Below are 62,338 nucleotides of genomic sequence, written 5' to 3'. Positions count from 1 at the left end.
ATGTATATAAAGATTGACAACATGACCTCACTTCCTCCAGCTGTGAAAATGTTAGGCTTAAGTACCTCAGCGTGGGTAAAACTGAGGTGGTTTGGTGTCATATATTGGGAGCGGACATCTGTCGTTTCAGCAGGACAATGCAAGGCCTCGTTCCGCATGAGCTACACAACATTGTGGTTTTCAACGACATATAGAGCATGTGTTCTTGACTGGACCGGTGATTGTGGTGTATCTGTAACGTGATCCAGTAGTATACTTTCCTCTCAAATTTAAGTTCTATAGCATTTTTTTAGAAACCATTCTTTCATCTGCGCAATCAGAAGACATCATACGGAAACTGTATGTGTGTGTGTGTGTGTGTGTACTGTTTATACATAAACACTGTAAGGCTGTTTGCACCGTATATACATTATTATGGCACTGCTGTGCCTCAAGTACAACATGTTCATGAACATCATAGTACATACTCAAGTATCTTCAGTAAACATCTGTGAAGGTTTTCAAACGCTTCCTTGGACTCATGCACTGAACAAATACGTGATGACATTTCAATGACATGTTTATTCCTCATTTCTGAGGAATTGGTTAAGGGGTTGAGATAAGATTTGTGGTTAGGTTAAGGATAACACTTTGTTTAAGGCCAGAGAAAATTGTTGGCTCTCCCAGGGCTGCAGGAAAAGAATGATGTCATTTTTTCTTGCAGCCCTGGTTTGTGAGTTATCGCAGCTTGTTCTCAAGACAGAACTTTCTCCTCAAGAATTCTGCACTTGAGTTTCCCTTGTAGTATGAAATGTCCTGGCCAGAACTAACTTTTTTGTTATTCTTGCCACCTTGAGAAAAAAGGAAAATGTATCTGTTATTGTGGAGTATGTACAGGCCTTTAGGCTTAGTTTAGTGTTTCTCAATTTCCCCTCCCCCTCTGTGTGTGTGCGGTTGCACCACACCTGGCCTGATTAGTCTCCACACCTGAGTCCAGTTATCTCCAATCACCTGGCAATATAAGAACCTCAGCTCCTCCTGCACTCATTGTCATGTTGTTCAGCCAGTCTAGTGGTGGTTGTGCTTGTCATTCCAGTGTGTGGTCTGCTGATACTTGTTCTTCTGTGCCTAGAGCTCTGTCTGTGTTTCTTCATCTACTCAGTCCACACCGTCACGGATATCCAGCCACCTGCTCACCACCACTTACCTGCCTGCCCTTTACTATTCTACCCATTTTACCTTTTACTTCCTTCAGCCAAGGCTCTGTGTTCACTTCTGTGTCCAAATCAATCACACCCTACTGTCTAAATGGAAGGAAGTCAGTGCATTAAAAGGATTAAATAAATAAATAAATAAATGCAAATACATGACAAATGGGTTTATGTAACTGCAAATGTCTCCTTTCCTTCTCTAACAGTAAAACTCAGAGGCAGACAGCTGATGGGAATAACAATTGCGAAAACCTCAAACACGAAGGAACATTAGCATTACTTGGAGTGTTGTGTCCACCTGAAGAGAACAAATCTAATACGACATTGTTTATAGTTTGGTTTCCACCTCTCCTTTGGTGCTAGACACACCCTAGGGTTTACTAATATTTCTTAGGTTGAAAGCAAGATTGCCACTCACCAAAGGTGCCCACTGCTGTAGGAACAAAGCTGATTTTTTTTTCATCATCAAAGTGCAGCCCTGGTTTGGGAACTGCACGCAAAGAGCGCATGCACCAACTGAATTTCCGCCCCACCAGTAGGTGGAGTACAAGCCCTGCTCACCAAACAGAAAAAACCTGCAAGCGAGTATACCAGGGTCCCCAATATGCGATGTGCCACAAAGGTGCTGATAGTTTTCTGCAGGTCTGTCACCACAATCTGGCAACGCATTCAAATTAACGTATGATTGATGATGTTATCTTATTAACTAATAAGAGCAAACTTGGAGTCCGATTGGATGCACCATTATGCAACATATTCCAATTTAGAGAATTGTGTTTTGGTCTGTCTGTATATTGCACTGTCTGCAGAAAGAGTGTGAGGCTGCTTCAAGTGACAATCATTTCCAGGCAATATGCATCACTAAGTGATGTGCTGAGTGCTTTTACCACATCAACATTATAGAAATACCATAGAAATCATCTTAGCATCATTTGTTGAATACCTCATATGTTTCTCGGGCAAGAATCTGCTGCATCACATTGCTTTGTTGATTAATCAGATTAGTCACCCTGTAGCTCGTTATTCTCCATGACATCCCTTTTGAGATGTGTGCTGAAGAGATAAATTAACTTGACAGGAAATTCGATGAGAATCACTGTTCCCTCTAAAAATGACTAGTCCTATCCTCGGGCAAAGCAATTAAGCAGTGATTCCTCCAGTGGAACTAATCAGTATAAGATTATACTCATTGAAAGGTGGAGTGTTGGTGAGACAATATAGCACATGCTCATTGGACTGAGCTTCTCTTATAAGAGCAATAAAAACTGTAGTTAGCTCAGGGTCTCTGGGGACAGTTCAGAGGTTTGGAGCAGAGGGGAACCACTGCATCCTGGATCAAACTCTTGGTCAATATCTGTCTGCATCTGCATAACCTCCAAATGCTCTGTACCAGTGGTTTAATATGCCGCTTCAGTGCCCCCCTGTGGTGCCAGAAACCATTGCACCACAGCAAACAATAACTCATGTGTACAGTACCTTCTCAGATTAATAACTGAATTATTATTTACATGTGGGCTGTTTTTGCCCTGTTGTGTTACATTAGTGACATTTATAATGAATCGAGGCCTTTTTGAGTCACCAAAACACAAAGCAGCAGATAGGCAGTGTGCAGTAAACATGCATTCGATAAGGCCTTGCACTGATATCAGAGGAGAGTTGCGCTGCTAGATATGATTGAGAATCAGACCACTGATCAAAGGTTAACCTCTGATAACAAGCTGCGGAGGAGACAAAAGCCCACAGTGTTGGTAGTAGTCTTCCAACAGGGGGTGCTGGACCATAAAAACAGACTTAACGCTTTGTATTTAAAGTCAGAACAGGATATTTCAGTCTTCTAACCACTACCATTACATGTGGCTGGTTTAAATGGAGGTGGATATCAAAGTTGCAGTGCCCTCACGGTGTTCTCGGAACCCTAGAATGATCATTTGTGAGAGAAAGGCCTCAGGAGTATATATATGTGTATTGTATTGTTAAATGTTTCAGTGAACTCCCTTGTAGACTTGTAGCAAATATATTTTTACAAGCCATAGTTTCCTTAATCCAAAGCCCATGCATAAGTGGAAATCAGAATGGTAAAATAAAACCAGAGTTTGTTTATGTTGAGGGCTAATTTGTAATGATCTTCTATATTAGAAAATGTTAATGAATGGTTTAAAATGTCTGCAAACGTTTTAACCATGTGCTCTCTCTCACTCCCTCGTTCTCTCTCTCTCCCACCCTCTCCCTTGGTGTATGGCGCCCCCTCCTGTTAAACAAAAAAAAAAATTGAAGTAATTTCGAGGTGCATATGTTACTAAGTAACTTTATGAATCAAAAAAAAATGTGTATACATACATATACGTATATTGTATGTTGGCCTGTCAATTAAATTGCTATAACACACACAAAACAAAATGTAAAATACATACATTTTGTGCTACCATTCTTCATATTTTCTTACAATTATGTAAGATTTTTGTTTTGGGAGTTACATTTCTGTCCTCTGGCTGCCCCCGAAGTTGCAGTAGGGTTAAGAGGCAACATGTAAAATATCAAGACTTCTAAATGATCAATGAAACTGAGCTTTCTTCAAATGACTCATATCTCATGCTCAATCCGTGTCAAAATGGTCTGCTCAGGCTGCACTGTTCGTTTAAACGTAAGTTGCATATGGTTTATTCTAGATTCGTCAGATTTTAAGATTTAGTAATGAATACATAAACAAATTTAAGTGTAAAAGTGCATAAAAGAGGAAACAGAGTTGACAGTAAAGATAGTTTTATCAAAAACACGACTCTACATGATGTTTTATTCATTCAATAACTTTTACTTTATGTGTAAAACAATTACATATAAAGTTTGATTACAGAGGGCTCTACTCTCCCGCTTGGATGGACGTGTGAATCCGCGCATGCGCACAGTCGCCTCTGGCAGCCAGGGCGGTGATCTCGCTCTCTCTCTCTCTCACGCACACTCTTTCTGCCAGTCTCTCTATCACTCTCTCTCTCTGGGAAAAACCCGAGCAGGAGGAAAGCAGCAGAAGGGGGAGGAGGAGGAGGACTCCTTCTTCTTCTTCTTCCGATACAGCAGCGGCAAGATATTTAGAAAAATTAAAAAAAGAAAAAAAAAAAACCTCGCACCTCACCCCCCGGTGCGGAGCAGCTGAGGGAGAAAAAAACCACACGGATGTGCCTCCGAAAGCGCAGCGGATACCGCCCTCCGGACCTTATTAATGCCAAGATTGTGAGTATCTGTTCGGCTGCACAAGCGAGCTTGAGGACGGGGTGGGGAGGGGAGGTGAGGGGAGGAGTGCTGCTTTCAGTTAAATTTCCCCTTCTCAGGTCTCCAGTCTGCGGCGGGGCTTTTCCTCGCTGCGCGGTGTTGAGGAAAAGGTCGGTCTCCGTGAGTCCTCCCCTCCCCTCCCCTTCTGTCCGTCCGTCCTCACCTCCTCCTCCTCTTTCCCTCTCTCACCTCCTTGTTTCCTTCTCAAGTAGACTCGCAGCAGGGGAGAGAGGAGGAGAAAGAGACGTCCTCTCTCCTTTTGCGTCGTTAGTGTTTCTGTTGTTGGTGACACACACACACCACTGGTGTGTTTCACACTGCAATACTTAAAACTAGACGCTAGATGTATTTAAAGGAAACTAAAGAATTAGAAAATGATTTTTTTTTTTAATTAAAATCTAATTTGTTTCTATTTTCTTAGTCTCTAACATCTTGTTCACATCAGTAAGTTTGGTAAAGTAGAATGGCAGTAAACTTGTTAGCTTAAAGCTGCAGTGCGTAACTTTCAAATGTGAACGAGTTGCTAGGTTTCCATTGAAATGTCTCCCAAACTTTCAAAAAATCTGTGAATCTCCAAATATTATTTCACTGAGATAAGCAGTGGGTAATGCAAAAGTCTGTGGCAGCACATAACAACATGTACCTGTTCAAAAATGATTGTGTTTTGTATCATATATTGAAGCAAGTTGTTGTTTCCTCATTAGTCCATTAATTCCTCCTCTTGTGCGCTGTTTCTACAATTTTTTTCAGTACAACAAATAGTGAAAGTAGGAGGGACGTTCCAGTCTTGTGACTTTTAAACATCCATCTTTATTTGCTGAAACTATTTCCAACGCACTAATTAGCATCTGCCTTTTATAGATATGCTAATTCTCCACCTCCCTCAAACTTAAACGCCATATTTCAAGACTCTTTCAAAATTTCTGTGTATCCGTTCGGGTGTTTTTACGCTGAAATCAAAAATGTGCGTAAAAACAGGCAGATGGAATCTCACCTTATATCCGTACATTCAAACCATTGCCAAATTATTATAACGTTGATTTAGCCTATCAACTCTCGCTGTATTTGTGAGTTGTTTTGATCTTTGTTACAACCCAGCTCGTAAGGGAAAGAGAAGCAACATAGTAGCAATACGGTCATTTGTTACATTATAATTTATTCCAAAATTAGCAAACCAAAAGAGGACCCTTCAAGAGTTAGAGTTGAGCTGTCATTGTCTGATGAAAATCAATGAAAACAAAACCTGTGCCCAATTTCCTTAATCAAAAATACAAAATAAATTGCCCTTCTGCACAAATCTATGTCATAGATCACAAGGCCTTCTTATGGTTTCCTCCTTCATTGGGCTCACCTGCCAGGTGTTGGTGCCATACCAGTCACAGTCCTGTCCACACAAAGATTCGGGCCATTGGGTCCACTGCCAAGCAAAGAACACAACCTACTTTGCATATCTAAAAAAACAACATATCTAAAAGTGACATTCCCGTACTTCACACAGGTAGTGATTTTGCTTATGTCGCGACTGATGGAAAGAAAGCAGAAGCACAACAGCAACATAGCACCAGTGAAGCGAGACGGCATAGTACCCACAAATAAGTTTCAAAAGATAGTATGGCAAAAAAGGATGCTGGCAGTGTTTTAGTAATCCTCAGTCGTGCGACAGAAGTTATATACGTCTGTTTACCTTTCTGGAAGCCCTCTTTAGCGAAGTAATTTTCTTTTCAATTGCCAGTTAGCATACAATGATGGTAGCTTTGGTGGCAGCTTTGGTTACGAGTGCTAACAGAGCTCATGAGAGAGTAACAGTCCAATCCCACAATATGGAATAGAAAAATCTAACCCTACAGATGCTAGTTATTTGACATATAATCTGCCCCTCTTTAGAGTAAGATCATTTCTTGTCTTATTGTTAACCCTAAATACTGACCAAAGGGGTCACTTTGGTATGATTCATACCTTTTTATTATTAATGTTTTTTACCAATTGGCTATATTGTCCAATAAACTGATTACAATTTAATTGATAATCAGTTACCACTTCCAGTAAACCTTATGGGAAAACTCACTGGTCTTGTCACAGAACATGGCCAAACATTAGTGAAAGAGGCAACAGACACCGCTCCTGTCCCCAGTGGCTCCTTTTTGGTCGTTGTAATACGATGCCAATAGGACACACATACTTTTCCTTTAAGCCAGTGTTTTGTCATGAGCAATGAGCACTCCTGCTTGAAAAACAGTAGCTATCAAGTGATCTCCATTTGTTGTAAAAATCATGTTGTCATCTATCTGTGAAAACCCTACAGAGGGGCTGAATATTGACATGGGTTATGTTGGGGTTTCAGTTTTAACATCACATGTTGATTTAATCTTAAGTATTTTCATCCACTGTTCCTCAAAACAAAAATGGTATGCCTTTGTTAGCAAGTTTTAACAAGTATTTCACCTTTGTTTGTTCTTAGAAGATCATACTGACTCTTGTGCATTTCATTTATTTGATACCAATGATCTCTTTCATGCTTGTTAATCTCTATATCAAACTATGCACCTAATTGTATTAATTATCATGGCATGGTAAATGCTGGGCTCATAATTTTGATCTTTTTAAAAACTGTCCAAAATGACTGACAGGGATAGTTATACTCTTTCAATATTTGTCCATTATCAGTGTTCCAGTTGTTTGCAATATAGTCCTTTTGTGAAGTTTTGACACCATTATGATGAAGGCATAGATTCTGAAGAGTGTTGTTCCTGACTTAAACTTCTTTAGAATCCATTCATTGACAAATCAAACCGTCCCATCTGCCGTGAGGCTTAACTGTGTCCAACAGTGTTTCAGTCGTTTGTGTCTTCATGGTGACCTTGCTGTACTTATTGCATGTTTATGTGTAAACTGACACTGTGAAGTTCATACTACACATACTGTACATGAATCCGGCGGTAGTCTTATTGTGTGCATTACATGTCCCTGTATATTACAATTATAGCCTTATCTCTACCTTTTATGCTTGTTGGAAAGTCTTTGATTGTGGTATAATTTCTTTCTTTCACCACAAGGCGAAGGCCCTGGTTAGACCCTTTGAAAGAGCCACAACAAAAGCAGAAATTAATGTGTGGTTGCATTTAAGTATTCTTAGCTTGAGCAGAGGTGGTATTATTCTTGAGTATTTTTCTAGAAGTCTCCCCATTACTTCATTGTGTAGTAATTGCCTTTTCATGACTCACTGTGGACAGCTTTGGGGAAGGTATTGCAGAGGAAGGTGCTTCTGAAATTAAGGTGGGAAGTTTATGTAAAGTTTTGAAAGCATAGCCCCTTTTCATCATGTCCAGCGCGCAAAAGTGCTGCATCAACATCTTTTCATAAATCCTTGTGTTTAGGGATCATTTACTGTAGTTTGTTTGGATTACACACACAAATGACTTTAAAAGATCCTATTGAAAGAGAAGTGAGATTAGCTTTAAAGCGTCTTCTACGTGCAGTTCATTGGTTGTTAAGTTCGTTCTCACCCGACTGAATAAAGTAAGCTCAGGTTGGATTGAACAGCTTTAATAACTTTAACCTTTTAGATACCACAGGCATCCACATTTCTCCTCTGTCATTTATTTGATGATTTCCACTGAAAGCAGCAGATGAATGTTGCTTCAACATGGAATCAACCGTATCAGCTCTCAGAACTGGTGAAGTCTTTGGCTAATTTTGGGGTCCCAACCATGAGATTAAAACAACAGCTCTCACACTGCCCGTATAAGGAGTCACCAACTTTTTTCTTTCCTTTTTCCTGTTGCCAGTTGGTGCACACTTCTTCTTACTGTGTCTTTCTTCATGTGTCTGTTCCTCTTTTTTTCAAATTGGTCATCACCTTTCTTTCCTGAGTCTCTGTCTATTTCTGTCTCCCGTTAATGTCCCCTACGTACTTTGTCTCCATCCATCAGTCTTGAATGAGTTGTGATAGCTTTCTTTTTCATCTTGCCTTGTTAATGTCGAGTGGGTTTTCCCGATCCTTCGATGTTGCTGAGTTAATGTTGGAATCCGCTCCACAAACAACATCCATTTACCATTGCCAATGTCAGGTTAAAATAAGAACTTATCAGATGTTTGCAGCCCTATTTTTGGTTAGACCAGTTCATATTTTCCAGTGGGATTTTACAAGGATTCCATGAATCCTTGTAGGGTGCAGTGTTTTCTTAGCTCACAGAGGACCATGTCATCCCTTCATCACAAAGTCCCTAAAAGTTGAGTTTTTGTGATAGACTGTCCCCATGGCTATAGACTATTTGAAAACAGAAAAACATTTTCTCAGTTGATCATTTATCCAAGAACATAATCACAGATGTGATCAAATTCTCCACCTAACACCTCGGACCCTAAAGACTGACAGAAGTCATTTTTGTGTCGGTCGATCATTGAATAATTTCACAAATTATTTCAGATGAAGTTAAATCATGCAATTAGTGGGCAAGAGAGAAGATTATCCTTCCTCCACTAAATCAAAATCTTATGATTCACTCATTTGACAAGAAAAACTCAGTCTGGACATGTGCGTTGCGTAGCCTCAGACAAACTCAAGTACATTCTTTTGTAGAACGCCATAAAATAGTTAAAGCACTCAGTGTTACAGACAAAGTCTGAATTATTTTGTCTGAGGTTATGTAACTCAGACTTAAAGCACATGATAAAACACTTTTTGACAGTAAAATAACTGTAAAATATTAAAAACTGATCACTGCGAATGAATGATTACGATTTAAAATCATTATAGGTGATTTATGATAGCGATAAATAGTTCAGTCAGGCTAAGACATTCACTGATATAATGTACATAATGCCAGCCAAAAAAAAAACACGAACGCATTTTAAAGGCATAAAAGTTGAGCTTCTCACACAGTACTAGCATTTATGTTTGCTGATGCGGACATTTTCATTCAATTAGTTGAAGATATCTTTGCTTGTATTTCCCCTGTTTTCATTAACCCTCATAGCTGTCAGGTCTGTGCCGAAATTAGTCCCTCTGTTTTCCCAAAATAACTTTGCATCATTAGCTTTCCTGATTGAAACTAATTGGCTTGATGGGCAACAACCTTGCCACTAATCACTGTCTCATGATTTCAATGTGGAATTCAAGTTACTTATAGTTGGAGGGGGTTTCAAAGGAAAATTAAGCTGAGAGGTATATTTCCTCAGAGTAGCAAACCTTACAACTCCAGGAACCATTCTTAAACATATTCTAAGAATGCTTCACTACAATGTCCTGAAATTGTTTTGTTATTCTAGTGGAATGTAATGCCTGCACGTGTAGTATAAGCCCTTGTCCAATAATGTTTAGCCATAATTCGGTCCAGTATTCTGTAGGGTTGTATCTTTAGTCTGGTCCAGGAACCTGTTCAATTTAGCTTCAGTTAGATGTTATATTCACTGGTATTTTGGCTTAGTTTGGTCCAGTGTGTTCCCTCGTGTTTTAGCCACAGTTTTGCCCAATAATACGTGTTTTCACACCCTGGTTTCTTACCCAGCTAGAGACCAATCCAAATGTTTATCTTTCAGTATGATACCACAGCTTAGTTTATCAGCCAGTACTGAATGCTGATCCAGTTTGAGGTCTCTATTTAACCACAGAATAATCACACTGTATTGAACTCACTGAGACTATAACTGACTATAACTATAACTGTAACTGACCATAAGTCAATCTTATAATGATAATGACAAGGATTCTGTATGTAAAGTGGGTTGGTCCTGCAATGGCTGATGCCCAATTTGTTGAGTAAAGTGAATACTGGTATAAACGCAGTGAATGTTATGTGGAAGCAGCTTTTTGTCAAGATTTAACTTTCAAGGTTGTTGCACATTTATTATTAAGAATTATGTTAAATTAGGTGAATTTTGATGCACTCACTTTTTACATTTAGTTTGACAGGATTAAGCAAATTAATTGTGACGTCCAGAAAAAAGTCAATCAACATCTAGCAACGATGAGCTGGTGGTCAGTCAATTTCCTTACTAAAAAGAAAAAGAAAGGAATTGTTTTTACGATGTCTGTCACACAGATTGAAGAATTTATGAGGGTCCCCTTTGTTTGTTAACGGTGTACACATTTGCTTATTTGTCATCAACAATTTGATAGTTTGCTTTATCCCTCAGAAACAAAATGTTTGATGTGAAGACTCACATTGACGAGATACAGTTTGGACAAATATACATGTTCAAAAAGGGCATCTAGTGTGCAAAGGCCTTTAGAGTCGTAGGACTGCTGTGCATTCCACACTAAACAATGTGCCGTCTTGTAACTGCGAGTCTTAATAGTCGTCGTCGTTCATACTACCACGAGTGAGAGTGAGTGACTGGTTGAGGGAGAACCACAGACAACACCCTCTTTCATCACAATACAGTATCTGGCTGATATTTTTGTCATCAAAACACACATGAGAAGACAACAGGGACGGATGAATGGAACCAGGCTTAATTTGAGTGGTTTCATGTCTCCAGGTCGACCGCACATGAACATTTAGTACAGCGGCGCTGTCTGTGATCTATGGCATGTTCTTGTTTTTTTCTTTCTTCTTCTTCTCTCTGATGATCCGCGGTTGTACGCCTTTCGGGTGTCAGCCGTTCTGCTCTGCAGTTGGCTTGGATCGCTGCGTGAAGTGGCAGTAGTCCCCTTATCCATGTCAGTCACTGTTGCTTAATCATTAAACACTAACTTGTGACAATCTTCAGTAAATAAAAGATACCAGAAGATGTTAGTGATGGTCATGACATAGAATTTAGACTACATTAAAATAACACATTGTATATTTAGATTATCGTTCACATTTTCAACAGTGATTTAAACTTCAAGCACACAGTCGATTTTATTGGGTGTCCTGTTAAAATGCTGTCCTCCAGGACACAAATGTGGCAAGAAGTCAGCTCATATAACTTAAAATGAGTGAAAATAACTTTTAATATTTTTAATATTAATATTTTAATGTTGTTAACATTTAACATTAAGCAGGCAGAATTACTTCTCCCTTCATCTGTGTGGGAAAATCTGTCAAGCGTCTTGTGCAAAGTGCCAGCCTCTGTTTTGGTGCACATCTGTGAAACATGTACAGTGAGTGATCACAATGATCAAATGTCATTAACAAGCCAGAAACATATACTAGACTCTTGCGAGAACAGGTGAACATCACGTAGCGCTCCCTGAGAAAGGATTAGCCTATGCTGGGCCATAATTTGACCCCATTTGACAGATAACCTGCACCTACAGAGGAACTCTTAGGAAGTGCCGGTACCAGCTCACTTCAAGCTGGATCTTGGATCAAATTTCTGTCTCACACGTAGCGACTGCTGATCATGTGCCAATTAGAATTAGGGGTGATTATACATAACTTGACCAATGACCAGATTATCGGGCTGAAAATCATTGTGTTGTGCTAACTAGGGTAAAGAGAAATTCACGGATGCACACTCTGATACATGTAATTGTAATTTGATTAGTATTTCATGATTATTTGATGTATTTTATATGTATGCCAATTTCGGTGTATGGAGGTGTTGATGAAGACCTGCCATACCTGTAAAACACTCACTTTTGTTATTTTTCTCTTCTTCCTCCTCTCTCTCTCTCTCTCTCTCTCTCTGTGTGTGTGTGTGTGTGTGTGTGTGTGTGTGTGTTTCCTGGCTGCAACCATATTCTTGTGGATAAATGTACTACTGCTTGGACTTGTGGTGTATTTTGTTTTGGGTGTTGTTACGCTGTGTGTTCATGTGTGGGTCCATGCATGGGTTTTCATACATTACCATGTATTACCATGCGTGGTCATGTATGTTCATGTTTGGATTGCATTTGTTTTGTTCTTGTGTGCGTCTGTGTTACTTTTTTTGCACGACTGCTTGTTTCCCCAATATGTTTGTGTGTGTGTGTGTGTGGGTGGATGTGTATGCATATGTGTGTGTAATTATAAAGGAGAGGTCTGAGGCAGAAGGGGGGATGACATGCATGTGTCCGGCCTGCTAACATCGTTGAAGACTCGTGCACTAACCGACTGCCCGCCCTCACGACATGACGGATGTTCTGGTAAAAAACCAACTGTACTTTTGTGTGCTTTTCCTCTCTGTTTATTTTTTCTCTTTATTTCTCTCCTCGATTTTGTTTTTCCACTGTATTGGAAACAAAGATGGTTCCTTTTTTAGTCTCCCACTAAACAAACAGTCCAGCTGAATAACACAAAATATCAAGTAACAAATGTGTTGACATGACACTAACAGATCATAACAATGACAGGTGTATTCCTCTTCTTGTAAAACATTTACTGAGCCAGTTTGGTTTGAATCCAACACTGATTTCATTCATGTTCTCATTCATGTTTACTGGAATACAATTTCAGTCTTCTTCATACATGTGAACTTTGGTAAATAGTGACATAGGGAGCCTGTGGCATTTAAATCATTATGAGCACTATAGATAACAAGAAAACCCAAAACAAATGAATGTGGAATCATGGGATTTGAGATTTTCTACACTCAGCTTATTTCTCTGATATCGTATTAAAACAGGTATAGTTAAAATTAGGGGTGGGAATCACAGGGTACCTACGATACAAAACACGATACCGATAACATCGCAATACGATGATTATGTGATATATCTGTCTAACTGGAGAAAACGAAACATCCTTAAAAAGTGAATAGGGCATCTCTTATCTTTCTCCGCCATTATCCCGCTCTTCTTCGGTCAGGTTACTTCTGCCCAAATTCCCACTCATTCATTTGAGCGCCGCCACCACATGGAGACATGAAGTAGCGACGCCCGCCGAGTGCCTTCATTTGTTAATTAAAATATTTATATTTTGCCTTGGCCAATCAGTTATCATATTGCAAAAGGAAGAACTATGATATATCACCAAATCGATATTTTAACCCACCCCTAGTTAAAACATATATAGTTAAGGTTAAAATCAACCCAAGACTCAAGAAGCATGTATAAATTTGGCTTTAAATTGGATAAAATGTCACATTATACTCCCTCTTGGCAGTCAAACAAATGAATCAGTTACCAGCATTAAAACATTTGAGATAGCAACGTGTATTTAGATATTTTAAAATAGAAATGTTATATATGTCTTTTAAATATTCAAAATATATCTCTGCAAAGGTTTTATGAAGGAAGGAAATGCACGCTGGAATCCATGCAACACTTTAGAAGCAACAAATGTTGTTGTTTTTTTTACCCTGAGGCCTAAGTTTAACTTTCAAAGGAAATGTATCTTATCTCATAACACTCTGACTCATTGTAAACTCACACAAGTGACTTTCCGAGATAAGATTGTTCTCACTGGGGACTATAGAATATGTACATTACTCAGTGGTTGGTCTCAAGACCACTGACTTCTGAGATGACCGAGCAGTCTTCCATGATAAGTGTTAGCTTTCATCTCAGACAATAGTTCATTTCTTGTCAGGGACCCCTATGTATGTATGTATGTATGTATATATATATACACACACATATATATATATATATATATATATATATATGTATATATATATATATATATATATATATATATATATATATATATATATACATACATATATATATCTCATTTCACAAATTAAACTTAACAGTACAGAATCTACTTATGAATTATTTATTTAGCTTAATATGTATGGGCTAATTATACATGTAGATATCCTTATCATAGTCTTTGAAGCAACACTATGTAGGATTTTGACTTTTAAAAAATGTCTCCAAGTTCATTTTGATAATACATCAACTTACGAAAGGGTGAATGACATTACCATTCAAAGCTTGGCTATGTCTGAATCACATGCATTGACACTATGGAACTTACTTGTGTTGCATTGACACTGTGTTTTGTGAAAGGGGACAAAGAAAAGAAACTGGGAGAGTGATAGAATAATTTAGCAATAATAATTTTGCGTTTCCATCAGGAATAGAACCAAACTAACCGGCCCCAACTGTTCCATTAACGGTTAACAGTACGGTCTGGGTGGAGCTAGACCGGCTCCACATAAGACTGTCAGCTGATTGGAACAGAAAAATGTAACTCCTGTGCGACCGGTGTTTCTTCAATGCCTGCAGTCTATTCTCATACAAACAGCCACAAAGCCAGCTTCTGGATGTCCTTTGTTGTTGTCTGTTTGTGTCGCATTCAATTTCGTTGTTTGTTGGTACGGTGTCACGCTGATGCAGCCATTGGGCATAACCCCTCCTACCTAGTAAAAGTACTGTTCTCATTCCAAACGCAAGGATTTTACTATTCCAAACTGAACCATACCATGATGCAAATACGGCTAAATGCCGTAGCAGATGTGGTTAAATTCCACCATTTCTCCAAATTCAGCCCAATATTGTGAAGTGGGAGAAGCTATTTTGGGAGTGCTGAGTTGTGGAAATAAAGATCTTGTTGATTTTTTCCCCTTGATCAAAAGTAGAGGGCCTGAATACAAGAAAAGTAGTTTAGTCCCAAAGTGCAATCACAAAATTCAGTCTTCTGAGATATCATTACTTACTTATTAAATTACTTACTTATTAAATACACTACTTAAAAACTGAAAACATTTCAGTCTTGGATTCATATTTGCAACAACAAAGCATTTTGAACACAGCCTCTGACAGCTGCTTTCCTCAGGGCATCGCTACCTAAGGCTCATGGATGTGATGGATGTTGTAGAACATAGACAAGTCATGTTCAAACATGAAAGTGTCTTTCCCAAACGCTTGCTGAAAGGTCTCGTATATGTTCCAGCCTGGAACATGAATAACGTTTGTTCTTTTTTAACAACTGAACGACCCAAATCACAAAACCCAAACCAGAAGCACACAAACATATAAAGACTTGGGTGGCCACATGATAAACATGTACTCAGTCAATCAGAATAATGTAAGCTACTCTCAGTAGTCGTGAATGCAGCTGGCCTCTACTGTTCCTATCAAAGAACAAGTAGAAACACATGTCAGAGTTGTTCAGGATCTGATGCATGGATGCCCGGAGCATCTTTGTAGCTCAAGTTCAGATGAAGTAGGAAGGTTTGTTGCAACTTTTCCCTTTAAGCCATATTGGTATGAATGGGTCCATGCAGTCATGACTAGTAGCACTGTGTGAGTGTGCGTTTGTGTGTGTGTGTGTGTGAGAGAGGACACCAGGTCTGATTCATCAAGTTTAGGAAAAAACTGAGAAGCCCTGACACAATACCTCTGACTCTGTTTCCTGCCTCTCTCTCGCTCTCTCTCTCTCTCTCTCTCTCCATCTTTTCCTCTTATGTTGGTCTGCTTCTTGTGTCTGTTCCTCCTTCACTGGGGTGAAGGTGTGTTGATGGATGGAGCTACCGTAGCTTTTTGTGAATGAAGGAGCTGTTTGTTCTTTTGTTCATCGTCCATCATTGATCCACCGTTGAATCGCCGTGTCTCTGGTGAGCTTTGCAGTTGTACAAGCAGTTATTGAACAGGGTTGGGAGATTTTATACGAGCTCAGAACAACAGGTAGAGCAAATCAGTTAACAGTTTTATTTTCTGGAAACATAGGAAGATACTATAGGCCTGGCTGCCAAACTGTTAAATTAATCATTTGTCTGTGGTTTGTGGGGGAAATGTTCTCGCCTCTTTCCGATGAAACTCTTTCAACATCTCGATAGATGAACTTGAAATAGCACAGTCATCAAGCTTGAAACATAGCTGTTTTTCTCAGTTCCTAAAAAGTGGACCACTTGTTGGATGTGTAGTTTTGTATGTTTTGGCTGCGTGAAGATGAATTATCTAAATCTATATAAAGGTTTCACATAGAGTCCCTGTTATCTAGCCAGGCACTGACTCTTATTGATTGTCAATTCATGCCTAATTACATACCTTGGTATATCATTTGCAAAAGTCTCAGGGCAACACCAGTTGTTTTTATGTTAATCAAATTCTGTGGTCATTGTGTTTGGACTGGAATGACATGACTGAAAGTTGGTCTCATGTATTAGTAAGATGTTCATGATATTAACGTATATAATGTTCAAGCAGGTCTTGAGGAAACCTGGCATATTAGGCCTTTTTCACAGCAGGGTTTTGTTTTTATCTATTAGGTCAAACACAGGTTTTACCAATGACATTAATTAGGGTTCAACTCCAGGTTTAACTGAGTCAGGGTCGTGCTGGTGCTCAAGTCTAAGGGGAGGTCACACTAACCTCTAGAAGCTGTTTTCTTTTCAACTGTATCTACTGTATACTGTTTTCCATGCTTAACATGTCCTTTGACTATATGCATATATAGTACAGTATTTAGGTCTTATGTACACAATCCAAGTTAAGGAGAATTAAGTATTTCATCTTATTGGCTTTTTATTCACATGGAATTGGCATTTCAGGAGCACTGAAATGCTATTTTTTTCTTTAGGAAAATAATGATTTCATAGACCTCTTGCACTTGCATTCACTGTCACTAATGTAATGTTTTGGTATGGTCTTGGATGCTAACTTTTATTTTTTTCCCTTAATGCCTCTGTGTTAGTCCGTTGTATACATTGTAACATGTACTAGCTTTGTTTAAAAATGGGTTGTACTTAGCAAGCATTGTTTTTGCCCATGCTCAAGGCCTTCTTCTCTGTTTTTGGTGTATTTCTGTAACAGTGTTACAGGGCCATGTACAGGCCTGGTATATGTACTACAGTGTAGTAAGAGTCATTTTGGGTGGGTTTCTTGTGGCTTAAGACATTTCTTGAAACAATGCCGTGTTCACAGAAAACAACCAAAAAAGATTATAAAAAAAAAAAGATTGTGGAGGTAAAGTTGTGTTTCCTGAGAGAGTGACTTCACACTGCAGGAAACACCAGACCCTGTATATAAATGTGCTGCTTTCAAATAGGATTGTTTACTGTGTTCATGAGTCAATAGCATTTGAACACACCCCTGACATATTCACAACCCACAAACTCTAAAGTTTTCTGATAGCACTGAGTTCAGCATGTCCTGTATGCAGCGTGTATATCCTAATTATTCACAACTTCCACAAGAATACAACAATAGACAAAGTGAGACAAGCTGCTCTGTATTGGGAGAAAGTAGGGCAAAGCGTTCAGCTGAAAACTACCCACTGGTTTTACTTACATACAAAAAGCTTGTTCTTTGGCTAAAAAGCATTCAGACAAGGAGAGGGATAGGACCATGGTTAATGTTGGCGTCCCTGTGATGAGAGCTCTATGAGCTTCAAATGGGCTCCACAATGACTTGAAGATAGCCCTCCTCCTTTGGACTAATTTAATGCATACATAATTACACAATATTAAAAATGTGTGCTCCATTAACAACAGTCATGTCCTCCTTAAAGAACTTCCTGACTACAGGCCTACATATGCCAATTACAGCTGCTGCTGTTTCCTTCTCCGTGCAGCTCCAATTAAGTTTCCTAGACACATTCTGGACAAGTAATGCTAAGTTAAAAGGCAGATAGACATACAACACAAAACTTATCAACGTACCATAGAAACGTACATCAGAAGACAGCACTTTTTTGTCTTCTCTCTCTCTCTCTCACTCGTGTGAAAGCGAGAGACTGTGTGTGACATTTTCAAAGTAAGATTAAATGAAGAGAGACAGATCAAGAGTGAGAGGAGAAGAGCATACTGTGTAAAGTGTGTGTGCGCACCAGCGTTTATGTGTGTGTGTGTGTGTGTAAGAGTGCATTTGCGAAGCTTCAGCAATGTTCAACATGTCAGGGCAGGACTTTGGAAAAGCTTCTCGTCCATAAAACATTTCCTCTTTCTCCTGCACTTCGTCTGTGGTCTGACTCACTGTATTGCACATGTAGTCCTGAGCCTAAGTAGAAAAAATAGTATCTGCAAAGCAGACTGTACAAGTTTGACTGTTGCTGTAACCTCAGTGACCCCATGGAGTTCTTGCTGGTCAAAACAGAAACACACTGAAGTGCTTTAAGAGAAAATAAAAGCAGAAGTCAGTATAGCAGTGATTTTAATGAGTTTTACATTAAAATGGTGAAATGTTTGTTCAGCAAAAGTGTCATTAACCAGGCTTAAATAAGCAACATGAAGTGTAGGTTTTTGGAGTGTCATGTGGTTATGGCCTGATGGCAGTAACTGAAATGAGTGATGGAGGAGGTTAGATGGGTCCTCTGTGATCAGGGTGGCTTTCCTGATCGCGGAGCGCCGTTCAGAGACTGGTGTTTGTGGCCTGTTTAACTATGCGGGAGGGTTTTGTTTTTATTTTTGGTGAAGAAGAAGCTGTGCCAGGAGTTATGAGTTAAAATGTGTGTGCTGACATTAAAAGTCCTCAGTTAGCTGGTGGATTATGAGCACTCTCACTAAAATTCTACTCAGTTATTGATTTAAACACTTTTAGAGTTTCCCCTGTCCATTTGGTGGGAGAAACTTATGTTATTTCAGTTCAGCTGGTGTGTCTGTGTTTTTTTTCCCTTACTCCATACTCGTGTGGGAGTGGTTGATCCATGGTTCACACTGGCGCACACATGCACGGAGCAAAGGTGGAGTGAATGTAACTCAAGTACATGTGTGCGTTATGTGCAGTACATGCTTTTCTGAACTAAAGATGGACAAACCCCTATGTGAAAAACAGGGCTAAATATTTTTAAGTGCACTACCGCTCAGCCTGCTCTGGCTGCCCAACCCGTTCCTGGTGTTAGAAAGAAGCCAGCCCTGCTCCCCCAGGCACCTGCAGCTCTCCTACTTATATTTATAGATTCATTCTGTTTTGTTATCTTATTTTTCATGTAACTGTCTTTCAGTCCATAGCAAAAAAAATGCTTTTATTTGGAAATTCTACTCAAGTCAACTCCCCCTCCCACTGTTTCTTTACCAATGCCTCCTGTGTTCCCCATAACACTCAGGGCAGAGTGAACTCTGTTCTTTTTCCACAATTCAGCAAAAATGTGCCACAGTTAACAAAACTCTTCCATTTTAGGCTTCTGTATTGTAAAATATTAAACCTCAAAGATGTGCACATGCACAGAGAGGCAGCAGCTCTTTGTAAAAAAAAAAAAAACATACTTGTGGTTTTCTGCAGGTGGTTCACATTGGCATTTTTTTTTTTTATCTATTCTTACTTCTCTGTTAATCCATTCATCAAATTTTGTTTTGTTCTTCCTCTGATGAGCATGGATGGATGCAAGGTTCACATTTGCTCTGGACATCTGTACATGCAATTCTGCATTACTATGTTCTTCTTCTTTGTCCTCCTTAGATGTGTGCCCTAACTTGTCGTAATTGATTTGTTTATTCCAAATATGGCCTTATTCTGATGAAGGTAGTCAGAATATATGGTGTTAACATGGCAGTGTTGTGTTCCGGTCATTGTTGTTATTAGATTTATACTGGAACGAATTGCTATCAACAATGTAAAGTCTCTCTTTTACTTAATCCCTCTGTTTTTTGACACACACACACACACACACACATGCACGCGGGGTGTTGAAAGTAACTCACTCATACAGTACACATGAATGCACACGCAGCTGTGTTTACCAGTAAGGTTTCAGTAATGAAGCGTTCACTTCACAAGTATTGACGTGAGATAACGCTGCTCCATACCCTCGCCAAATTTCACTGGCAAAAGCCCATTTTGAACAGTGTCTGGGTGTGAGTCCATCAAAGGTCACTAATAGGAAACACCAGTTCATATTCCAACTGGAGACAAAATACAAGTCTGGTCAAGTGCAGAGAGGAACAGAATGCTAGTCTATATCATGTCCCCGCCCAAAAACAAAGTTGCTTGTGTGTGTGTGTGTGTGTGCGTACGAGTGCGGTGGGTTTGTGTGATTTTCATGTCTTTCTAACGTCTTCTAGTTTAATCAGATTAACGCTCCAACTGAAATCCTGTTAAGCACACACACACACACACACACACACACACACTTAACATTGAGTAAAAGAGGAAGAAAGACATCTGCTCAGCAGGAACTGTACATACAAGTGTATTTCTTTATTGTAAAGCGCTTTTCTTTTTCACTTTCTTTCTTTCTTACATATAGTTTTTGTCGAGACGTAACTTTTTAAAAATGCAAACACACACACCCCCACAGAGAGACTCTCTCTCCCCCGCTCTCTCTCATTCACTGACAAACACACAAAGGCAGAAATCTGATATGTCTGTGTTATAAAAGATGTGTGCGGGTGAAGTGAACAGAGGAAGGGAGTGTTCCCCTGCTCTGACAGGGCAGGTAAACGCTTACTTTCATGCTGTGTGTCGTTTATACTTTTTCTAGATGTTTGTGTGTGTGTCAGCTCGTACACACACTCACACACACACTGTACAAAGACAGACAAAAATGAAGTCGTCTTCTTCATTAATTTCTCCATTTCTATCTTACATTTGACGTTTTCCTCCATTTGATTGAGGTTGCTGTCAGTGAAATACCATAGACTATATGTCTGGGGCGAATGGAACTCCCATTTTGAAGCAATGTCTGTTTTTGAAACTGGGTAATCGCCTGCAGCTATTGGACGATACAGCTGTCAATCACACTGTTTGTGAGGAAGGTCCAAATATGATGTAAAAATGGACTGTATTTTAAAATGATTGTTTTAAAATGTAATGTGGGGCCTAAACATTAGTGATCCATGCTTGTACTTTCTTATTTTCGAAGCTTTAGTAGAGGAACCTGTGTCTGTGTGCATATGTGACCATCTTTGTGTGTGTGTGTGTGTGTGTGTGTGATCACAGCTCAATCACATGATGCATCACATTGCTTGGTCTGTCTCCATACCCACTCTGTTTCACTTCCTCTATTCTACATGATGTATCTCTTTCTCTCTATACCCTCTTCAACCGTCTTTAAAGAGGGAGCGATGGAATCTGTTTCCCTCTTAATCTTTGAGTCCTGTATATATACTGTATATATGTTGTGTGTTTAGGTCAGTCTTTTTATTTATTCAACCTTTCACACCACATTTTAACCCTTTAACACCTAAGCAAGACTTTCTTGCTTATTTTAACCATGAAAGGATCAGAAAATGTCCTGTGAGTTAAGTGCTTTTGCCAAGTTTTCCAGAATAACCTTCAATATCTGGCAATTATTTACAATTTGCTGCATGTTAAAATAGTGAAGAAAAAAAAAAAAAAGTTCAATGTAGAAAAAAAACACAAACTTTTAACAATATAAAACATATTTGAAATAACATTTGTTTTTGTCTTAAAGTCCAAAAACAAAACCTATGTACTGTACAGCCGTTTTTCCCAACTCTCTCCTCTCTGGTGACAAAGACACAGATTCTCCGGGAACAGAGAGACCGCACACTTATCTTTGAGTATTTTTACCATAAAACTAGAAAATGTCCCTCAACACCGTCAAACACTGTCCCACTTCTGATTGTCACATTAACTGCACTATCGCAGTATGATCAGTGTAAACAAAGGTAATCATATGAAGACCATTTTTAGCCTCCGTCTAACGCAGCGATGTTGTTGCAGCTCAGGTTTCTCCATATTCAGACACATGTTGGAATGTACTGTTTTCAGGATCCTGTTCTAAAGCTTTCCATTTTTGCTGTTAAGCCAAAAACGTTTCTTTTCTTCTTTTTTTTTTCATCCCTCTCGTCCATGTGACCGTGTCTTATCCTGACTGAGCTAAAAAAAAAAAAATCAGCAAATTTTGATGAACTTTCCCAGGCTTCTATCAGGAATGGCCTCCGCTCTACAGATACAACAACACAACTTTGGACTTTCAGGTTCTTTGCAGTGTGATGGGGCAGTTTCCCCAGTGATGGTTGTGGTTACCCATCGTAGAATGAAGTCATTCTGTGGGAAACACTGCAGGGTTTTACCAAAAGTTGTCCCGTTATTTGGGGACTAACTCATGAATAATAAGTGGGTCAGTGTGGCATTTCCGTGAACTTCCGCTTTTACTTTTCAGAGATTGTGTTTGTAACTTAACAGCTGTTGTTTTCAGTGCAATATCATATGTAAACATTCATATAACAAAGACGTGCATCGCTTATAAAAGACCTTCTAATCTCGATTTGACTTCCTTGAAAGATAATTCCACAATTAACCGTATCTTTTGTTCATCCCCCCCCTCCAATGAAAATGGTACAATCCATTTTTTTTCACATTGATAGTTTATCATATGTAAAATCACAGAATGACCCAGCTGTTTAGCCTCTCTCTCTCTCTCTCTCTCTCTGTCTGTGCAGTATACAGGTCCGATCCCAGCCGAGCGAGGGGGCGAGCTGGCCATGGGTGGAGGTCGCAGCGAGACCTCGGCACTGAGTGGGACGGGAGGGGAGCGGGACATGACCACTGCCCAGAATTCCCAGCGGCCTAACGCCTGCTGCTTCTGTTGGTGCTGCTGTTGCAGCTGCTCGTGGTAGGAGACTTAAACACACACACACTCAAGTCATGTGAACCGACATACTGTACGTTCACAGGCTAACGTGCTGTTAAAGTTTTGAAATAAGGGTTTAAAAATGTGTGTTTTAGTAGTACAATTAATACTAATACTAATGACTACAACAGTAGGTTAAAATAGGCTGCTACCTCCTTTGACTTCTATGCCAAATATATATCTACATCTGCTGAGACATGAGAAGGGATCACAGTATCAAGCAAAAGTCCCTGATACGTGTATTGAACCTTTGTTACATTAACGTTGAAGAAAATGATGTCACGATATGTTGTTTGTATTGAATTATTGCCCGGTTCTACATTTAAATATACATTATATTTGAACTAGCATTAATATCTGAGTACATCCTGCAACTTATAACTGAGTAATGCAGCCATTTACTTCATCTTCCAGTGAGTGAAAACTTTCTGGGAATATTTACATCATATTTTTTGATAAAACAGCTAAATGAACTCAACTCAACACATGCAGTTTTGAAATTATATGAGTGCTGTTTCTTTCTTTTAATTTACATTAAAAAAAAAATACACAGGAAAGAACTACTGGCTGACTCTTAATCAGCCAGCAGCTGTGATTAGGTCTCTCCAGTTCCTTCACAGGAACTAATTATTTATAGGGCTCCCTCACACACACACACACTCACACAGGTGTCAACACGTGTAGTTGACACCTTTTAACCACCCCTGACATGTCAGTTGATATTGGTGTTATTAAATGTGTTATGAACATCAATGCCTTTGGTTATTATCAGTCACAAAAATGTCAAAAGGAAACGTGCACTTGATAATTAAAATATTGGATAGTGTGATTATAAAATGTCTCACTTAAGTTACACAAAGTCACACAAAGATATCAAAAGTTGTAAGTGGTGAAATATAGAGTATAGTATTAAAAAAAACAATATACATATATATAGCCAATTATATCATAACTTATTAACTAAGAAAAAAGGAACCATATAGAAAATAAAAAAAAAAATTAGGGTCCGAAATGTCACAGTATAGAAAAAATGTATAATTCTGAAAGCAATTAGTCATCTGTCAGCTGTTTGTGTGTGTGTGTGTGTGTGTGTGTGTGTGTGTTACCTGTCTGAAAGCCGTCTTATCATGTCAGTCTCACCATCAGGAATGAAGAGGAGAGATGTAGGCGGCAGAAGAGGAAGGGACTATCACAGGGCACCAAGATGGAAACCATACCAAACTGTGAACCTTGGTAAGTGTGCAGAGCGAACACACACACACACACGCACTGGACTGACAGACTCATTTCTTTGTTTGTTTGTTTGCGGAATGTGATGATATTTGTGTGTTTTGTTGTCAAATCAAATCAAATCCCACGGAAAGATTATCTGTGGTACTTTCCTTGTCCCACTGTGACACACACATACACACAGGAATTGAGAAAAGTATAATTCAATAAAACAAAATAGCAATTTCAAGAAATTCAGCATGTGAAAAAACAGCATCAAAATGTAATTGGTTGAGTGACCGTCCCATTCTGGTGAATAAAATATCTTAACTAAATCTTGAGGCAGTCCCTTTATGTTTTTGTGTCTTTATTGTTCTGTTGTTTTGGGCCTTTTTTTATTTGTTCTTCAAGAGAATCTGTCGGTGGCCAAAGGTCAAGACCACAGTGGCCTCACAAAAATAACTGTCCCCCATGAAGTCAACACGCACATGTTATATCAATGTGGGAATAAAAATGTGTCATATCGTTTGTACATTTGAAGCTCTTTGGACCATGATATTTGTTTGTGTAACAGACAGCACTGTGCTGTCAGATTATGTCTGTCGAAATCTGGATTGGAATGATGTGACTGAAAGTTGGTCTTATATATGAGCAAGCTGTCGACGTGTTTAACTTTATTTAGTCATTCAACATGTGAGCACATGCGTGAACCTTACACACATGCGTGTGTAAGGCTGAAGTGTGTCTTGAAGAAACCTTTTTAACAGCAGATATTTGTCAATATGAAATTGTAGGACAAGTGTAAGGCAACCTGTCCTCCAACTGAAATGTACATATAGGTAGTTTTTTTCCAACCCCTGAAACGTAACAATGTTTTTTTTTTTTTCTCCAACCCCTGAAACGTAATTATGGGTTGTTTTCTGAAACGTAACTACGGGTTGTTTTCTGAAACGTAACTATGGGTCTTTTTTTTTCTCCAACCCCTGAAACATAACTATGGGTCATTTTCTGAAACGTAGCTATGGGTCATTTTCTGAAACGTAACTATGGGTCGTTTTCTGAAACCTAACTACGGGTCGTTTTCAACCCCCGAATACGACGTAAAGGTATGTTTTTACTAGTATTTTTCAACTCGAATACACACAGGTGTTACTGAGGTTAGGGTTAGGGCAAAAAAGACAGGGTTAGGCAGTAAAAATGAAAAATAATATTAAAAAGGTGGTATAGTTAGGAATTGAACCCTTGTCGACTGCACTCGCGCGCAGCGCTCTCACCACTGAGCGGACTGCCGATGGCGAAATCAGCGAAGCTACTAGATACCAAGGTGGAAGTGGTTGATGTCATGTGTACAACCGCTAGGGGGCGCTGGTTTTGAAAACGTAAACATAGGTCGTAATTCCTGCATACGACCTATATGTACGTTTCATTGGTGGACAGTCTTGTGTAAGGTTATGTGTCACTAAATACTTGACACTTGAACCTGTAAAAGCAGTTTTTTTTGTTCCTGAAAATACACATTTTCTGGTGTTTTCTGGTGTCTGTGTACGCAAATCCATAAAAGCATCTTTTTCCACTCCACTTTCTGCAGCACCAAACCCTCAGTGGAAGAAATTCGGCTCTGGTCTCAGTCCTTTGACAAGCTGATGAGGAACCCGGCGGGCCGGAATGTCTTCCGAGAGTTCCTGCGGACAGAGTACAGTGAAGAGAACATGCTGTTCTGGTTGGCCTGTGAAGATCTCAAACAGGAAATGAACAAGAGTGCCGTCGAGGAGAAAGCCCGTTCCATATATGAAGACTATATTTCCATATTGTCACCGAAAGAGGTACGTTGTTGTTGTTGTTGTTGTTGTTGTTGTTGCATCTCTACGTTACACTTTGATGCCGTGTGTTTCTTCACAAACTGTGTGCTCATAATCTTTGCTTCAAACAAGTCACACTCTCCAAGGATTGCAGAATTAAAAGTTTTTGTCGTTGTACACAATCATCTCTAGTTTATCACTTTACTGTTACACAAACGTTGCTCAACCTCAGACCTTGTGTCTCAGAGATTTGAACCCTTTAACTAAGGGAACTACAAAGTTTTGAAAGTGTTTTCTTATGCAAGGTGTGACACTTTTTTGTTTTACACCCTGGCTGTTGCTTCATTTTTTTCCCAGACTGTCCACACTGATGTCAGGCTCATGAAACCATTCACTCTCACATTTACACCTATTAGACGGCATGTTTTTGGGCTGGGGGAGAAAACTGGAGTACTGGAGAAAACTCACACACACATGGTGGCTCTTTTTGCTATAAGGCAATAGTGCCACCCACTACACCACCAAGTGGCCTATCGACTAGTCTAAAAAAACGCAAATAATTGTTGAGATAATTGCTCAGAAAAAAATCGTGGACTTTCAACTGTGTCCAGAGGCATAATGTGTTCATGTTGTCATGTTTGTTCCATAACTCATTCACATGCTCATTATGACAGGATGACATATACTGAGATGAGAGGAGTGGAACTGCTAGGCCATTAGTTTAGTTAAGTTAGTTTCTTTGGGCATTTAAAGGGCTGTTTCACCCATTTGTTTCCCCACTTGGTCAAATGAAGAATACACTTAGAATCATTATGATGCTGCTGTGTTTGTTTAACTCACATTATAGTACAGAGTTGGATTGAATTTGACCAATTTATTTTTATTTCTTCAGATCTTTCACTCGTAAAACTTGCACTCAAAACTCAATTGTATTCATGTTTTTCAATCCCAGCTTCCTGTGTTGTTGTGGGAGTGAGACATGTATCTCAGATCCACTGTCTGATGATCAAATAACACATTTATCTCATGAAATTAGTTAAAACAAAAAACGGTGTATTCCTTTGGGTGAAATGGCCCTTTAAATAATTTTAACCAGGTTTCGTAATTGGCCCAGTAATTATTGGTTGCAAGCTTAATGTAGTGTATGTTACACACACACACACACCATTATTGTATGTATAACTACTATTTATAACTCTGTGTGTGTGTGTGTGTGTGCACATGTGCACATGTGCATGCATGCTTAGGTTGCTGTATTTATATGTACAGTTGTCTGCATGTGTCTTATCGGTGTGTGTGTGTGTGTGTGTGTGTACAGGAAGCTAAAAATTGCTGCTCTCATCACCTTCTCGCAGAAGAGGCTTTTTTATAGACTCACATTAAAATACAGAGATATCCAGACGTGTGACTTTGGCAGAGACGATACATTCCTGACTGTTCTGTTTGCTTGTCTGACCTTGGTACAATGCCTCTCTCTCTCGCTCTGTGTGTGTGTGCATGTCTGTGTGTATGTCCTTCCCTAATAAGCGCAAATGGAAAACATCAGAGAAGTCTTGTCGTTCTATAAATATCTGCTGGTGTTTGGTGTGTGTGTGTGTGTGTGATTGTGCATCTGTCTGAGTATGTGTGTTCCACTGCTGGCTGCAGATAGTCATGCTCATAATAAGATTTTATTTATACATATATATATATATATATGTATGAATATATAGACCGGAATCTAAAAGTGTCAAGTGCAGCTGAAATCTTAACTACAGTATACAGCAGCATGTTTATACCTTTGATGAAGTAAATTAAGTGTATAATGTCATAATAGGTGAATGAATGATTGAGTTATGTTTTCTTGTATGTTTTCTTGTAAGGCGACAGTGACCTTGAACCTTGAATTCCATGGGCGAGTAAATAAGTGGCACAAAATAGAAAATAATTACAACAGTCTTTTTACTGAAAAAAAAAGGAATAAAGAAAACAAATAAATGTAAAAGAAATATGTGGGAAAAGCAGGGAGAGGAGGGGAAGAGAACTTCACCGCTTCAGGACGCACTCCAGTCCCAGCCGAGCACATTTGCTCACCAAAATTACATTTTCATTGCTTATTGTCCCGTAAAATAAAGATCTGTTCCACATTTGAAAGAAAGTGTCAGTGTCAAAGTCAAGTCAGTGCAAAAACCATAACAGAAAATGTTTATAATAAAATCCTCCTCCTGCTTTCAGGCCTTATCCACACTTTTAATTGGTCGACCGATTCACCGTGAGTCCTGTTAATCGTAGCAGTGGAGACGCGGCGAGATTTAAAGGCAAAATGGCGACGGGAGGATACTGCACAGGCCGTTACACATACAGAAATACTATTGTGAAGTCAACTGTGTCGTGGCTGGGGTAAAGTGCAGTATGTGAACAGCATCACTGAGTAGAGAATGGGATTTGATTTATTCTTTTTAACCCCCACACAGTTGCTCAGTGAAATTTCCGTCGCAGATGTGAAAGTCGTCTGGATGCAGGTTCGGAAAACACGTGTGAAAACGTGGGAAAAAATAGTTTTGTCATGGTAGAATTGAGTGACACATACACACAGCATTCTAACACACATTGTGCTGCACACGGGGCAAGTTAAACCTCTTTTAGAGTAAAACTAACTTCAACTTGGACTTCACTGCTCCCCCGCAGGTGAGCCTGGACGCCCGGGTTCGCGAGGTGATCAACAGGAAGATGCAAGACCCAACGCCTCACACATTTGAAGACGCCCAGCTGCAGATCTACACGCTGATGCACAGGGACTCCTACCCACGGTTCCTCTCCTCCAACAGCTACAAGTCGCTCATTCACGGCGGCTCGCGCACCTCATCCGAATCCTAGTCCCGCCTCCTCGTACTCCTTTCCCGATCCTACACTTAAAGGATTGGTGCCAGATCATTTCACCTCCCGGTCCAAAAGTTTTTTCAAAAATAATCCATATCCTCCTCGGTTCACTTCCTCTTTTTTTTTTTTTTTCCAAATGGAAAATGTCTGCAAGTACTGCCAAGACTTTCTCTTTTTCATCACTCGTTCATGTCTCATGTCCTATGTTTTAGTGCTGTTGCCAAGACACCACCTGTCCTCTCTCTTCTCCTCATCTCCTTCCTTGACATTAACTCTTTCTTGTAGCCTGTGTTCTTTGCTTTTACCACCAGAAAATGTACTCGTGACATCAAATTTTAAGGCCAAAACAAATGTAAATTTGTACTTTTCTGACTGAAAGTCCACTTATTAGCTTTTTTTCACTCCTCTCAATCCCATCCCAGATGCTTTTCACCGTTTAAAAGGTCTGATATGATGCCACCTGCAGAGGAAGACTCAGATAAATGGTTCAAATATTTTTAGGCCAAAGTAAATAAGCAAGTAGCATTTTTTTAGGCCCGTCTTTTGCTCAGTGGGTGTTCGTTGCACAGTTTAAGGGGTTTAGAGCTTCAGAATGCCGTGGCCCAAAGTCAATTCTGAAAATTCTCTGTAGTCCACTGAATCCCTTTTACCTTTGTGCATGTAAGGAGTCAACGAATCCAGCTTCACATTCATTTCATAAACTGTATAAATGACTCAAAATGGGCCATTTAAATGTAATGGCTTTGTTTTATCAATATTCTGGTGTGCCCTGTCCTCCAGTCACTGAAAGAGTCAGCTTAAGGTTTTAAAATGACCAAGTATACTTAAGTATTAAATGAATGGACTACTGTTTCAAAGGAAAGAAACCGTCGATCAGAGTATATTAATAAGTTATAATAAGTTTATATATTACCGAAATATGTTTAAGCTGAGAATAAACCTGACTCAATTTATAAATGGGATCTTTTCTAGCTCCTATTATCTCAATCTCTCAATCCCCACTCATCTCATGCCTTCATCCAGTTTTGTTTTGTTTGTTTTTTTTTAAATGTTTTTCTCTTCCCTCATCTTCCGACGTTGTTTTCTGTTTTGTTTTCTGGTTTTTTTCACCTCGACATTGACTCATGAGTGGAGAATGAAGTGATCATGGTTGTGGAAAAAGTATTTCATCTACTGTTACGTGAAGATGACTGTTTTACTTTTGGGAGCATTTCATACATTTCAAATGGGGGGAGCAAATATTCTTGTGTGCCATGGATTCTTCAGAGGATTTTTAACTGATGATGCCACTCAGCTTTGAGAGCCAACAGAAGGTGGACGTCCCTGACCTCCGCCCCACCTCACCGCCTTGTTTTTTCATCCCTCAGCTGCCTCTGCTGTAATCCGGGACGGACAGAGGGCAAAAACAAAAAAAGAAAAAGACGGTCGCTTTCAAAGATTTCCTTTTCTTTCTTCTCTTTCAACTGGAAAAAACAGGGTGCTCCCGCTATAAACTTTAGTTGTTTCCTTTTTGTTGTTTATTTCTCCACCCTTGTTTGCTGGATTAATCGTTACACTCCTGTGGTAAACAGACGGATGAATGGATGGATGTCACTTCCTTCCGACTACTGATTTACAAACAAACAAGACGTCTATTTTTGAAGAGAAAACTCTATATGGAACATTTTAATTCTGTTTTTTTTTTTTTGTTTGTTGTTTGTTCATTTGTATGTTTCTCCCCATTTTCTCCTATTCCTGGATATATTTTTTTTTGTTTGTTTTGATTCCTCTGAGGCTGTACTGAATCCCACCCGACACAACATCACACTGCAATAAAACACTGGAGTTTATAAAGAGAAAAGACAAAAACATGTACATTCACATGCACACAATGACAACAGTTGTGTTACTATACTTCCTAGGAACTTTCAGTCATCTACTAATAACAGTTCCTTTCCATCCAAACCTAATCAGACAATACTTGACTTTGACTTTTGGTATTTAATATCAATTTAGCAGTTATTCCTTACGTCAAAGACATATAGTTTAAACGTGGTTTCTTAGCTTAATGTATAAGCTTAATTATAAATAACTACAAAATAGAAATATAACACAAATACATATTTTTTGGGGGTTCTAAAATGTTATACACACTGGTGTGGTTATTATTCTGGATGCAGTGAGCTACATTCAAAACCACCAAGTGTTATTTAAAATGATTAATGTGTCTAATTGTTCTGTTTTTTTAAATTATATTACCAAGACATCTAAAGTGTATGGTTAGTTTATCAAAACAAAGATTATTTTATATCATTTTAAACTCGGGATTGATTTAAAAAAAACATATATATATATATATATATTAAAAATAAGAGAATAAAAGTTACCAAATGATTGGTTCGGTTTGGAGAGCCTCAATTAAAGTTTTATATGTGGAGGATTAAGTGAAACACATTATTTAAATACTTCTTTTCGTGTGTGTTAGTCATTTTTAACATTTACAAACCATGAATTCATTCTTTTTTTTTGTTGGTTTTCTGTCAGTTCAGACAGAAGAAAGGGGTTCAAATCTTCGCTATGTGTTAATAAGTGGTTTGAACCGGGTCTAAGTTGACCTAACAAGTATAGTAATACAAACACACACACACACACACACACCCGGGGTGGCCTACCTGGGCACTGCTGCTGCTGACCTCTGCCTCTGTGACCTCTCACCTTTGACCTAACCACTGTCTGTCACCCGCTTCGGTGCCTGCTCCTGAGTGGCAGCAGGAGATTCGTGGTTGGTCAATTCAGGGATGGGGGGGAAATCCAGGTGCAAAAATAATAATAATAATAATAATAGTAATATATATATATATATATAGATATATATATATATATATGAAAAGAAGATACTTCTATTATTTGAGAGGGGGATGCCTCCTACACCCTGTGCTTCATGGGAAATGTAGGATAAGGAAAACAAATGTTTGTAGTTCTATGCGGAGGTAGAGGCAACATTTAAAAAAAAAAAAAAAGGAGATGCCTACGTCTTACCCAGAGTTGTCACTCAGAATGCATTTATCTTAGTATTGTTAATGTTATTTATTTTATATTTTGTTAAAACTGTGATTTTAATTGTACATATATAAACGGAAACTCTTGAACATCCAACGAGATGCGGCTTCGTTTGTCTGGTGTTTGTGTGGAATTTCTAATTCTCTTTCCTAATGACAATGTTTCCTTTCAGGTGATTGAATTTCGCTCAGGTGGAACTTAACCACATGAGAGTACAGTAAATAATCATATTATTTATCCTTTAGTTGTTTTGTTTCTTTGGTTTTTTTAAGCAGGAAAGTCACACATGTAAGTTCATGCAAGTCGAGTCAGTGTGACAGTAAACCAACATGCACCCTGAACCTGATCTAAATGGAACTCAGCCATCGGTCATTTGCACCTGTGCTTTTCCTAGTGCGGGCTGTTAAAATAGCTCCACGTGCATGGAAATCAAGCATTTCATATAAATCATTATAAAACAATAGTGAAACACCTCAAAAGTAGTGATATTGACATTTTTTTTCCGAGCTCATGTCCTCTGATAAGCTGCTGATAAGAGACGGGAGCAAATTATGAAACAAACACAGTAACAGTTGAGATGTCACTGGAACACTCCTTTGTAAACAGCCATCACAGTTGACAGAGCCACTTCCTGCCTCGCCCGTACTGCATGTGTGTGTGTGTGTGTGTGTGTGTGTGTGCACACAAAGCAGTTTTACACAAATGAACAGGTGCACTCACTTTCACTTTTCTCTCCAAATAAATAGGTTTTGGACAGACATTTGTTTGCTCTTTTTCCGTCCGTCGAAAAGAGCTAATCATCAAGATTTATTTTAGCAGCAGCAGCAGCAGCTCAGTGTGTGAACTGTTACCACACACATGGGCTGAGTTAGTAAACCAGTTTTATCTCTGCAGGAAGCAGGTGGTTGTTTGGAGTAGAAGAGGCAGTTTGTTTTGTTTTTTGTTTTTTTTTATTTTATTACTGAGGTTAAGCCCACCTGCAGTAAGCCCCTGCAGCTCCTCCCACACTGTAACCACTATGTCTACATGAGGACATCAACAGTGGGGAAGCAAACGCTCAGCAAGATCACACCTGCACACATGTTCAAGTTAAATATGCACATCCCACTGACACAAACGTTGTCACATATGCTTCCCATCTGTTACCACCATGCTCCGGGTCCCGGCTTTTAAGTCTCAACTTTGAGGCCTGTGGCCCTTTACTGGTCTGATGTGTAAATAATTATGTAAAGGTCCAATATTTAAGGATTAGTGACTATAGGTTGCATCAAGTGGCGCACACCTCCTCTTACTCGTCTGTTTCCTCAGTACATTAGGGAACTAATGGCGTGTTTCCACCGGCTCTACTCACTCGTCTCGGCACGACACGGCACAGCACGGTTAATTAACGTTTCCACTAGCATAGTACCGGGTACCTGTACCGAGTACCTGCTCTGGCGAGATTCAAAGCACACTGAGTAGGCACTATGCGTGACGTCGCCAGACTGCCGGCCACTGATTGGCCAGAGTGCCAAACTGTAGATCAACTATTCAACACCCCTAGAAACTACCAGGGAAATGTGTTAAAGGGTTAACGCCTGGCAGTAAAGCATGGCAGTAAAAAAAGGTTGTTTACCGTTGCCATAGAAATCTTATTCTGAAGCTATGAATATGCATATAAAGACATACTTAGGAGTAATATAATTTGATTGAAATATTTGTTTATTATTATTATTCTTGTTGTTAAAATGAGCACTTTTAGAGTTGGTTCCTGGAGGCCCAGGAAGACGGCGGACTAAACTTCTACTTCATAACATGGAAGTGCAGTTTGAACATGAACTGAGCAGAGACAGAGCTGCTGCATTTGACTTTCAGTGTTGGTACTCCCAACAATCAGTTCCTTAAGGAAACCAACACACAAACACACACACACACACACACACACACCCATTAGTCTGGTCTTTTTCCACAGTTCACTGTAACGTGATCTGTTTGTGTTTGGAACTAATTCTCCGTGACACACACACACACACATACCAACATATATAGTGTGTCCACACCCACACCCACAGTCCTTGTTTTACAACATTTGTAGGGACCCACCATAATACATTCATACAAACTTAAAGTCTGACTCTAATTCAACAACTTACCTAAACGTAACTTATAAAAAGGACTCCTAAGGTTCAAATGTCAGCATTTTGATCCTCACAAATCTATACGACCGTACAAGCTTGATCGGGTTTCTATGATATACTCCTCATAAGTGTGTATCAAACTATATTCTTGCAGTATTTTCCTGTCAGTTTACATATACCAACACTTGCCCCTTCAAGAAATGCCCCACAAATGTCAGATTATTCTGTATGTGCTTGAGTAGGACACACAATAATCTTTTCTTATCTGGTGTAAATCATCCTTCTTTTCATGTCTTTTAGTTAGATCAGAATGTTATGAGCGATTGTTTTGTTTTCTGATAAGTTATAGACCCATAAAACAACATAAGACGCTTGACTTTAAGAATCTTGACTGCAGCACAAAGGTAATCTGTTGGGTTTTATATTTAAACATTCAGACTTCTCCCTGGTGTGTGAGTGTGAGTGTGAGTTACAGGTGTGCGTGTTTAAGCGGGTGACAGGTGCGTGTGAGTGTCTCGGTGGATCCCGGGAGCTGATTGGTCCTGCACAGGAGGTTCCGTTATAAGAGGCCTGATCCTGGTCCCAGCTCCAGTGGACTTCATTGAACCACTTAGATGTTTTGTGCTTGTTTTTAAATGAACCTTTAAAAATTGTTTGTTTAATGTGTTGCTAGTTGTTTCTGTGGAGTTGGGAAGAGGGAGTCTCCTTATTCTTGCTGCGATCAGGTTTTGCCCTCTGCCTGGTCATTGTGAGTTAATTATACCTGTTGTAAAGCAAGTTTGATCCAACTGTTAGTTTGCAGCCTGGTGGTTGGAAAAAAAAAGGATCCAGTCTATCAGTGTTCTGTCTAAACCACATGGCTTTAGTCATAGTCATCCCTGTGTCGCTCCACCCTGCTCCCTCTCTTTGTCCAATGCTCATGGAAAGAGCGCAGCAGTGTTTCCACAACAAACACCACAGGAGCTTCTTCTACTCTTGTTTTCTCACCACTTTTCATCACCTTTTGCAAACACTGTCGCGTCACTGGGAAAACTTGAGATGACTTGTTTGGGGGGTATTCTTGAGTCAATCATTTATTCTTGTGTATAAAATAAATGAAACGAGAGAGGCTTTTAATCCCAATCATGACTCTTATCTCTGTGGAGGCTGCGCCGACATGTTCACATGTCAAAGTGAGCAGCAGCAGCAGCAGTAAGAAAAATACCAGGACTCCTGAAAGTGAAGCAACTAAAAGGAATTCAGCCATCGTTTATTTTGTCATTCATGCCTCTGTTTTTCTGCTACGACGTGACAAAATGTCTGCCATGAAGATGTGCTTGTATATTCACCTGAAGCCTTTCCGCGTAGAGTTTGCATGTTTTTCCCGTGTGTGTGTGGGGGGGGTTCTCCAGGTTCTCCAGGTTCCTCCCACAGTCCAAAAACATGCAGATTTGGGGTTTTTGGGAAAAATTGGACACTCTAAATTGACCGTGGCTGTGAGGGTGAAGGTGAGAGTGAATGGTTGTTTGTCTCCATGTGGCCGTGTGATGGACTGGCAAACTGTCCACTATCGCCCTTTGTCAGCTGAGATTGGCACAGCCCCTGCCACAACCCTCATGTGGAGGATAAAGCGGTAGAAAATGGATGGATGTCTCTGTTTTTCCGTCATAATGTCTGCCATGAAAAGGACCCGTCGTAGAACATTGGAATTATGGGTTCACATGTTCTCCTGTGTGTATGGGATTTTTCCAGGTTCTTCAGTTTCCTCCCACAGTTCAAAAAGATACAGATTTGGAAATTAGGGAAGAATTGGACACTCTATATTGAACATAGGTGTGAGTGTGAGAGTGGTTGTTTGTCTCTATGTGGCCCTGTGATGGATTGGTCACAGGGCCCCCGTGAAGGATGAAGCAATAGAAGATGAGTGCGTGACATTCACCTGAAACCAAACCAAGTTCCAAGCAAATGAAAAGAGTGATATAAATCGAGTGACGCTCTGTTTCATTCAAAAGCAGCTTTAATAGAAATGTCAATGGCAAAATATGTGGCAGCAAACATGGCAAAGAAAGGCACGTCCACCGTTTCCACAAGGCCTAAGTGTGATACAAATCTGCATTAAAGCTTCATCTAGCATAAGAAATGAACTTATGAGTGTTCCATACAAAAAGAAATTAATGAAAACCAATAGACAACATGATCTGGCATATCTTTTTTTTTCCTCTCCAAATATATTACAACCTTTAGTTTTAAATATAAAACAAAACTATACAAAATGGAAAAATAAATATAAATCCTAATTCAACCCACTTGAGTTAGTTTGCTTCACAATGGGGTTATATAAATGCACACGGGTCGTCTTCAACAGAACTGAAAGAAAGAAAGAAAGATCATTATTATTATTATTTACATTGAACAGTGAAAACAACTTAATATGAGCTCAATCAGCAAAGGTCTGGAGTTAAAGGAGCCTGAAGGTGATGAGAGTGTTCTCGTCGATGTACAGCTCTGTCAGACAACTCACTTTTGCAGTTTGCGTTTATTCCCCAAATAGAATAAATAAAGTGGATCCTGGAGTTAAATAAAATACTGGCACACACACAAGCAGAGGCAGGAACAACAAAAATGAAGGGATGTGAAATGTTTCGCCTCTTACACAAACCACCAATTTGAGGAGGCGTTTTACTGCCTCTCTGAGGTGTACGTCTACATTTTAAATGCACATCCTTAAAAACACTTCCTCAATCATTAAGTGCTTGTTGTCACTAGACCACATAGTAACCCGTTAGTTACTATAGTCACTTCCCAGTCACTGCTGCAACTCAAGCCCTGATTTTATAACCACAATGTCACCTGGTGTGATACACACTTACTTACAAACAAACTAAACTAAATGCAGTTTTACTCTCCGCTTTAATCTTTGAAAGCTTCACCATGTGCACTTGTCTCCACCCGTGTTTTAGAGTGACGAAGCAACAAAACAGACTGCCCACAAACCAGGTACTTCACCTTGACCTAGAGCCAAATAAGGGAAGGGATAGAAAAAAACAACAACAAGGAAATGGAGTGAATGTGGAGAGGAAGAAAGGGGGATGGGAGGGTGACAGCAGAAGAGGTATAAAAATGTAAACAAGAGCAGATAGTGGAGTAGAAGGACAAGAGAGACACAAAAGAAACACAATCAGTAAACAAACGTGTAAAAGTGGGATGAAATGCGGAACAGAGGATTAAGGAGAAGGTGAACACATACAAAGGGAACCAGGAGTTTTCACTGAAGTTGAGCAGAAAGCTGAGGCTGAGGGGAAAATACTGGACTCCAGTCTCTGCTGCCATCTTGTGGCTACGAAATACTACTGATATTCAGAGGGAATGAAACTAAAAAAAAGGTTGAAATTGACTTATTTTATGATGCTGCTTTCCACATTTTCACATTCCACGTCTTTTAACGGGTTTATTTAAAGACATTTTATTTGAATTTGAGTTTTCCCCCAGTATATATATATATAGCCCTAATCATACGTTATCGATAATGACATTTCTTTACCTTCCATCTGTTTCCGCAACTATTGCACAACACAAAGGTTGTCATGGGCTCATCAGCACTGCGAATCTGCACCTGTAACACACACACACACACACACACAAAGTTTGGTATGTTTTTGTTTGTGTGTGTAAGAACGTCCATGTGGCGCGTTTGTGTGCGTCTCTCTCTCACCTGCGTGTACGCGCAGCTCTTTCCGTGACACTTGTTGCATATGAACATGTCCGTCTCGGTTCCTCCGACCTTTGAGAGCTGATGCTCTCTGATGGACTCTTTGGTCAAAGCCTCTCGGATCTGCTTTAGCTCTGCACTCGCCATGTCCTACACACACACACACACACACACACCGAGTCAACCGGCTGCATTCCAAATATACAGGACTCAAACATTCACAGAGGTGAGATGCACCTTAGAACACTCTTCAAGTGTGAAGGCAAATAAAACGTTCATTTTAAAGCATGAGCTAATGAGGACGCTCATAGACGGGTGAGGTAAAAACTGACCTCCGCACTCATGGAGGCGATGCGTTGAGGGGAGATGTTTCCACAGAGGACATTGCGCCGCAGGTCCGGATTCTTCTGGTCCTTCAGATTCGAGATGCGGCTTCGTAGACGGGTTTTATACTTCATGTCGGTGGACTTGAACTCCTGGAAAATCTGTGAGCAGGACGCGCAGTTAAAGACCCAAAAACGCAATGTACTTAGTCACAGGGGTATTGTGATCTAACGCTCGTCTGACTGAAGTGTTTCATATTGACATTGTGTGTGCTGTGACACTGCTATGGGCAAATGCATGATGTAACTTTGGGATCAATATACAGGAAAAGTTCTATTTTGGTGCCACCAGTATCAACACCACCTCCAAATCCATCCGTCTACCATCCATCGGTTCATCCACAGCATCCTACTTTGATGCATTTCTCTATTTTCTTTTAAAATGTGATCATGTCACCAGGATTCGTTCAAATTAAAGTCAATAAATCCAGTTATAGGTAAGACACAATTCTGACCAACAGTGCACAACCGTGTCCCGCTTGTTTCAGTAATAACAGTGACAGCGTGAGTGCGTTCATGACGTAAAAGGATATGTTCCTCGATTTGTGCTGCGAGGTGTTCGCAGTCGACTCCGATGGTCTTGTGGTCGTCTGAAAGAAATAAACAAACACACACACACACACACACTCTTGTTAAAATGCATTATCAATCCTAATGATGAAACTACACAGCAAAGTGAAGGAAACTGTGACGGCCTGGTAACAAACTCCTGGAGTTGGATGGAGATGGTCACGCAGTCAACAAGCACTTAAAATCAGATATAAAGATTCTCTTTCGGCAAAGAGTAATGTTCAGTTATGAATCCTTCCTTCACTGTGGAGCTTTAAGATCTATCGCGTTGGCCGATGTTTTCTCACCGTCCGTCTGCAGCGCGGCCACCAGCAGCTCTCGACTCTTGTTCCTGACACTGTCGGTGGTGACGGGGGCCGGCGGGAAGGTAGTGAACCGAGCTGGAGCGGAGGTGGCGGTGGGTGTGGTCGGGGGCGTCTCCCCAGACTTCTTACAACTGAGAAGCAGAAGGAGGAGGAGAGGTGATGAAGACATTGGGTTAATATGGTGAAACAAACGTGACATAACTGAAATCACAGACCTTTTCTCGCTGCTGCCAGAGTCTTTGGAGGTGGACGATGACCTCGCAGGAGAGCCGTCTTTCTTCTTCTTCTCCTCTTCAGGCTTTCGCTCTGAACCATCTGTGTGAGATGACACACACACACACACACACACACAGAGGACTGGGTATCAAACTTTTGTGATATTGACTAGGGTATCAAACTTCCCCTGTATCACCCAATAATGAAACTATCAATTGAAGATGAGGCTTATGTTTGTCTGTGTGTGCTGTGTTTCGAGAGGATGGTTGTAGTTTAATGAATGTGGATTTTATGAAATTGATATCATTAAAATTATCGTTGAGGAATCAGTATCCAAGTCCAGATATCAGATATCAGAAAATCATTAATAAAAAGCCAAGAATGTGCTGTTGGTTCACTTTTATCATGACAGTATGAGGAGAGGAGCGTTCCATTTGTTGATCTAATTAAAAAAAGACCATTATTTGATACTGTAATGACTAAATAACTCATTTCATTTACTTTGCATGCCGTTACAACTACATTCCAGTGATATCGGCCTAAAATTGTCCACTCTCTCATGATCTTAAACACGGCTTCTCACAAAGAAGTACGACGGCACACAAACACACATACGCACCCAGCAGCTTCTTCCAGGACTTGATGAGAGCTTTGGCAAGAGTCTGAACCTCTTCATCTGAACTCTGTTTCCTCACGGCGTTCACTGACATCCCAATTCTGGTGGACTGAAAGACACAGGCAGAGAGAGAGGGGGAGAGAGGGAGGTCAGAGACAAACAGGAAAAGCATGTCTCATCATCTAGGACACTGTCAGTTTAAGTACCATGTGTTAACAGATAAGTCAAAAGCGTAGAAATAGATTCCCGTGGGATTGTTTTCCCTCCAGCCCAATGAAAAAGGAGTTTATTTAACTTGAGTTGTGCGCATGCGTGCAGTGCTCAGGCTCAATGCCAAAAGCCTAATTAATAAAAAAATATGACACATATATCATGACTAATGCTTCAAAGTTCACCCTTAGTCAGTGAAGTGAAGAGATATTTGAGAAGGTAGCAGTGGAACAACTTATGCATGACACAGAACACAGGGAAATTTATGACATGACAGTTTTACTGGACCACAAGCATGCACCGTGGAGTAGAACTGCATTCGTCATAATATTTCCCACTTAAAGTTTCTATTTTTGCAGTTCCTATCACCAAAACTATCCTGGCTTATTTAAGATTAACAGAAGTTTAGGATAAAGCAGTATGAGATTTAAAGCTGATCCTTCATACACTTGTATGTATTTGTGGTGGTTTCAGTCCAACTTTAATAATATCTATCTGATGCAATCTCACCGTTTGCTTGTGTTAACAAAGTTAGGTATAAATATTAATCTAAATGGTAAATAGGTATTAATCTAAACCTGCGTTTCGGTTACAATTATGGCCCCAAACGACTACAAAAACAAAACGATTATTACAAAATGGGGGCTTTTATTCTGAAAATAATGCTTTTAATGTCATAATTTGTGTTCGACTTCCTGTCCCGCTCGTCATCTGGCAAAAATAGAACACAGCGTAGTGCAACGTAAAGATATCTGTGCCATTTAAGGTAAAACAAAATGTACATGCAATTAATTCCATTTGTTTCAAGTTCAAGTCAATGAGTAATCGTTTGAAATAATCCTGATTTCAAGTTTGACCCAAATATGATTATTATTTTTCCCCATCATTGAGCAGCCCTGATGTCAGGCTTTGACTTTGTGGTGCACTTGATTTGATGGTGTGGCAATGACACGGCAGAGAGGTCAAACTTAATTACCTGCAGGGTCTCCAGAGACATCTTCATGTTCTTCAGTTCCCTCAGCAGGTCCAGAGCACCGTCCTGTAATCAAATCAATACACAGTAATTCATTATTTAAAGTCTGTACCCTTCAAAACGTGGGGTCCACTGAAAGGGACAGGTATATGCGCGCTGCACACTGAAACCTAAAGCCTGGCTTTAGCTCCAGTGATGTAAAGGAACAAATCTGCACCTGTTCGTTTGGCTGTTAGCGCCACCTGTGTGAAGAAAATCCTATTTATCACACGCTTCACTATGCACAGACTGTAAAAAAAAAAAAATGTAAATAAAAATCAGCAAAAGCATTTCAGCGGAGTCATGTCTGGGCTGATTTGGGGAGAACAATATTTGTAACACAGTTAGGGAATGACTCAGCACAAATGTGTTGTTAACAGCTTCTTAGTTCATAAATGGTCTAAAATGACTGTGTATATACACATATATATATATATATATATATATATATATATATATATATATATATATATATATATATATATATATATATATATATATATATACACATACACCATAATACTAATTGAGAACTACTACCATAGTTCTCAAACTGTGGTACATGTACCACCAGTGGTACGTGAGCTTCCTCTGGTAGTACTTGGAGGAAAATCAGACAGACTGTTCTACTGCAGTTGCCAGGATATGTGATCGGAGTGGAACTGAGGAATCGAAAAGAAAATGAAATAAACAACATAATAATAATAAATGAAATAATAATAATCAGAGTCACCTTATCTGTTGCTCCATCGTAATCTAATTTCACTATACCAGTGTGTGAAGCATGAGGATGATGAGAGAGCAAATTATTTTACTGGGAATAAATCTTCCTCCTGTGAAAAGTCTATAGATGACTTTTCTCGGCCTATTTACACCACTGTATTTTAACGTTGGTGATAATGGTGTTACCTCCAGAGCTCAATATTGTCTCAAGTAAAAAGTTTGAGAATATAAATCTTTATAAAATTTGTGCCACAAAACATTCAAGTAAATAATTGGTTGTTTTAACAAAATCTATGATAAAATTGTACAAATAAATGATGAATTCAAAGAAATTCTGTTCAATTTTCCACTGTCTCTGTTCCCTGTAATGAAACTACACTGTGGTTCACAAAGTCTTCGAAAACAGTTCCCACACGTCAGTTGTGCTCACTCTCTGTGCCGCAGTGACCAGACAGCGGCGCCTCTGCATTCCAGAAGGATGTTTTCCTAGAAAACAAAGCGACCTGTGACCCGACATAATCCACATCCTTCAAGGGTTTTCAGTGGGTTTTTATACATTTTTATTATTCAGTCAAACATAGATTGAGTGGGTTGACATTTGATTTACGTGTCTGTCATTTAAATATCTAGTATTAAAGAGTTGTTCATGAACTTGAGTTACAGATGTAGCCAGGAGATATTTTGTTTGCTTTTTCAGTTCAGTCGTTGTCAAAACCATTTAGTGTCCGGACACAGTGAGAGTCAACGTAAATGTGGAGCTGAAGTGCTGCTAACAACTAATTTTAAACACAAGTAAATAAATGAATAAAACTGCAGTTTGTGTGTTAAGTGTGTTTTTTATTCCAGTTAGGGTGTCATAAAATGTTTAGTTCCTTTGTTTGTTTGTAGATATCACATTAACTCAAATATAAAGTGCCATTATGTTGCAGTTTGTAATTATGTTTTAAAGCCAACAAATGATATTATATTATATTATCTCTCAGTGTCGACAGTACATTTAAAACAATGAGGCAATTCTGTTTGCTTCACATAACATTTTAAAGCTTCTCATTCAATTAAAACATTAAATATGCATGTGCCCTTTAACGTCTCGTCACGTTTTACCGCCATGAAAAATTAAATGATGTCCGGAGTTATAGTTAATAACCTAAAGGTGAATACAATTGATTCCAGGTGCGGGCGTTTGTATTGAGTCCAATCACTGCTGTGATTTACGAGCAAACAAACACCCAGCGGCGGCTGCAGCAGCAGCGGCGGCGGCAGCGGGAGCAGCGGGAGCAGCGGGAGCATCAGCATCACTGATGTTTCTGGTTGTCTCCTCATGTTTCAGCAGAGAGAGACACTTTAACCGTTCAGCGGTGAGCACAGTCAAACAGCCGCGGTGCTTCCAGAAATTTCCCTCCTCTTTCAGCAGTTAAAAGGTAAAAGGCTCATCATCATCATCATCACCTGATGGCGTTTTTCTGCGGATGCAGCAAGTGTTGGCGCCACTCACCGTGTTCTTCTTATGCACCATTTTATCCAGCTTTTTGGCGATGCGCTCCACTTCCTGATTTTTAGCCATTTTGAGCGGAATCCTCTGCGACACTTGTGCTCTTGAGTAGCGGAGGCAACCTCCACCTGAGAGGAAGAAAAACTCTCCCGGTCTTCACCTTTCTTCCTCCCTCCCTCTCTCTGGTGTGTCTCTCAGTTAGCTCAGCCTCTCTCTCTCTCTCTCCTCTCCACCAGACGTTGCCTCTGTCGTTTGTTGTGGTGTGGACACCGTGGCATGCTGGGAGTCGTAGTTCCCTTTTTTAATCATTCAGTTTAAAACAAGCTGGTTGAACACTGAAGAAGTGGATAAAAAGCTTTAGGACAAAGCTAAATAACATTACACTACTGCTTGAAAGTTAAAGGTCCAGTGTGCAACATTTAGGGTTTATCGGTGGGAATGTACTACCTATAATCATGTCTGTATACAGTGTGATTTATTTTTGTAGTTAGAATAAGCCTCTTATACCCTATTCCCACTGGTCTAAAACTTGTTTAATCCAGGTCAAGAATTAAACTTCTTTTTCTTTTCTTTTTTGGGTTTTGGCACTGATTAGCTTAAGTGGGAACACAAGACTTGGTTGAATTGTTATTTTACATTTTTTTTTTTTATTATTATTATTATTTTGTAGTTGAAGATTGCTAATTTAGTGCATGTTTTTCTTTAAAAACAAAGTAATTCAACTGGTTCACTTGTTTAATTCAAGTTTCAGTTTCACCACACTTAGTGCTTCACTTTTAATACAAAAGTGCAAATGAATACTAGTTCACTTTTCTTATTTTACTGCCCTCTAAGGTGAAAAATAAATAAATAAATAACGACAAACAGTGTCATTGACACTGAATGACAGGATCACATCATACTACATTGAAACATTAAATGAGAACTATAGACAATGATCAGCTAATAATATACACATTTGACATTTACTGCTTGATCAGAATCACTTTTTGTATGAATTTCACATTCACATGATAGTCTTTCCTCTCCGTTCACCATTGAATTTAAACTCACTGGCGACTCAATGTGCATTTACTATTTTTTTCCTCTAGATGGCAATGTTGTAAAGTTGTTTTTTGCTTTGTGGACACTTCATGATGGTGGTGTGCAGGAAACATTTGGGTCAAAACCTTTGTAAAATACATGATTTGTTTGGAAAAAGGGTTGTTCTGCATAGAATAAAAATACTAGGCTCTGCACACAAGCGATAAAGCATCACTGAATCCAGCACCCATTAAATGACACCCTCATGGTGCCCAAAGCACAATTTAATTGGATCTTCCTCACCACCACCAATAATTGACTACTGTTTGATGGCTCATACACTGTATGAGGACAGCAGCCTGCAGTAATTGATTTAACTAGTAGTTTGTTTTTAAGCTGTAGACATACCCGTGGACAGGGGCCCTAAGCAGGAGCTTGTTTGTGTTGAGCCAGGTCTAAATTTATAATTTAACAGATGAATCTATGTTTGGAAAATTATGTTTTCACTGCAAAGATATTAACTATAATTGCCATTATGTTGTAATAAAATCATAGATTTATATTATATAATTATACACCTAAGACCCGGGTTCTTGACCCTTTCTGTATGGAGTTTGCATGTTCTCTATTTTTCATTTGCAGATTTATTTTATTTTATTAATGTACTAACTATTTGTAAGTAGCACATAAACTGATTTTTAAATAAATACTATAACTATAATTTTTATAATTTGTTGTTTCCAAGGACACCATAAGGGTCCAAATGTACACATGCAGTGTCACAAGATGATCACTGTAAAAACCAGTCAGAGCAAACTTATGGACACAAAAATGTTAATCAAATTTCACAATATTTGCATATTGACTTAGGGAAATAATTTCAAACCAAACATAACCCTTATGCCCTCCTTTGGTATTTTGTACATTGATTATGTTGGCTGTATTACGGCTAATGCCTTTTAGTATAGTGTCTTTTACTCTTGCATGTCTTCTATACTAGTTGTGTCTACAGTTTGTAATCACATCAGGGGAACACCAGCCAGTGCTTCAGATCAGAATTGATTTTTATCCTTTTACATTCTTTTATATAGGTTTATTTACATTAAGGCATATATTGTTCCACTGACCGTTCTACAAATTCTGACACATTTAGAACCTAAGGACAAAGTCAGCTTGTATTAGACCACCATAGAGGATCTTCGGGATGGGCCAGCACACTAAAATCATGATAATGATAATAGATACGAACATAATAATGATCATTATTGCTTTAAATGTTAAATTGTAATACCTCGAGTATTTCAGAATCGAATATATTTAGTTACTAAAGGCTAATAATAGCCTATTCAGAACTTACGTGCCTGACGTCAAGGTTACGCTACATCACGTCGCTCTGTCAGAAAGTGGTTTCCTGTCGCTAGTACTAGCAGCTAGCTGGAACTAAGGAACTTTTATTTATTTATGGATTTATTTATTCATTTAAAAACACCTCTCGAGAATGAAGCATGTTTGCTTAAAGAGGGGCGTCAGTAGGACAGTCGTGAGAAGTTTCTCGGCTCTGAAATGACGCAGAAGCAGCCACATTATCCATGTTGTTACCCCGTGACGAAGGTTAGCTAGCATGCGGAGTGGGCTCCACCGGCACCAGCAGTTGAAGAGCCGATCGGACTGGACACCATCGGATTTATCAGCCACAGAGGAACCAGCAACACAACTAAAGTTTGGATTACGATGACATTATGAACCTTTTCCACTCAAACTTCAGAAGACTTCGACTTGTGTCGGCACAGCCACAGGTAAGCAGGTAAATGATTATCCTGGCCCGCCGTGGCATGTGCGGTTTGTTTGAGGCTGTTCTGGTTGTATTCTAGTCCATTGGTCAGAAATTGGTGGCCCGTGAGCCAAAACTGGAACACCAGGATGAATGTTTGGCCCAGCAGATGATTTAACAAATCGGATCTTAGATTATTTGCTTCACATTTTTTTTAAATTTCATATCGAGCTTTTATTATGAAAAATATTAACTGATTCAAATAGATCCTGTTGCTAGAATTGACACTTAAACTAAATGTTTGGTTTGAAAATAAAAAATAAAAAAACTGATGTAATGGACAGCCAGGTTTGGGTAGTAAATGTCCGTAAAATAACTATGTACATGTGTTAGATTCAAAGAAGAAACAGTAATTCTTAAAATTGAAATCATACACAGTAAATATTAACAGTACGTATCTCACACACATTTGTCTTCGTAACAAGCTGAACGCAGCAAACCTGGGATTTAGTTTCTAAATAAAGATGTTTTAAGGCACTTTGGCTGATGAAGATAAGATGTGTTGGCCCAATATTCAATTGCTGACAAAAAAATTGGCCCTCGACCACATTTACTTGCTGATCCTTGTTCTGGTGAATTTGTGTTTGAAGCTACTCTGATATGAGTGCAATGCTGGATTTGAACTTATTATTATTATTATTATTATTATTATTATTGTTTTCTTCTTTTTTGTGTAAATGGCCATTTAGACAATTTTAAAATTCACTACATGTCCTCTACCCTCTGCCTCCCCACACACACATATAATTTCAATTAGTAAATACATGTGTAAGCTTGAGGAAACACAGGCCCATCTGGATTTTTACAGACCCACTCATTAGCCATGTTCTGTATCCGCTACTGGTTACGACAAACCTCAAATTGGTGGTTAATGTAGGTATCTAAAGTTCTAAGAATACATACAACATAACATTTCTGGTTGTGCTTTGTCTAATCCTGATCCCTCTTTTTAACATTGTAAGAGTGTAATGTTAAACCCATTTAACTTCTTTTTGAGAACATATGCTTTGACAAAGTGCAAGAGAGGAAAAAAAAGAAGCACAATTCAGTTCGCTTTAGGTAGTGAGAAAAGAACAAGGTTGAAACTAAGGCAAAGAACTTCTGGTCTCTATCAGCAAAAGATTCATTCTGACAGTCAGCAAGCATTGATTTATGTCAAGGGGGGCAAAAATAAATGGAAAATGTCCCAAATATTTCATGTAATCTAGAACAGATTACATTTTTAAACAAACTCTCCCAACGCTGCCTGCCAGCGACAATTCACTGTATGGTCTACTGTAGTGCTTCTCTCGCTCTCTAAATTTGAATCAGACTGTCCTCAAATCTCAAGACTCGAGCTCCAGCTGAGGATGATCTGCAGAGCAGAGCTGGCAGCAACATCAGCAGCTGCTGGGTGAGATAGCTGCGTGCGTGCGTGCGTGCATGCGTGTGTGTGTGTGTGGATTCTGCAGAGAGAAACTTATCCGAAAAGCTGACAGAAAGGAAACAATGCAGTTTCTTCCGTCTTTCTTCTTCATCGTCGTCCCCTCTCCTTTCCTTTTTTGTTTTTTGTTCTATCCTTCCATCTGTCACAGTATTAGCATTTATTCTGTCTTCCTTTCATTCTCTCTTCCTCTTATCGACCTTTTTAAATTTCATTCATTTTTCCTTATCCTCACACCTCCCATCCTGTACTTCTTTACCTTTTTTCTGTCTTCTCATCTCTTTTCCTTTATCGTTTCCCATTATTCTCATGTATTACTCCCCTTTTGCCATATTCTTATTACTCCTTTTCTCCACTACTTCCCTCTCGTTTCTTGATTGCTTCTCATTTCATCCCATGATTCCTTTGGTTCAATGCTGTTTTCTTCTCCTCCACTTAGCTCTCCCTCTTGCACCTTCTTCTCTTTCCCGCTGTTGCCTCTCGTCTTTGCTTCTGCCACATTTCTCACCTCTGTTGGTCATTTCTCTCATCATCTCTTGTTCACTCTCCTCCTGTTTTTCCTCTCCTCTGCTTGTTTTTTCCTTTTCTTTTTCCCCATGTCTAGTTTTAACTTGTATCGGTTTGGACAAACAAGTTCTTGATTTTTAACACATGTTAAGTTTTAAAACAAATCTGCTGCTCATTATTGTTCCAAACCTTTTGTTGATGACACTTATTGTTTTGATGTTTTTACTTACAAAACTATCAAAGTAGGAGTGAAATTTATTCATTGAACACTTCCAAGAGACTGAGCCAGCAGGGATACAGACGGTGATGTGATACATGATGATAATGTAATGAGAAAAACATGAATCAAGGAATGTTATTTAAAAAAAAAAAAAAACGATGCTTCATGAAACGTTTAAACCTAACTGGAGCAAGTTGAGTTGCCAAGCGCTATAAATACTGTAGATGACTATCACCTGGATGACTGAGAACCTTCAAAGACCCTTGCTTTACTGATTTTGTGGCATGATATTGACAATTACCATTTAGTAGGTGCAATAATTATGCATAGCCATCACAAAAACACCACAAGCAATGCAATGGCACCACAGGGCCGTTCGGCGACAAAGCAACCCATTACAAGAAAATGAGCAGCTCAGGTCAGTTTTTTGCGTATGAGCTAATCGCCTCCGCTCTGATGAAGCTTCACTGGACTAATTTACCGTCAGAGAGGAAGAAAGAGCCAATTCTACACAATACTTGGCCTTCTCTCTGAAGGAAATAAGAATGGCTCCATCCATCCACCAGAGAGGACACTTCCTGTCTGAGGTCATTAGCAGCAGTGACTCCATAGAACTCGTGTAAGTAGAAAGGACACTTCCTGGTACTCAGGGTCAAAATGAACAACCTGGGATCAAGGAGAGTGGGCACTTCCTGCTTCAGGTGGTCAAGAGCCAAGACTCCAGAGATCCATGATGAAATGGAGAAGCACTTCCTGGCGTCAGAGGTGACTGTGAATAAGACTATAGATCAAGCAGAGAGGGCACTTCCTGAATCCAGCTGCTGATAACGGGTTTCATTGACCTACACACACAGTATAAACACTTTATAGATGAATACATTTGTACTCCAAGTAAACCAGTTCTGTATAATCCTCCAAAAGATCTTCATAGACCAAGCACAAAAAAAGCAAGAATTAAAAGACTAGTTGCGTTATCTCATGACAACACTGTCCATCTGATACAGATGTTTCGCATTATAGCTCAGCGAGGGACACTGGGGACAATCTGCTGCCACTGTGTCCACACAATGCAGAAGTCTTACATGCAGCTTTCTTTACATGTAGTGTTTTCCGACCAAATCGGCTCATGTTTCCGTGGCTTAAAATGTTTAAAATTCCAGTGTTTACAAAGAGTGGCTCCAGAATTGCAGGAGTATGTAGTATGTATTTAATTTATCAGAGGGTGCACCTCCAAGTACATACACAACCCAGTTTTGTCTTCAGTGTGTAGTGGTAATTCGTCAAATGTGGTGTTTTTTTCAAAGACGGGAAAGAAGATTGTAAGCGATCAACATCAGATCGTGAATAATTATGCAACATTGCAAATGATTAATGAGGAAGGAAAATTTAAGTACAAGCTGCGTTTTGGTGAAATGTTGAAAATAAATGTATCATAGGCCTAGAGTCTGGTAAAATGGATATGTCTCATCCACAGGTTGGTGCTCAGGTCAGTGCCTGATTCTTCTTGTGAGAAGTCCCCAGAAAATTACTTCTGGCTAGATGACCTGGTCGGCATGCTGCAGCTCACTGATTGAATAAAAAGAGTGGCCGCAGGCTTTCTGGTAGCAGGTAGCAGGTGTTAACACAGTATGTGTGCTTTTGGAAGGCATCACAGTGGAACCCCATAGAGGACAACGCTGCATTTTCTATTGTTTACTTATTGTTTTACTCTTTGAATAACATGAGAGCAGTTTATTTGCCTCAAGTGTTTCAATGGGAATATCACACATAATACAATATGTCTGTTTCCCAGCAATAACCACAAAGAATGTTGCATTGCATTCTGATTATTTAAGTATTTAAGTACTCCTCTTTTCAAAAACTTGCTGCACATCTGCTACATATGAACGAGCCGTTTTACAATTTGCTATGGTTTCGCTTGCTGAAACGGCGTTTGTTATCAAGTCTCACCAAAGCATTCCGACACATGTGGGCGTGACTTCACACGGCTCTGCTCTCACGTCTTACCTACATGAAACGGTGTTAAAATGTCCTGGCACCGTGGTGTTAGAGCTCTTGTTTTTTGAGCAGCACAATGGTGCCATTTTATTATGGAACAACGGCAGTAATGGCCTCTTATTTTTCTTAAACATCAAAGAAATAGAAACAGGATGAGGAAATGCGTATGTGCAGCATGAAAGGCTTTTGAACATCCAACATGGCTGAACTGTATGAGCTCACACCTAACGCAGAAATGAGTGTCGTGACACATGATGAAAGGTGCCGAGGTGGATAGTTGTACCCTTACAAAACACATCTGTCAATAACCTCATTGGCTTGTGCTTGTTGATCACCACTGTCTCTTTCTCTCGAGGCAGCCACAGCATCCCCTCTGACGTGGCAGCCAGGATTTACTCGAGTTTCTTTCTCCTTAATACCTCATATGTAAGTTATTCACATTTTGCTCTCTATGTTGATTTATGTTTAAATGCATTCATTTGAACGGTTTAAATCAGCAGTGTCAAACGTACGGCCCGCAAGCCAGAACCAGCCCACCAGAAGGTCCAATCCGGCCTGCAAGATGAATTTGTGTAAACTGCTGTTGTAAGAATGCTGTGGCCCCTTTAAGAGCTGGGCAAGTGTACGTGCAGGGAAGGAGAGGGGGAGAGGGGGAGTGAGCAGCACTGTGTATGTGTGAGTGTGAAGAGAGAGAAGTCTGCGTATAGGCAGAGTTGGCATTAGTCACTATGAAGTGGGGTTAATATGTGTAGTGTTCCAAGCCTGTCGAGAGAAATAATCACTCAGACTCTTCAGAGTGTCCACCTGTTCCTCCCCTATCTGTAGAAGTAAGGGTGTTAATCTGGAGGAGCCACAGCTCCAGCCCTGGAGGTAATATCTCCCCTGCGTGTCCCCGACCACTGTTCAGAAGCAGAGCAGGAAAGTTAACACTGCATTGAAGGTAATCAACTACAATTATGTAGTTATACATACAAGAGCTGCATCTAACGATTCTTTTTCATAAACCATTAATCTGTCGATTATTTTCTCGATGAATGGTTTGGTCCATAAAATATCAGCAAACCTTAAACAATGTTGATCGGTGTTCGTCAAACCTGGAATTGATGATGTTCTCAAATGTCTTGTTTTGTCCACAAACCAAAATGATTAACTTTGAATGATTTCTCTGTTATCCAGAGCAAAGAAATAAAGAAAATGCTCACATTTAAGAAGCTTAAACAAACGGAAATTTAATCATGGAAAAAGCTTTGAACCGATTAATCGATTATCAAAATAGTTGTCGATTAATTTAGTAATCGATTAATTATATATAGCCCGTGGCTTACAATGAGGTTGACACCCTTGGTTTAAATAATAGTGAAAAGTAGACATTTGCCACTGAATCATTTGTAGTTTCATACTGTTTACTAGTATCCCTGTTGACGTGCAAATGTCTTGAATCTTGAACTTCCTAGGCTTGGTGTGTAAATGTAAATATATATTTTTTTTAATTTTATTGAATTTGTTGTATATTGTTATTTCAAACATGCACCAGCAAAATGATTAGCGCAGCTGTGTTCAGCGTCTCCGTCTGCGTCGGGGTGTGTATGTGAAAATGCGTACAAGTGAGAATGTGCTTGTTCGGTTCCCCTCCCGTGTGCCAACATTCCAGCTTGGAGACAGGAAGTCAGGGAAAAAGGTGGTGGTGGTGATGATGATGTCATCATCCCCAGACAGAGAAGGAGGCGCCCGGGTCCTGTGTGGCACAGACACCTGTGAGAAATGTTCGATGATTTGCAAACCATGCGTTTCAATTATGGAACACAAAATTAACAGCATGAGCGAATGCATGAAATATAATTGCTCCTGAGCCAGGTCTTATTTATTGCATTCTGTGTACACGGAGAGCCCTTGGTTCTGTTACGTTCACTCTAGGGTCAATCTCCTATTTCATTTTAGTAGTGGCAACTTCTTACCAGGATATCAATCTCTTTCGTAGTTCGTCGTATTCTTTGGGCACTTATTTGTACATGTGTGAGAGTAGTAATCGGTAAAAATCTTTTTGGGGGAACGATATTTGTTACGCAGTTGGAGAATTATGTATTTGAAATGACTCGGCACAAATGTGTTGTTAACAGCTTCATAGTTCATAAATGGTTTAAAATGAAGGACTAATATCAGGTTCTTGATATCAGACACATAAAAGTGGTATCATCCCATTCCTTATTTAGGCGAAAAACAAGATTTATGCCACACGCGTCAAGTATGACCATATTCAGTATGTCAGTGTTTCTTAATGTCACTCAAAAATCTTCTAACCCTAATCCTGTTTTAGTGTTACTTGACGTCAGTGGTATAAGAAATCAAATCTCTTCTCATCAAAAGTGTCCATGTGTATAATGTCAGATCAATGTGGTGGAAGAAGAAGGACATACTTTTCAAATCGTTATTAGCACCAAAAAAAACTCAACTTTTCAGTAAATGTTGATACAACTCTTATGTAGGTTGTGTGTGTGTGTGTGAGAGAGAGCGAGATTTCCTCATTGCCAGGTCACAGCAGGACTTAAGTCCGCTGGTCTGCTGCTGTGTGCGTGTGTGTGTGTCCATGTGTTTTATGATGTGTGTTCATGTGTGGGAAGGCACTGGCTGACCCACTCCCACACACTTCCCTGTGACACCCCCTGCCTAACACTCGCACACACATGCAGGGTGCTCTTAAAGATAGTGTATGCAGATGCACATCTTTCACTCATTTATTTTTAATTTCCTTATGTATATCTGCACTGTCAAAGCAACTTATATCTGTCTTTAGCAGAACTGTGTTGGATTTTTTTTGATAAGCTTTTTGCCCACTCAGACTATTAAAAGTCATAGAAACATGTTAAAAAGGTTGTGAATGAGGCTTTGGGGTTCATGTTCACTGCTGCTCTTTGTGGATGTCTTTTTCTATGAGCATGGTTTCCTGCTTTAGTATTTGAAAATTGGCATTGGATAAAAATCCAGCCTGGCCTGCAGTAGATGTTATTCAGAGGAAACTGTGGTCACTCTGAGCTGAAGAACCTTGTTACACCAATATTATCCTTCTATAATGGAAACCAATGATCTTCTACATCTGTGAAGAATTTAAAAAACTGACCAAAATTGCGTGAATTAATATCCGTGTGTGTGTGTGTGTGTGTGTGTGTGTGTATGTGTGGTGTTACTCCACTGGGGTTAAAGACTAGAAGAATAGCAGCAGCTCCGCAGCGATGTGAAACTGTGAAAGTGTTCGCTCCCTGCCTCTTCTTCCTGTCCCACACATCCACCACCATTTCCTCCGAATAGGACTCAGGGGATTTCAAATGTCTGTCCACCTGTCCCTCACTAAGTCAGTCCTCAGTCTCTGACTGTTTTTACTGTCACGTCTCTTAAGTTCAGCCAATAACTACACTGTGGCTTAAAGTCAATCAATTTGAATGGTGTCATCATCTTTATCAGTGAGGCAACTTCTTACCAGTGATAAAATATTGGTTATAATACTAATTTTAGATGACATGGTTGATGCAACGAATGTTCTTACTGCCAACTTTGCCGCTGTGTTCTGTGTCCAAGGTCAGGAGTGAACATTTAATATAAAAGCAGTCAGTTATATTGATTTTTCCTTGCATGGTGTTGAATTTTTAAGTCTCTGGTAAATGAAACATTGCTGACAAGTTAACATCCAGCAGCTAAAAAGAGGTTTTATAATGTAAATGAGTCAACATAGTTCAAAGTAAAATACTTCTTGTGCTTCTTTCAGCATGCCTGTCCTCATTGTTGTGTGTGTGTGTGTGTGCATGCAGTGTTAGATATAGGTCAGACTAGGGTGTATGCATGGCTTTGTGTCTGTGTGCTTACTTGTTGTGAGTGGTGAAAAGGCACTCTAATCTTTATCCATGTTGCAAGTGAAAACAATGAGAACGCAAGCACACGCACACACACACACACACACACACACCCCGCACACAATCAGAGAACAGCTGACAGAGCGTTCTGTGTGCAGAGGAAAACAAACAAACAAAAGACACAAGTTTAGAAAAGCAAACATACAGCACCTCTGTGTGTGTGTGTGTGTGTGTGTGGGTGTGTTTTTGAGGGGCCATCAACACACACAACTGCACGCACGCACACACACACATGCCACATTCACCATGTCTCACCATTGTCCCTGTGCACTTACATACACAACACAATGTAAACACAAGTCGACACACGTGTAAAACGTGCTGTGCTCACTTATACACACAACTGATAGGAATCTATAGTCGCTCTCTCTCTCTCCGTGTGTGTGTGTGTGTGTCCTGAATGGAGTGCAGTTTCTGGGAATTGTGTTGCCGCTTTAGTAGGGAGATGCTGAGAGCAGCAGGAGGGTGGAGAGTGTGTGTGTGTGTGCGCTGATAAGCCCTCTCTCTAACTTGCAACAGCAAATATGCTTTGGAGGAAATGTAATTGTACCTGCTGTACCTTTTCTATGATGTTAGAATGAGGATTAATACATTTATTCTTAATTAATGTATCTGGCAAATATGTTAATGTTGATCATGTCAGTTAAATCTTCACAGGGTTAGGGTTTAACACAATGTGTTTGTTTTCTGTAAAATATCAGACTTGTGTGAGTGATATTACAATTACTACGTTTTTTGTTTTTATTTATTTTTTGTAACATGTCAGGAAATTATGGGCAATTAGCCACCACCCTCTCTTTAGTCATTTAAACTTTAATAAATGAAGGACTATTTTTCTGTACCGAAACGTACTATCTTCTTCTATAACTTTGTTCAACTTCATGAACCATAGATGGATTTAAACCTTGGTTTTTGGTGGGACAGTCACCCTCTGTCCACCCCAACCACTGCTAGGCAACTCTGCAGGCCTAAATAAGTGTTTATGCTTTAATAAATGAATAAATGAAAAAAACAACCCACAAGAAAACAAAAGCAATGCATCATTTTAATAATTTATAAAGGTATTTCCTGGGAGATGGGGTTAGGTCACTTGAATTGCTGCCAACTTGCAACTTGTCTATGTGTTGCAGCAGTTTCATGATGAAAAGCGTCGCAGGGTCGGCACAAATAGCTGTGAGTGAAGAGAACTGTGCTTTATAAGTTTCAGAAACCAAAAACCCACCTGCAGAAGTATAAAGAATTGTGTAATCTTCTTAGAAAATCTCTCCAACCCAGCAATAAGGTTTACAAAGTATTTGCTGCACTCAGCACTGAGTTAGTTTTCGAAGTGTGCTCGTCTTTAGAAGACACACAGGATGTGTGTCTTCTAAAGACTTACTGACACTCAAATGTCACACATTCCCCACTCCCCCCTCTCTCTCTCTTGCTTACACATTTTCGTCAGTGATCCCCTCCCTCCATTTTCTGAATAGTTGCAGTGACCACAGAATACTTTCCCAACTTCTGTGGCCAACGAAGGCTCCGAGTTTGTTCACCATCTCTCCTCCTTTTTCACCCGTACATCCTTTCTCTCCATCTGTCACTTCCATAATGTACATGTATCTCCTTCGCCCTGTCTGCTACCAATCAACCAATTTCCTGAAACCGTTTTCTCTTATTTAACCTTTTATTGATCGTTAAAACCTCTCGCTTTGGCGAAACAGCTCTTCCATTTTTACTGTCTCATCTTCTTTCAGGGCTTATTTTCCTTTTTTCAGGAATTTCTGATCTTCACAGAAACACATAAAAGCATCTGGGAAAGGCATTAATCCTTTATAAGAGCTTGTTATTGTGGTTTCTTCAAGTTTTGATCACAAAAACAAACAATTCCTGTGTGTGTGTGTGTGTGTGTGTGTGTGTGTGTGTGTGTGCGTGCGTGTGCATGCATACTTGTGTGCCCCCAAAAATACATCCTAATGAATCCAAAAAACATGTCAACATGTCAAGTATTTATGGCGTTCAAGGAATTAAGTGGTGGTAGAAATACTGGGCAAATTGATACCAGGCAGTGACGGTGCTGTTGTAATGTGTGCATCATAAATGTTTTTTAAATAATATTGTCCAACACTGTGAACTGTTGAAAAGACTATTTTATTATGACACATAATCATAAGAATGAGGCATTTAGAATGATTTAAACTGAGATCAGCCGTGACGTCAATACGACACAATATTCAGTTTAGATCCTGTGTCACTGCAGGAAACAGTGTGCATGTAATTAGGTTGGATTGGTGTGATATACTGTAGATGTAAACCTGGCACTACCCACAAATAAAGCCATCAATGATTCTCCTAAACACCATCCATCCATTCATCCAGTCAACCGTCTTTCATCTTTTGGCCATTTAACTTTAAGTAAATCTATTAGTGGCTATAAAATCTGTTTTCTGTTGTTTTGCCAATTTACCAATTCAATAACCATGACATTGTTCCATTATGTTTTTAGTATTTTTTTTTAAGTATTTAGTCAGAAAACTAACCCTCAATGTTGACTGTGATCATGGATGAAAGTTCCCCTAAGAAGGAACTCTGAAACATCGTCCATTTTTGTGTCAAAGGTTACAGACTTTGATTTTCTGTACAATGAAGTTCCTGAAATTAATAACCTATTAATAGTGAAATACATGGGTGTGTGTTTACTCGCTCATTACATACCAATTTCCAAACATTTGTCAGTGTCTCCACTAATAAACCTGATGTTATTCCTGCTGTTGCCACTCAAATCCATGTTTTCTCCTGACTAGCTGTCTGCACTGAGCCTGTGCAGATTGTTTTTATTTGAAATTAAATGAACCCACAGACTGGAAATGTGGAAATCAAAATCAAACCCCACTGTATAATTTAGAAAAGGGGAGAGCAGGATATCAAAGAACACATACAGTTATTTAAATGTCAGGTCATTTATGATGAAAGTAATGAATTACATTTACTTGCGTTACTGTAAGTGAGTAGGTTTTTTGTGTACTTTAGAAAGTTCAAGCATGTGTGACCTTGGAGCCATTTTGACTGATACATTGTGTTTCCATGTCTTTTTTGCACAACACGAGAAGGACCCCAACCTTGTTAAAAAAAGTGACTTTTACCTTTTAGACCAGTACTTTTACTTCAGTAAAATGTTATCAAAACAGTGGTACTTTTGCAAGTAGAATATTTCAGTACTCTTTCCACATCTGCCCACCACAGAGTCCTATTATAAACTATGGGATGCACAACACAGGGTTAATGTCTCAAACATTGTGCAGCAATTAATACATAATTCAAACTAGAAATGACTCCATCTCTCTACTGTAGCAGTTATCGAGGCTCAGTTGAATTATAGCTGTCCATCACTCTTCTCCCTTCAAAAATACTGTCACGTTTCACATCTTGATCACATCGAAGCCTCAAATACATGCAAAACAATCCCTAAAGTAAGATATTTGCTTTATCTTACCATGAAAAACTAGTGTGTCAGTGAATTTGGTTTTTGGTTCCTCTTATATTTCTGTCCTTTCTATAATTTTTGTAGTCAATTTGTAAAAGTTGCTCCAGCTCAGGATGGCAGTACTTTTGTGGACAACATTTGGTCCTCATTTTTGCACAGTGGAAGGAAGTGAAGACACACCATCCATCATTTTGTACTGTAAGCTCATGGTGCCAACTGAGTGGGTGTCTATGGTAGAGCTACTTTCTTTCAGTATATTTTTGTTTCTGCCTCTTTTCCCGAAACTTGACGCGGTGTTTTGAAGTCCTGAAAGAGTTTTCTGCTCTCAAGTTCAGTCGGACTTGCTGAGAATATGTGAACCAAGACGGATTCAGAACCTGAACAGCTCAGCTTAGCAAAGAAATATATGCAGATATGCTACCAGTGTCAAAATCATGCCAGCAATAGCACTTACAATTACATTTGCCCTGAGCCTGTTGGCCTCCTCTGCCACACTTTAATCACAGATTGTCTGTCCTGATTTAAATTAGGATGTTTTTGCTTCAGAAATTACTAGAGTGAACATCATCATTATCCCATTTAACCTCTAAATCACTTTCTCTCCCTTCAACCGCACTGAAAACAGCTGCAGCCTCTGGAAAGTGGTAAAACAGTACTTAGGTTTTAAATTAGTGGCTTGACTGGAGAAATGAGTTTGTGTTGCTCTAACAAATGGCCAAGCCAGCAGTTTTGAGTGGGACAGAGGGTTGGTGACATACACAAATACTTTTGCAGTTAGTACACAAGAAACAAATGTACTTTTGTGGATCAAGAAGAAATGACACTGGGTGAGCAGAGTGCTCATAAATCAAACAACCAATTTTTAAATATTAAAGCTTAATAAGGAATAAAATATATTTTCCCAAAGATTTAATACCTTGTTTTTTCTTCTTCTTCCTTTTAGATCTTTGTGGAGCTATTTCACCACATTCAACAATTAGTTTCAATTTTTTCCAGCTGTGAGCAGCTCCACAATTTTCTCTTGTTTGACTTGTGGAACATCAACACACAAAACAGCTAAAAAACCCAAACAAGCTCAGTCTGCCTATCTCTGCGTGTCTGCAAACATGGCGTGAATTACAATATAGAGTGAAACCAGGACATAGCGCAGGTTATAAAGAAAAGAAATGAACTAGAATGAACGTCATCATTATCTAACTTCACATCTTAACCACATTCCCTTTCAAAACAACTACAGCCGAGAACACAAACCTAGAAAATGGGTAGTATTCCCTTTTGAAATGAATGGTTTGTGCTGTTTTCGCACAGCTCAAGACTGAGCAGAAAACTGTACAATGGTAAACAAGATATTGTCTCCGTTTATGCTGATCTGGCTCCAGTAATGGTGATGTAAAATTAAAATGATAAAATGCAAACTAAAAATACCTATATAAACATTCTCACCCCACATTATGGCGGAAGATGTCTGCTCTGCTCAGACGCTCGGCTGAAGCGACGGTCTAGAGAACAGACTGTGGTGAAGCTGTGTGATTGTTTTGTTTGCTTTAGTAAAATCATGCATAAGTGACTAAAGTGATAAAGCTCAGTGGGGATTGATTATTAAGTTGAGCCTCGTAACTCTGTGTCACTAATTTCTAAACCGTTGTCTTTAATGCCAATTAATGAAAAGACCATGAATTATAGACCTTCTGAAACCTCCTCTGTTACCTACAATGGCTCTTGTTTTTCCGCCAAAGTCTAAAAGATGTGACATTATGTGCACTCCCTTGTTCCTCAGGGTAAACATCAGTGGCTGACTTAACCAGAGCAGTGAGTAACAAGTAGTGCATGCGTTGTTGAAGTTTGCAAAAGCATAACAAAGCAGTGAAAACCAAGCACAGCCCACTGGGCCAAACAGCAAAGTGGCTAATGCTGAGTTTTGTCTTTAGTGTGCATCTTGCATCCACAAGTAAAATACTGCGTTCTCCTCTATCACCGTTTTGGCTGGAGCCCAGGACGCTTGTTTGCAGCTGTCGCGAGCCCCCACAAGCACAAGCCAGTTACAGCCACATGTGTCACTATAGAGAGTTTTTTGGAACTTCTGTTTAGCTGCTTTAACATCCAGTCATGCTAAATGCTGTGTGTCCTCAATACAACAGTGTGGCCTAATATTTGTGGCAAATAGCACGACCGGGAAAGGTTGTCATTAGGGTGTATTATGTGCAGAGAGTGTGCCAGGTCTGTCCGCAGCATGTCAGGTGATTAGTGTCTGGCCGTCATTTACTTTTATTTGGTTTGTTTGAATGTGACAGAAACCAGTGAAATACAGGAACATTATTCTGGTTCCCTCTAAGAAAACAAACGATATAAATAAATGAGCTCACAGCTGTAATTCTTCTCTCTTCCAAAAACACCTTTTTGTTTTGGTGGGTTTTTAAATGAAGGTGATGTTGTCTCGGTGCTGCTCTCACAAAACTAATTTAATGGAGCAGGGCACTGTTTCTTTTCTTCTTTTATCTTCATGAATACTCAGCTTGGCTTTAATTAATGTCGATGGTGAACCACAAATGACTAGCGCAAACATTGTAATTATGTCACTTCACAGCTAAATCATTCTCTGTTCTCCCAATTACACTCAAAACAACAGCAGCACAGAGCAGTGGCTTTCTAAGTGGATAGTGGTGGAGGAGATAAGTTTATAATTAGTGACTTTGCTGTAAGACTGAGGTTGTGTTTGCAGTCTTATGCAGGACTTTATCTTCGTTCCCTGCACTGTGATCTCCGGCACAGCCTGGGTTTTTGTGTCGAAATCCAGATAAACTGTGCCCCTAGATCCCAGCCAGTGGTATTCTGAGGGAAAAAAGTACCCTCTTGAGTTTAGAACCAGTGGATGCACCATGAGAAGAAATTCAGTGTTTTGACCATAAGCTTTAGTAGTTAAAGTGCCCACAGCAGCGACCTAACCCCAAACCCCTAACAGACGGAATGTGACTGCGGAGAAATGCCCAAAGTTTGAAGGTTGTCATGTTTCATTTTACGGATACTTGGATGACAGCTTATTTTAGTTCGACTACAAAATAAGTTGGTTGCATCATAAATACTTTTTTCATATCAGGAATCTGAAATATTTTGTAGACATTCTACGGGCAGGATTTGCTAATCATTTTAATATGAGGATGGCAGTTGTGGAGGCGATGCCTGCTTGAGTTCTTATCTTCTAATATCCAAACAATTATTGAGTGGAGTGGGTGTAAATGCAATTAAGAAAATGTTTATGGCAGAGAGGTATTGCCAAAACTGTATGTACAACCCTCTCAACAGCAGCCTTTCATGGCCCATTACCATCATGTCCGTACATTTTATCCAAGAAAGTTCAAGTTAAATGTACTTAATAACTATAAAACAACAACAGTTCATACAATCAGGTGATTGTGTATAATCATTTTATCTTCAGTTTGCCAAATGAAAGTTATTTCATTAGAACATAATCTCACTTTAAGGCCCTGAACCATAGTAAAAAATAAAATGATGCATTGCAGTATTCAATAGCTTTCATGAAGCGGTAGAAAAGCCTGTCTGTGTTTCTTCTCACCCCCCAACTCAATGTCTCCAATATCAGAATCAGAATCAGAATACTTTATTAATCACCGGGGGGAAATTGTTTAATAATAATTTGTCAAGTGTTATTGTCAGTGTGGTTAACTGCAGGCAGATTTAGTTCAGCAACTGCCATCCTCTCCTCTTAGGTCCCCGGAGGTTTCCTCCACCTTTGGGATTAGATCAACTGGATGCTGTGAATGTGAACGTAAATGGTTGTTTGTCCATATGTATTGAGGTTGAGTTTGGCAACCTTTTGGTTTGGCTCCACCTACTGTGAAAATGAAAGCTACTTATGCTGTGTTTATAAATGCAAGCATGCTGGACCTCAGATAACTTTTTTGAAGACTGCATTGGACTGAACCACATGCACCAAGGCGCCATGTCACCAGCACTTCAAAGTGTATATTTATGCTCAATGTGTACAGCAGTGATATTAAAGTGAACTCGCAGTGGCATGAAGACCTGCTCTCATGGTCATTTTAGGTTCTTACTGGGAACTTTGAAAGATTATTGTGATTAATTGTAGAAATTCAGTCGTGATAATCACATTTTTATCACGTGTTAAAAAAGTTCACAGCAGGTTTGAGTCCATATTAACAAGGTAAAGCAAATCTTACCAGTGTATCTTGATTGGGAATCAAATTAATGCAAATAAATGTACTTTATTAACTTGATTTTCAGGTTTATTCGATTATTTCAAATCTATGAAACGCAATAAGCCTAATGGCGTGTTTCCACCTAGTGGAACAGTACGATACGGTAGAGTACGGTATATACGGTATGTACCAAAATAATCGGCCCCAATTTTTTGGTACCCTTCCCTTGGGTACGAGAGTAATGGTACAGTATGGGTGGGCTTTATCCATGACAGTCTACTGATTGGGCGTCTTTTGTGTCGAACAGCGACTTAGAACGGTACAATGCAAGCCTGACCGAGGGCTCTGCCGATCCAAACTGCACCGCACTGTACCAAACTGAACTGTACCATGATGGAAACACGGCTTATGGTAACGCAATGTTTATTTCAAAAATACGAATGCAACAGCATTTGTAGGAGTTCCAGTTAAGTTGCCTTCTCTGTGTCATACAGGCTGTGTGTTTGGGTTGGGCAGATGAATGAACGAGGCTGCAGTTTTGACATATGCAAAGAGTCTTAAGTGATACAGATGTGTACATAGACGGAGCATCTCTGACGCACTCCGTGTACACTGTGCACTCGCACACATGGACACACGCACTCAGTTTACGACACTCTACAAAGTTACTTCTAGACAAGAGCTGACCAGATGACAGTCTTCTCTGCTGCTGAAATCAAAAAGAAATGGCTTGAAACCTAGGAAAGTGAAGTTCTTGAAGATTAGCGACAAC

The 62,338-nt window shown here is 39.4% G+C and overlaps 2 protein-coding genes across 4 annotated transcripts; one reads left to right on the top strand and one right to left on the bottom strand.

Moving 5' to 3' along the window:
• Positions 1-4,119: 4,119 nt before the first annotated feature.
• rgs19 (regulator of G protein signaling 19) lies at positions 4,120-28,779 on the top strand. Of its 3 annotated transcripts, XR_006361302.1 has the most exons (6): positions 4,120-4,415; positions 22,596-22,768; positions 23,921-24,019; positions 25,584-25,818; positions 28,009-28,295; positions 28,462-28,522. XR_006361302.1 is itself a non-coding variant. In XM_044038342.1 (5 exons), exons 1-5 carry the CDS (start codon positions 4,359-4,361, stop codon positions 28,648-28,650), a joined length of 753 nt encoding a protein of 250 aa, XP_043894277.1. In that variant the 5' UTR covers positions 4,122-4,358; the 3' UTR covers positions 28,651-28,779. The 3 variants fall into 3 exon arrangements, 2 of the variants coding, with proteins under 2 accessions (XP_043894277.1, XP_043894278.1); XM_044038342.1 differs by lacking the exon at positions 28,009-28,295 and having other exon boundaries at positions 4,122-4,415; positions 28,462-28,779; XM_044038343.1 differs by lacking the exon at positions 28,009-28,295 and having other exon boundaries at positions 4,122-4,415; positions 23,933-24,019; positions 28,462-28,714.
• Positions 28,780-35,787: 7,008 nt separating this feature from the next.
• tcea2 (transcription elongation factor A (SII), 2) lies at positions 35,788-43,206 on the bottom strand. The gene is made up of 10 exons (XM_044037267.1): positions 43,028-43,206; positions 40,774-40,836; positions 39,591-39,696; positions 38,971-39,070; positions 38,738-38,886; positions 38,414-38,470; positions 37,830-37,984; positions 37,501-37,647; positions 37,330-37,401; positions 35,788-36,155 (listed from the first exon to the last, which is right to left on the bottom strand). Exons 1-10 carry the CDS (start codon positions 43,094-43,096, stop codon positions 36,147-36,149), a joined length of 927 nt encoding a protein of 308 aa, XP_043893202.1. The 5' UTR covers positions 43,097-43,206; the 3' UTR covers positions 35,788-36,146.
• Between the last annotated feature and the right edge of the window lie 19,132 nt (positions 43,207-62,338).

The sequence above is a fragment of the Solea senegalensis genome, linkage group LG11 (genome assembly GCF_019176455.1).
Source record: "Solea senegalensis isolate Sse05_10M linkage group LG11, IFAPA_SoseM_1, whole genome shotgun sequence".
Taxonomy (NCBI): Eukaryota; Metazoa; Chordata; class Actinopteri; order Pleuronectiformes; family Soleidae; genus Solea; species Solea senegalensis.
This window is presented reverse-complemented; position numbering and strand designations above follow the sequence as displayed.

What these genes read in the sequence shown, in the direction of transcription:
- rgs19 (XM_044038342.1), top strand. Translation starts at nt 4,359, where the DNA reads ATGTGCCTCCGAAAGCGCAGCGGATACCGCCCTCCGGACCTTATTAAT. An exon ending in ATACCAAACTGTGAACCTTG is followed by an intron (nt 24,020 to 25,583) that starts GTAAGTGTGCAG and finishes CACTTTCTGCAG; the next exon opens with CACCAAACCCTCAGTGGAAG. An exon ending in CCATATTGTCACCGAAAGAG is followed by an intron (nt 25,819 to 28,461) that starts GTACGTTGTTGT and finishes GCTCCCCCGCAG; the next exon opens with GTGAGCCTGGACGCCCGGGT.
- tcea2 (XM_044037267.1), bottom strand. Translation starts at nt 43,096, where the DNA reads ATGGCTAAAAATCAGGAAGTGGAGCGCATCGCCAAAAAGCTGGATAAA. An exon ending in TCGCCTCCATGAGTGCGGAG is followed by an intron (nt 37,648 to 37,829) that starts GTCAGTTTTTAC and finishes GTGTGTGTGTAG; the next exon opens with GACATGGCGAGTGCAGAGCT. An exon ending in AGAGCTGCGCGTACACGCAG is followed by an intron (nt 37,402 to 37,500) that starts GTGAGAGAGAGA and finishes TGTGTGTTACAG; the next exon opens with GTGCAGATTCGCAGTGCTGA.